This window comes from Mauremys reevesii, linkage group 1 (assembly GCF_016161935.1).
Source record: "Mauremys reevesii isolate NIE-2019 linkage group 1, ASM1616193v1, whole genome shotgun sequence".
Lineage (NCBI taxonomy): Eukaryota > Metazoa > Chordata > Testudines > Geoemydidae > Mauremys > Mauremys reevesii.
In genome coordinates, this window is record NC_052623.1 from 266616238 (window position 1) to 266667814 (window position 51577).

At 48.0% G+C, this 51577-nt stretch overlaps 1 protein-coding gene across 2 annotated transcripts; it reads left to right on the top strand.

The window, feature by feature from the left end:
* Positions 1–8089: 8089 nt before the first annotated feature.
* NCF4 (neutrophil cytosolic factor 4) lies at positions 8090–47000 on the top strand. Of its 2 annotated transcripts, none has more exons than XM_039520996.1 (11): positions 8090–8144; positions 29983–30163; positions 32560–32644; positions 34001–34154; positions 34475–34545; positions 35133–35260; positions 36271–36328; positions 39938–40036; positions 43068–43198; positions 43310–43375; positions 46330–47000. In XM_039520996.1, the coding sequence occupies exons 2-11, from the start codon at positions 30132–30134 to the stop codon at positions 46562–46564; spliced, it is 1059 nt and encodes a 352-aa protein (XP_039376930.1). In that variant the 5' UTR covers positions 8090–8144; positions 29983–30131; the 3' UTR covers positions 46565–47000. The 2 variants fall into 2 exon arrangements, with proteins under 2 accessions (XP_039376930.1, XP_039376929.1); XM_039520995.1 differs by having other exon boundaries at positions 8130–8144; positions 29928–30163.
* Positions 47001–51577: the final 4577 nt, after the last annotated feature.

The following is a 51577-nucleotide window of genomic DNA, read 5'->3' on the forward strand; positions in this document are numbered from 1 at the left end:
ACCTTCCCAGTCCTGTGTCTGGTAGCTGTGGGGATACGGGATGGCAGAATTTCAAATTCCTTCCCTTTTCCTTTCCTAGGAAAAAGTTAATACCATGCTGGGAAAAAAGACTGATAGCCTCAAAGAGAGGAATCTTCCATTATCTGCAGAGCAGGAACTGTGTGGCCCCTGGCAGCCCAAGCTTCCCCATACTACTTCACCAATGTACCTCACCCTGGCCTTGCAGGGCCCACTTCTAGGTCATGGGATGGGAGTTCAGTCTCCATTGCCCTGTCAGGGGCTAATCCATCTCCCACTAAAATCAACGGGAGTCTATCCATAGCCTTTAATAGGAGTTGGATCAGGCCCTCAGTTATTGAGACTACCAACAAAGGGACTGATTAGCACCAACAGGTGTTTATTTTGTGATCAGAAGACCTGTCTGCTAGAAAGTTGGCCATTTTACATGGCCACTGAGCAACTGTGAGATAGCAATGACTTTTGACCTGGCTTGAATTTGAACGGGTGACCTAGAGGTGAAAGGCCTGTATCCCCTTCCACATCCTCTTAAACATCCATATTTTTTTCTATGTATTTTTTACTGGCTAAGTCCTCTGTTGTACCCTGCCTGTTTTTGTGGCATATACGGGTCAGTAGTTGTGCCTCTTCGGACATTGGGATAGCACAGAACTGTGCAGTTTTGGAAGGTGGGGAAACATGACAGAGTGTCACAAAACCCAACCAATTCTTTATGTGGATTGTGTATGTAATGTTTGTGTGAGACTCTTATGTCTCACTGTCTGGGCTGAGAGCAGCCATGGGGGTTGCAGAGGTGACAACTGTGACAGATGCTGAGAGAGTGAGAGAAAGAGAATACCTGAAGGTAAGTAATGGAGAGCACACACACACAGATGTATACCACATGTGTATGTATTGGCACAGACACCTCAAACTTGCACACAGCCATAGCACGCATCCCCTCCATACATGCACACAACTACACACGCCTGCACGCATACTCACCCCTGCTGTGTAGTATGGGTTCAAGTGGCAGATTGCGTCCTTGGATCTGTTTTCAGTGGCAAATGCTGCGTCGGTTTGGAATAGGTGAAAGTGCCCTGAGAAACCTCTCATTAGAAGGACGGGTCTCCTGGCATTTGGTAACTGGGACATTCAGTGGCTTGCAGCTCCACCGAACTTAAGTGCATCTGATACACTGTACATGGGATTCCAAAGTTTAATTTAGCTTAACTCTTGGCTGCAATCAACAGCTGATAAATTTAGTTGGGGGATTAAGGAACCTTTAAGACTAATAGCTCCTTACAAGGAGCCTAAAGATGGGAGAGCAAAACACTGACATCCTCTCAAAACCTGCCTTGAAAAGTGATGCACAATCAGGGTTGGCTCTATGTTTTTTGCCGCCTCAAGCACGACAGTCAGGGAGCCTTCGGCGGCAGTTCTGCGGGAGGTCTGCCAGTCATGCGGATTTGGCGGCGGTTCTGCGGGTGATCTGCCAGTCCCGCACCTTCGGCGTACCTGCTGCCAAATTGCCGCCGAAGCTGCGGGACCGGCGGACCTTCCACAGAAATGCCACCCTCACGACAACTGGCATGCCACCCCCCCGAGCTTGCTGCCCCAGGCACGTGCTTGCTGTGCTGGTGCCTGGAGCCACCCCTGTGCACAATGCATCTTCTCAAAGTAAAGGGATCATTTTGGGGGACTTTGCGGGACACCAGCATGCTAACAGAAGGGCAGGGAAAGGAAGGTTTAGCAGTATGGACCTTTAAGCCAATTGTTTCCTTTGCAAATCCAGGCCAAGGTCATTCTGAGTGGAATGGGCTGGATATAATAACCATCCTCCTCCCAAAGTTGCTCCAGATAGAAGTTTGCTAGTCAGCTCTTTCCTTCAGCGTCAGACTAACCATGACCGTGTTATGTCAGGGCTGATCTTAGTTTTCTTGCCCATTGTAACACCTAAGCAGTCTGTCTTGTCTGGGGAATGTCTTTCTCCCCACTCCTTCGGGGGCAGCGTGCAGCTAGGTGTACTTGTGTGAGTTCTCAGCAGAGCAGCTGTGTCCTCTGAACACTGCCTGTGTGTAGCAGTGCAGAGAGGGTGGGGGTGAGGTGGTGACTAGTGCTGTGTGTATGCAATCAAACGTAAAGATACTCACTACATCAGCGCTAGGGAGGTTCAGCCAGACATTTCATTGGTAGAGGGACTTTCACTGATCAGAAGGTTGTCTCTTGGAGGCCTCTTGTGTTGCTGTTGTTTGCTATTTTTCTTGTTTTACAATAGTGGCTGGCGGTCGCAAGCAAGAACGGGGCCCTGTTATGCTAATCATTGGAGGCCCCAATCCTGCACAGACTTACACCCCTGCTTAACTTTACACACTGTGACTGGTCCCACTGAAATAGGAGACGAGGCCTAAGCTATAAATGAGTGATTATTCCATGGTTTGATTTTGTTTGTTTGTTTGCTTGTGTTAACTCTCAGTTCAACTTTATCTTTCTGTATCACCCAAAAGAGCAAGGAAAGGAGCTGGGTGAGAGGAGAGATGTTAAAAATTTGTGAAATACTTAATGGGAGGGAGAAGACCAGCCAAACTCTTCCTATTTATCCTTAGCCAAAATAAAGGAGGGACACTTGATAAGAAACATTTCAATGCGCATAAAAGGAAATGCTTTTTCATTCAATGCTTAATTAGCTTGGGGAACTCACTGCTGCATTCTACTGTTGCAGCATATAACATAGTGGGATCTGAAAAAGGACTATACATTTCTATAGTATAGATAATATTAAATAGTATACTATTCTGCCATGACACAAGCTGAAGGTATCAAGCCTGTAGGGCGTAAGCTGATCACCAGCAAGGGTGAGAAATTGCTGTATTGCAGAAATGTCCGGATGCATTTTGTTCTTAACCTTGCTCTGAAACATCTGGCATAAACCACTGTGGCAAATGGGGTACCAGAGAAAGACAATAGGTGTGCTTTGATGTGTCAAGAAGAGGGATCCTGAACTGCTTGCACCAAAAGCATGTTCTGATGTAATTAAACTGTGGAATTAAACTAGCTGGCTGATTACATGGGTAACAAAGCTGCATTGGTCAGTCCTAGCTATGCTTTTCAACTGTGTGCAACAGTGACTTTTCTATAAGTGACCACAAAATGTCAAGAAACTCTCAGACAGTATTTCTGAAGTAGAAGTCCTACTCAACTGGACAGCTGGCTGTATTGATGTCCTTATGCTTCTTCTTGTCTGATCAAAGTTTGTTTGTGACCCTCTGCTGCTCTTCTGTGCTTCACTGGGCAAGAGATTTCAAATCTCAAATCACATGGAATTTTCTCCACCTCTTTTTTGCTTTACTGTCAGAATGGGCACACAATTTGACACAGCCAGTCTCCATAGGAACAACTGGGGAGCAGTGTCGTCAAATGTGCCAGTCTCTTTCAGCGAGACCCTTTGAGGTCTGGGTGCAATGGGGGTAAGGTGGGTCTTTGAGTGGCTGAGGTGGTGGCTAAGATCCTGAGACAAAAGAGAACACAAAGAGAGCCACATTCACTGCTGGTAAAAATGGAGCACTTCTATTGACTTCTCTGCTTGCGCTAGCAGTAAGTTTGGTCATGTTGGAGGTGTCTGTTCCCACTACTCTCTCCTCCATTTACCAGCACTGAACATGTGCAATGTTGGACAGTATTTCAGGGGTGGGGGGCAAGATGCTTCAGAGGCTAAACTCTGCTGCTTATTTTACAAGAATCATTAATGCAGACCTGGCTTTCCCAAGGATTACCAGGTCAGCCTGTGGATTTCCTGGCTCTCATTCCAAAAGCTTCCTCCCATGCTCGGCATGCCAGTTGACAAGAGAGAGCCATCAAGGCAGGACCTTGTCAAAAGCCAAGTCATTAGCTGCTATTCAGGAAGGCGCCTTGAGGAATTCCATTCTCTCTTTCAAGGTCAGAGATGTGGTCCAGGGTGGAGAGATGGGTGGGATGGGGAGCAGAGGAGAGGATAGAAAGGAAGAAAGAGAGTGGGGACGAAAGTAGGTTGGGAAGAGGATGATGTGGGAGGGGAGGAGGGTGAGGGGAAAGGGAAGATAGGAGGGAGAAGATTAGGCTGGAGGAAAGAGGAGAGACTTTCCGGAGGAAGAGAGGGGAGTGAGAGAAGAAGGATGGAGAGACAGTTTATTCCTTTTGACTGGCATCCGACTCCTAGAATCTCCATCATTATTTCCTGCTGGGGGGGTTAGTAAAGGTAACTTTCCTGGAAGCTTCATTTCTTTAGGAGAATTCCCCCGATGTCTCCTCTCCTTCCCTTGAAGCCCTTCCCAGATACAGGAGACTAGATTCTCTACCTCCTTACTTGGCTGTGACCTCTACATTTCCCAAAGGAATGTGGGACTTTTTAATTATAGGTCAGTGGGCCATCCTGGACATTTCAGGATGGATGGGGTCTACTAGCCATATGCTCCAAGGGGACTTCAGCCAGTTAGGAAAGTCCTCCAGCCAGAGTCTGAACATACTGTCAGAGGCCTTGTCTGGACTAGAAAGATCAATCGACTAGCAGGTCCATGCACAAAGCCTTGTTCGTCAGGTAACAAGCCATTGAAGTTGCCCTGCTAACTTGTCAGGGTAAAGCTCAATCAACTAAGTGCCAGCGTGGCCACGTCCCACTGATACAACCGGCATAGTCATCTCTGACAGCTCCCTCGGCTGCTGAGCCTCCTTCGTCACTGACTGAGAAGTCCCTCTCTACTCTCCCTTGTGGCCAGTACTTAATTTGTAATGAAAGAGGTGCCGGGGCTCAAGCAATTAGGTGCTGGGGCTCAAGCAATTTTTTTAATATTCCTAACTGATGCAGCAAGCCCAGAGGTGCTGGGGCTGTGGACTGCCAGGCCCAGAGGTGCCGGGGCTGTGGACTGCCAAGCCCAGAGGTGCCGGGGCTGTGGACTGCCAAGCCCAGAGGTGCCGGGACTATGAACTGCCAAGCCCAGGGGTGCCGGGACTATGAACTGCCAGGCCCAGGGGTGCTGGGGCTATGAACTGCCAAGACCAGGGGTGCCGGGGCTATGAACTGCCAGGCCCAGAGGTGCCGGGGCTGTGGACTGCCAAGCCCAGGGGTGCCGGGGCTATGAACTGCCAGGCCCAGAGGTGCCGGGGCTGTGGACTGCCAAGCCCAGGGGTGCCGGGGCTATGAACTGCCAGGCCCAGGGGTGCCGGGGCTATGAACTGCCAGGCCCAGAGGTGCCGGGGCTATGAACTGCCAGGCCCAGAGGTGCCGGGACTATGAACTGCCAGGCCCAGAGGTGCCGGGGCTATGAACTGCCAAGCCCAGAGGTGCCGGGGCTATGAACTGCCAGGCCCAGAGGTGCCGGGGCTATGAACTGCCAGGCCCAGGGGTGCCGGGGCTATGAACTGCCAAGCCCAGAGGTGCCGGGGCTGTGGACTGCCAGGCCCAGAGGTGCCGGGACTATGAACTGCCAAGCCCAGGGGTGCCGGGGCTATGAACTGCCAGGCCCAGAGGTGCCGGGGCTATGAACTGCCAAGCCCAGGGGTGCCGGGACTATGAACTGCCAGGCCCAGGGGTGCGGGGACTATGAACTGCCAGGCCCAGAGGTGCCGGGGCTGTGGACTGCCAAGCCCAGGGGTGCCGGGACTATGAACTGCCAGGCCCAGGGGTGCCGGGGCTATGAACTGCCAGGCCCAGAGGTGCCGGGGCTATGAACTGCCAAGCCCAGGGGTGCCGGGGCTATGAACTGCCAAGCCCAGAGGTGCCGGGACTATGAACTGCCAAGCCCAGAGGTGCCGGGGCTATGAACTGCCAAGCCCAGGGGTGCCGGGGCTATGAACTGCCAGGCCCAGAGGTGCCGGGACTATGAACTGCCAGGCCCAGAGGTGCCGGGACTATGAACTGCCAAGCCCAGGGGTGCCGGGGCTGTGGACTGCCAAGCCCAGGGGTGCCGGGACTACGAACTGCCAAGCCCAGAGGTGCTGGGACTGTGGACTGCCAGGCCCAGAGGTGCCGGGGCTGTGAACTGCCAAGCCCAGAGGTGCTGGGGCTATGAACTGCCAGGCCCAGGGATGCTGGGGCTATAGACTGCCAGGCCCAGGGGTGCCGGGGCTATGAACTGCCAGGCCCAGGGATGCTGGGGCTATAGACTGCCAGGCCCAGGGGTGCCGGGGCTATGAACTGCCAGGCCCAGAGGTGCCGGGGCTATGAACTGCCAGGCCCAGAGGTGCCGGGGCTATGAACTGCCAGGCCCAGAGGTGCCGGGGCTATGAACTGCCAGGCCCAGAGGTGCCGGGGCTATGAACTGCCAAGCCCAGGGGTGCCGGGGCTATGAACTGCCAGGCCCAGAGGTGCCGGGGCTATGAACTGCCAGGCCCAGAGGTGCCGGGGCTATGAACTGCCAGGCCCAGAGGTGCCGGGGCTATGAACTGCCAGGCCCAGAGGTGCCGGGGCTATGAACTGCCAAGCCCAGGGGTGCCGGGGCTATGAACTGCCAAACCCAGGGGTGCCGGGGCTATGAACTGCCAGGCCCAGAGGTGCCGGGGCTATGAACTGCCAGGCCCAGGGGTGCCGGGGCTATAGACTGCCAGGCCCAGGGGTGCCGGGGCTATGAACTGCCAAGCCCTGGCACAAATTTAGCGCTGCTTTAGCATCCCAAATATCCCTCCTTCCCCCAGAAATGCTCCCCCTCCCTCTTCCAAATGCCCTCTCCCCAGCTAGGAAGGCACAGAAAGACAGGAAGGAAAGAGAGATCAAAGAAAAGAAAGAAGGATGGTGACAAAGATGAAGAAAGGGAAGGAGAGGGAGAAGGTCATTTAGGATTGTTGTTTAGACTGTGAGCTCTTTGGGGCAGGGCCTGTGTTGCACGATACATTTGTACAGTGAATGGGATGGTGAGGCCCTGATCCCTGACTGGGTCCTCTGGGCCCTACTGTCAGATATATGAAAAATAGTAGAGAAGTGGAAAGAGAGAAATGAAACAAGAGAGGAAAAAGGAGAGCGAGGGAGAGGACGAAGAAAGGAGTGAAAGAAATGAAAAAATAGGTATTGGAGAGAGCGTCTGGAACAGCAGGATTGTTAGTATCATGGAGATAAAAGTGTGCTGAGGAGGGTGGGAGGATGCAGAAGGGGGTCAGGCACTGGAAAGATGCAAGGCTCCATTACTCCTGTATCAGAGATAACTAGGGAATGACGAGTGTCATCTCAGGATACCTGTAGATCTTGGAAGCCTAGAGGACATATCCCAAGCAATGACTCAAAGAAGGGGAGGGGGTCTGGGTTCTGACTCACTCAGCCCTCTCCCTCCCTCCCCCCGCCACCCCCCCGCACATGTAGTTAATCATGGCTTAGCCAAGAGGAGTGATTTACAGCCCAGCTGCTACTTGGTCCAATTTTGTGCCTCTCATAAATTAAAAAACAGGACATATGTAGTCAGGTTTGGAAATGCAACACATGCCTTTGGAGAAGTGGTTGGATTCTCCCCTTCCTTCTCTTCCTTTATCTTCCCCCACATCCCTGTCTTTCTTCTCCATTCATGTTCTTCTTTCCTGCTCCTCTCTTTCTTCCTTGTCCTTTCTCCCTCTCTCTCTTCCCCTGTGCCCCTCTTTTTCTCCAGTCAACAGGGTAGTAGGTCTCCCAGAAAGCATGGGCATTTATCTGTCTACCCTATCTCAGACGTTTATTGATACCACACTCCAGATGAGGAATGAGTGACCATGTTCTTCACCCTAACCTTTTCCTCCCTTGCCGCCCAGGTTCAAAGTTCACAATGAAGGGAGAAGGGAATTACAGTGACTGTGCTTTGAACATTAAAAATCTTTACAGTCCGTTCCTGTGATCCCCAAAGATGCTTGAGCTCTTACTTAGAGAGTCGTCAGGGGAGAGTATGTTTGGTCTCAGTCAGGTCCCTGTACTCTAATTCTTCTTGCTGTGTGTCAAGGCCTGGGACCTGTTTTATAAGGCCTGGTGCCACAGGGTTGCTATGAGAGGAAAGAGGCCAGTACACCTGTGACTTGTCAGCTGCCTCCTGATTGGGTTTTAATAGAGGGTACCTGGGCTGTATAAATGGGGGAATGCCTGAGGACAGATAGTGAGAGTAAGTCAGGAAAAGGGACGAGTGAGAGCTGCCTGACAACAGCCTAGGAGAGTCAGAAGATTGGTAGGTGGAAGCCGCTAGAAACCAGGAGACTGTGGGAAGTCCCTGAAGGAAGCTGTGGTGGGGTTCCTGTGGGGAAGCTGAAGGCAGGGGAATAGCAATAGGGGTTTGCTGGTTGACCTCCTTAAGCCAGAGAGGCAGGGCTGGAGAGGGTTGAAGGCTGGAGAGCAGCACAGTGAGTTCCTGATTACTTCTAAGCTGGAGAGAGCTGAAGGCAGGGGAGCAGCAATGGGGCTTACCTGCTGACATCTCTAGGCTGGAGAGCTGGAGACAGACGACATAGGGATGCTCTCCCGGTGAGGATGAACTACAGCAGTGAGGTTGTGGGGGTTCCTGCTGGGATGAGCAGAGATGCATTCCAGCTGGAAGGGCTGGGTGGTTGTCCTGGCAAAAGGATAAAAGAGGAGGGTGTGGTGGAAAATTCTGGAGCATGGTATGTGCTATATTGATGGACAAGGGTGTGGGATTTTCATGTACTGGGGGTGATAAATGGACTGTATTTTGGGGAGTTTGTTATATATTATGTGGACTATGTTTTGGCAATTAACTGGCCTCAAAGAGGGGTATTACTGAGACAGAGAAAAAGCCTGGTGTGGAGTTACTGGGAACTCTGCAAGGGGAAACTGAGGCAGACAGGCCTGTTCAGAGGGTGCTCCAGGCGGGGGCCACCCTATCATAACTGGCCAATACTCAGTTATGGCTCTGCTGGCATAGCTCTGCTGGCATAGCAATGTCAATCAGGAGTGTGAAAAAGTCACCCTCCAAATCAACATAGCTATGTCAACAAAAGCCTCAGCGTAGCTGCAGTTATACTGGCAAAAAAAGTCCTTGTACTGGTATAAGCTGCATCTCCTCTACGAGGGTTTGCCAGTATAGCTATGCCAGCAAACCCTTTCTAGTGCAGACAAGGCCTAAGTGAGCACCACTTTCTCTATGTTCCACCATGATGGTTGAGAACAGCTGGAGGAATTATCCTGCCTGGTTCTTGGATATTATTTATTCATGGCCAGTGGCAGGGCATTGTCAATTGATGGTTCCTGCCTTTAGAGTTCACTTCCCCAATGATCTGCTTAGGATGATCTTCACATAAAACTGCAAAACACATTTGCTCAGCCGTTGTTGGGGTTTATTTCTTTCTGGTTGGATGTTTGTGGCAGACGAATTCTTAGTAACTTGTGGGACACTGATGGCTTATTGGGTCAATGCCTGATGATTTGTGCATTTTATGGAAAGCGCTTATCTACTGTTGTGTTAATCACTATCTAAGTCAACGAATAAATAACCCAAATATCTGATAGGATTTTCTCATAGAGACTCACTAGTTTCATCCAGGGGATATCTCACCATCTCTCCTCTTCCTTGAGCAAAATCAGGAGTTTACCCTAAGTATTATTATTTATTTCTATTACTGTAGCACCTAGCAGCCCAGTCATGGACCAGGACCTCATTATGATAGATGCTGGACAAACACAGAACAAACAACAATCCCGGCCCCAAAGTCCTTCTAATCTAAGCATAAGACAAGAGACAACAGATGGATATAGACATTTGGGGCAGTACAAGGAAAGAATGAGGAAGGATTGTTCAGCATGATAGGAAATGATCTCGGTGCAATAGTGGCCTAACTGTTGTCAAGTTTTTTATAGGCCTCACAGCACAGGAGAGTTTTGTGGAGGGATTTGAAGGTGGATAATGAAATGGCTTTGCAAATGTTTATGGGGAGCGCCTCCCAAATGTGAAGCAGTATGGGAGAAAACTCAAAGGTGCTTGTTTGAAAACTTAACAAGTGGGTGATGGAGGCTGGTGTTAGAGGTGGGAGTTGACATTTCCATAATGAATTAGAGTTGGTAGGTAGGATGGGGAAAGGCCATGAAGGACCTTGAAAGTGAAGACAAGCAGCTTGTGTCTGATGCAATAGAGAGGTGTGATCCAGTAGAGGAATGCAACGAGAGGGGAGACATCGTCAAGGTAACGGGCTAGGAAAATGATCTTCGCAGCAGGATTCTGAATGAATTTGAGCAATACAAGATTGCATTTGTGAAGGCCAGGGAGAAGGATGTTGCAGTAATCAAGATGTAAGATGATGAGAGCCTAGAGGAGAGTTTAGCTGTGTGGATGGATAGGAAAAGCCATACTTTAGAGATGTTAGGGAACAAATGTGCAAGATTTAGCCATAGCCTAGGTGTGAGAACCTAGAGATAGGTCCAAGTTAAAGATGATGCCCAGGTTATAGGCCTGAGGACAGGCATGATGGAGGTGCTGTCCACAGCGATGGAGAAAGGAGGTTGGGGGGAGGGCTTGTGGGGAGGAATTGTCATCATGAAAACAGCACCTTATTATTGCAAAGGATTCACTGCACTGAAAAAGGCAGGAACAGGTTGGTGTTTTGCCTCAAATGTACATAAATTTGATTTGATTTTTCTCCTGTGAAGGTGGGGGAAGGGAGAGACAGAGTGGGTGTGCCAGGGCATTACAGCATGCAGAAGGGGCTGGCTTAGAAAGAATAAGAGAAGAAGAGAGATGATCTCCTTCCACCATTGCTGGTGGCTTCACTGCAAGACTCTTGTGTCTGTGCTGCTCAGATCAGTTCTTGGGCTGATAGGGCCTAAAAAGGCCACTGGCTAGCCTGGAGGTAGCAGGTCAGAGACCTTGCAAAGTCCTGTAATCTGTTTAATACTTGGTTGACCAGCTTCTGAAAAGTGGTTCCTGCATTTATTAACCCAAATGGCATCTCTTTCAATGCATGTAGTCCCATATCAGTAATAAAAGCAGATTTTTTCAGTGCATCATCATTTCAAAGAATTTCCCAGTACTCCTTAACTAAATCAAAAGAGCTGAGATATTTAGCTTTGCTTAATATATCCAGCATTTAATCAATTCTAGGCATAGGATAAGCATCTGGCACTATGACAGCATTGAGTTTCCTACAATCAACACAAAACCTCATGGTGTTGTCCTTCTTAGGGATCAAGGCTGCAGGTGATGCCCAAGAGCTGGCAGACTCTTTAATTACTCCATGGGCCAGCATGCTTTGTATTTCTGTGTGAATTTGCTCTTGCACATTGCTCTGCTGGGAGATGGCTAGGGTCCTCCAGTAATGATTTTATGAATCAACAAGGGGGTCTTCCTTAGCTTGCTGGAAAACACTTCTCTGGGTTCTTGCAGCACAGGTAACACCTCTGCCTTTTCAACTGGTCTTAACTCGCTGCAGATATTGATGCTTTCCAGAGATGAGTCAGTTTGGCATTCAGTCATCAAATCATAGAATCATAGATGATTAGGGTTGGAAGAAACCTCAGGAGGTCATCTAGCCCAACCCCCTGCTCAAAGCAGGACCAACCCCAACTAAATCATCCCAGCCAGGGCTTTGTCAAGCTGGACAAATAATGAGGTGGTGTGCCTCAGTTTCCCATTCTACACAACAGATCATGTTTACCATGGCTTCTCTGCTGTGGTAAGCTTTAAGTTTGTTTACATATACAAGGTGTGGGTCAGCATTACCATGAGGCCTTTTAACATGATATGTATTTTCATTCACCTCTTCTATAACCTGTAAAGATCCTTCCCAAGAATTTTGCAATTTGTATTTTTTCCATAGGGCTTAATACTAACACCAAGTCCCCTATTTCAAAAGACTGTTTAGAAGTATGTAGGTCATGCCACTCCTTTTGTTTGGACTGACTATCCCTGAGGTTAGTCTCAACTATACCCATAATATCTTTTAACTCTTTCCTGAACCTTTGTACATATTCAGCAAAAAGAACAGGAGTACTTGTGGCACCTTAGAGACTAACAAATTTATTTGAGCATAAGCTTTCGTGGGCTACAGCCCACTTCATCGGATGCTGTAGCCCACAAAAGCATATGCTCAAATAAATTTGTTAGTCTCTAAGGTGCCACAAGTACTCCTGTTCTTTTTGCTGATACAGACTAACACAGCTGCTACTCTGAAACCTGTACATATTCAGTTACTGGTTCTCCCTTAGCCTCAGTGTCCCCTTCCCAAGAGTCTCTGAGGAGATCTAGGGGTCCCCTCACTTTCCCTTCTGTATAGGAGATCAAATGGGGTGAACCTGGTTGATTCTTGGGTCACCTCCTGCAAGCGAATAGGGTAGCATTTCACCCGAGGCTTGAACTCTCTTATTTGCATACATTCCCAGCATAGATTTCAGAGTGCCACTACATCTCTCCACTAGTGCATTTGTCTCTGGGTGACGTGGTGCAGCTTTTAGTTGATTCACCCCACACAACTTCCAAAACTCACTGAACAGCTGAAACATGAAATTTGACCCACAGTCAGATAAAATCTCTTTAGGGAAACCCATTGTGCTAAAAATAGGGAAAAGGGCTTTTGCCACAGAATCAGACCCTGTGTTAGTTAGAGCAACTGCTTCAGGAGAGCTAGTGGCAAAGTTAACTACCATGAGGATGCATTTCTTCCCCCTTTGGGTAGGATGTAGTTCCCAGTTGCCCGTGACCCTTCACATAGCCTTTCTGCAATACAGTCTGTTTCTTTGTATGCAGGGCGCAATTTGTCCCAGCTGGGGGTTTCTTGGGTAGGATTGATCATTGCTTGAGGATTGTCCACCCTTAATTCCCACATCTTGATTTCACACTGACATTTCTTTTTGTCCTCTTCTAGTTTCTTTTCATTCTCTTCCCATTCGTGTTGGATTCAAAGGGTTTCCAACTGCAGTTTCTCTCACTACAGCTGCATCCATTCGGGGCTAACTTGTAAGCTGGAGGATCTATTTCTTCCTGAAGCTGTAGACTCTGGGACCTCAGATGAGTCCAGGCAAGCTGCCTGCCCTCCCTTGGCTTTGTCATAATCCACGAGGAGGCTTCTTAACTCCTCTGGCTTTTTTCCAGCATGGAATAGGCAGTGATCTGAACACAATTCTTCTATTTTTTGGTGCATTTGCCATATGTTTCTTTGCTCTTCTTGCCCTTGTTTCTGTTCTCTGTCTCTCATCTGAAATAAACAAACAGAAAACAACAAACTGTAGCCTTTCTTTGACTGCTCCCAGCCACCACTCTTGAGACTCACTTAAACTGTTACACTCGTGCTTAAAGTGTAACTCTCAGTTCAAAGAGCAAGCTGTATATAAATCCTGTTTAGACTACGCCACTATCACATTCTGGAGTGCAGTCCAGACAAGTGAGGGATTGCCACCAAGTGCCCTGCAACCTGGGGTGCCTCACAATTCTTTGGTGCAAGTCCCACCTGGGTTCCTCATAAACAGCCAGCCAGCATGCAGGTCACACCGAGTACCTGTGGATAGCTACAGCCTGCCAGCAACACTGAGCCCAGCAACCTCGGTTACTACTTGCAGGGTGACCACAACACACTCCCAGTTCTGAATTTTCCCCAAAGACACGTGTTATGCACTGCCCAGCCCTCTCCTGGACAGTTCAGCTATCATAAGTTCATTGCCCCAGCAAGGGGTCAATATACAATGATTTGCCACTTTAATTGGAGTTCCCAACATTTCAGTTTAAACACAGCACTGGATTAGTTTGATTAAGACTAAAACAAGGGTCTTTTTCTACAAAGAGAGAGATTTTAAGCGAGTACAAATTCAAGGCAGTAAATTCAGACATGGTTACAAAAGAAACAAAGATAAAATGCTTTCTAGTGGTAAAACTTAACAAGCTAGACTTGGCTCAAGATAAAATCCTTACCATGTGCTCCCAGCAACAGGGATGACCAAATTTCAGGTCAGGATCTCTCCCAAAGTGAAAGAGATATACCCCATGGTATTTCCCCCTATCTGTTTTTGCCCCTCACTTTATAGTCCAGTCACCCTTTGAAATGCATTTGCCTGAGGGTTCCCCCTAGATAAAGTTAATTCCCACTATGAGAATGCAGACAAAGAGTCTCATGGTGGAAGAGGTTCCATGCTGTTGTTTGCTAAAATGCAGGTCGGTCTGTTCCTGCCCCCTGGCTGTCTCAACCACTTTGTTTACTACTTATATGTAAATTGGGGTAAACATACATTCCATGGTTTAAGATGGAGCTGCTTAACGGACCCTTCCTATTCAGAGCTATGTGAGTCTGGACATGTGCTACCAACATCATTTAGAGGGAATTCATAACTTTACATATAATGTTGCTACACAAGTCACCATAATATTATTGACCAGTGAGTTATTAGTTTTCAAATACCTCACAAGGCATATTTTGGACAAAGATTATTACACTGGTGTGTAGGGTGTGAATACAGGCGTGCAATCGGTCACGAGGGCCTAGAATGGAGCATGTGGAGGGACGATTTGCTTCCTGCTACCTGAACAGTTCAAACCCATCATCTTTTTGGAAAGAAAAAGAGGCTGATATGTACCATCCGACTGGGAGGGGGCTGGGTGTCCCCTCCATTTCTTCTGCTGTCATGGTCTGTTTTCTTCTCTTTAACATGTAGTTCCCCTCTTCCATCTGCTGGCTGGTGCATTAAAGAGGAAGGGAACTGGGAGTGGGAAGTGGAGATCAGTGCTGAGTGGTCTCCGTTTTGCAGTGTCAGCTGCAGGGGAGGCGTAAGTAGTGTGGAATCTGGGTTTAATTCAGTGCTTCCTCTACTTTCCTAGAAAGTATGGATCATGCGTGAGGGAATCAGCAGAGAATGGCAGGGCTGCTTGTCATAAGAACATAAGAACATAAGAACGGTCGTACCGGGACAGACCAAAGGTCCATCTAGCCCAGTATCTGTCTACCGACAGTGGCCAATGCCAGGTGCCCCAGAGGGAGTGAACCTAACAGGCAATGATCAAGTGATCTCTCTCCTGCCATCCATCTCCATCCTCTGACGAACAGAGGCTAGGGACACCATTCTTACCCATCCTAGCTAATAGCCATCTATGGACTTAACCACCATGAATTTATCTAGTTCTCTTTTAAATGCTGTTATAGTCCTAGCCTTCACAACCTCCTCAGGTAAGGAGTTCCACAAGTTGACTGTGCGCTGCGTGAAGAAGAACTTCCTTTTATTTGTTTTAAACCTGCTGCCTATTAATTTCATTTGGTGACCCCTAGTTCTTGTATTATGGGAATAAGTAAATAACTTTTCCTTATCCACTTTCTCAACATCACTCATGATTTTATATACCTCTATCATATCCCCCCTTAGTCTTCTCTTTTCCAAGCTGAAGAGTCCTAGCCTCTTTAATCTTTCCTCGTATGGGACCCTCTCCAAACCCCTAATCATTTTAGTTGCCCTTTTCTGAACCTTTTCTAGTGCTAGAATATCTTTTTTGAGGTGAGGTGACCACATCTGTACACAGTATTCGAGATGTGGGCGTACCATGGATTTATATAAGGACAATAATATATTCTCAGTCTTATTCTCTATCCCCTTTTTAATGATTCCTAACATTCTGTTTGCTTTTTTGACCGCCTCTGCACACTGCGTGGACATCTTCAGAGAACTATCCACGATGACTCCTAGATCTTTTTCCTGACTCGTTGTAGCTAAATTAGCCCCCATCATATTGTATGTATAATTGGGGTTATTTTTTCCAATGTGCATTACTTTACATTTATCCACATTAAATTTCATTTGCCATTTTGTTGCCCAATCACTTAGTTTTGTGAGATCTTTTTGAAGTTCTTCACAATCTGCTTTGGTCTTAACTATCTTGGGTAGTTTAGTATCATCTGCAAACTTTGCCACCTCACTGTTTACCCCTTTCTCCAGATCATTTATGAATAAATTGAATAGGATTGGTCCGAGGACTGACCCTTGGGGAACACCACTAGTTACCCCTCTCCATTCTGAGAATTTACCATTAATTCCTACCCTTTTTTCCCTGTCCTTTAACCAGTTCTCAGTCCATGAAAGGACCTTCCCTTTTATCCCATGACAGCTTAATTTACGTAAGAGTCTTTGGTGAGGGACCTTGTCAAAGGCTTTCTGGAAATCTAAGTACACTATGTCCACCGGATCCCCCTTGTCCACATGTTTGTTGATCCCTTCAAAGAACTCTAATAGATTAGTAAGACACGATTTCCCTTTACAGAAACCATGTTGACTATTGCTCAACAGTTTATGTTTTTCTATATGTCTGACAATTTTATTCTTAACTATTGTTTCGACTAATTTGCCCGGTACCGACGTTAGACTTACTTGTCTGTAATTGCCGGGATCACCCCTAGAGCCCTTTTTAAATGTTGGCATTACATTAGCTAACTTCCAGTCATTGGGTACCGAAGCCGATTTAAAGGACAGGTTACAAACCTTAGTTAATAGTTCCGCAACTTCACATTTGAGTTTTTTCAGAACTCTTGGGTGAATGCCATCTGGTCCCAGTGACTTGTTAATATTAAGTTTATCAATTAATTCCAAAACCTCCTCTAGTGACACTTCAATCTGTGACAGTTCCTCAGATTTGTCACCTATAAAAGCCAGCTCAGGTTTGGGAATCTCCCTAACATCCTCAGCCGTGAAGACTGAAGCAAAGAATCCATTTAGTTTCTCCGCAATGACTTTATCGTCTTTAAGCGCTCCTTTTGTATTTTGATCGTCAAGGGTCCCCACTGGTTGTTTAGCAGGCTTCCTGCTTCTGATGTACTTAAAAAACATTTTATTACCTTTGGAGTTTTTGGCTAGCCGTTCTTCAAACTCCTCTTTGGCTTTTCTTATTACACTCTTGCACTTAAGTTGGCAGTGTTTGTGCTCCTTTCTATTTTCTATGGAAAGAGGGGGACAAAGGCTCTTGTCAGTGACCAAATGGGTTCACAGTCACCCCCCACCCCATCCTTCTCCCTGTGCCCAGGATGGAATCTGGAGCCCAGGTGGCTTCAGCCCAGCTGAAAAAGAAATCCCACTCATCTCCTAAATGCTTCAAAATGCAGCTGATGAAGGTGGCTGAGTTGGGTGAAAGACTGTATGTGAGGGTGTTAACTGCAAGTGAATTGATAGTCTAAGTGAGAAAGGGCTGTGGTCACCCCTTGAAGGAGACCTGCTCAACCCAGCTTGGTTACAGTCTGCTGGACACAGCATAGTGCGGGGTGGGGTGGGGCAAACTATGGCCTACGGGACGCATCTGGCCCGTCAGACATTTTAATTCAAACCTTGAGCTCCCGCTGGGGAGTGGGGTCTGGGGCTTGCTCTGCTCTGCAGGTGCCATGGCTCCACGCGGCTCCTGGAAGCAGCGGCATGTCCCGCCTCCTACACGTAGGGGCAGCCGGGGTGCCCCCACCCCATGTGCTGCCCCCGCAGCTCCCATTAGCTGGGAACCACGGCCAATGGGAGCTGTGGGGTTGGCGCCTGTGGATGGGGAATCGCACATAGCTGCCTAGCTGAGCCTCCAGGTAGGAGCCAGAGGGTGGACATGCCGCTGCTTCCAGAAGCTGCTTGAGATAAGTGCCGCATGGAGCCTGCACCCCTGAGCCTCCCCCCACACCCCAACCCCCTTCCCCAGCCTGGATCCCCCTCCCACCCTCCGAACCCCTCGATTCCAGCCCAGAGCACCCTCCTGCACCCCAAGCCCCTCATCCCCAGGCCCACCCCAGAGCCCGCACCCACTCCTGCACCCCAATCTCAATTTCATGAGCATTCATGGCCTGCCATACAATTTCCATACCTGGATGTGGCCCTAAGGCCAAAAAGTTTGCCCAGCCCTGGCATACTGGCTCTTCAAGACTCTCTCTGGGGTGCTGAGAGTCCTGTTGGGGAAAGTGAAAGAGACCTACCCCTACGTGCAAAGCCATAGCTGCAATTTTATAGACATTGCTGCTTGCCAGTTGCTTCCGTATGTCCTTCTCCTTGTACTGTGAAAAGGGCCTTGTGGCCATCATCCCAAGTCAGCATTACAGCAGCCTGACGGAATCTACCCTGCAAACAAAAGGTGCGGTGTATGGGGGATGCTTAGCGAGGCTGCTGCAGGATGACCTGGGCCAGATCCATTTGGCTAGCTGGACACAATCAGAGGAGGGGGAGGCAGAGTGAGGGCAAAGGAGGATCCCCAGGCAGAGGAGGGGGAGCAGGGGGACTCCCGAGGCAGACTATAGTCAGCCATACAACCCACACAAGTTTAGAGGCTTATCTCTTGTCTGGCTCCTTCCCCTTTCCCTTCCCCTCCCCCACTCCTCAGCCACAGAAGTCGCTTTGGAAGTGGTGTGCACCCTGGCTGGCAGGCTGCTGGAGGAGTCTGTGGCCTCAAATTACACAGCAACAGAACCCTGGGCATAAAATTAGCAGCAGAGTTTTGTGTATGAGGCACTGGGCAAAAATGTCACATTCAGCAGAACTCTGGGCAGAGAGAGAGAGAGCTGAAGTTGGGGGGCATTACCCCTGTCCCCCAACTCTCACCTCCCTGCACTAGACGTGTCCACTTCCCAGGACTCTGGAACCCACTGGCTTGAAATAAAGCACTTCTGGGGAGAAGAGTCATTTCACTGTGTGCCTTAGAAACAGGATTATTTTGCCTTTTCCTTCCATCTCATTCCCCCTTCCCCATTCATTTATCTCTTCTCATTCTGAAAACCCCTCTCTCTATTCTCAGCCCCTTGCAGGGGAATTCCCCTTGGCCCTGCAAATGATGCTCAGCACTCAGCATGGAAGAATGTGCTTCCCCCTACCCCTCAGCCCTGGCATGATTCCCAGGGAGTATCTTGTTGCAATGGGCACTTGGACTCCACAAGCTGTTTGCCATGAAGTCTGGAAAACTAAATAAATCACTGGCAAGAGGGGTGAGGGCACCCAGGCAGAGACTGGCAGCCACTCAGGGGCTGGGTTCTTCAGATACTATGCCAGCCGCAGATGTCTCATTCAGAAAATGTCATGGGTTGAGGAATTATTCTGGCTTCATCCTCACATCTTAAAAAGAGTAAAAGCCTTGGGATGCCAGTGTTGAAAATTGCCCTGAAACCTTTGTGTGTGAAAGAGAATTCTTCAGGGGCATCTGTATGCAGCTGTGGATTGTCCAGAGGCACAGATATACATGTGCTCCAGTTGCCCAGGGACCCGTGTGTGTGTATAGATTCACACAATATTCAGAGTCTTGCCACATTTCTGTCGGGTTCAAAGCACTGGCACTACCCAGGTCCAGGCGATGAGTTGCTAGACTAGATATCTTTCAGGCAAAGAGACCTGTTTTTATTTCTTCTCCCCACTTGCATTCTGCATTCCAGCAGATCTCATAGAATCATTGACTTTAAGGTCAGAAGGGACCATTATGATCGTCTAATCCAGGGGTAGGCAACCTATGGCACGCGTGCCAAAGGCGGCACACAAGCTGATTTTCAGTGGCACTCACACTATCCGGGTCCTGGCCACCGGTCCAGGGGGCTCTGCATTTTAGTTTAATTTTAAAAGAAGCTTTTAAAACATTTTTAAAACCTTATTTACTTTATATACAACAGTAGTTTAGTTATATATTATAGACTTATAGAAAGAGACCTTCTAAAAATGTTAAAATGTATGACTGGCACACGAAACCTTAAATTAGAGTGAATAAATGAAGACTCGGCACAGCACTTCTGAAAGGTTGCCGACCCCTGGTCTAATCCGACCTCCTGCACAACGCAGGCCACAGAATCTCACCCACTCACTCCTGTAACAAACCCCTAACCTATGTCTGAGCCATTGAAGTCCTCAAATCATAGTTTAAAGACTTCAAGGTGCAGCGAATCCTCCAGCAAATGACCCATACCCCACGCTACAGAGGAAGGCGAAAAACTCCCAGGGCCTCTGCCAATCTGCCCTGGAGGAAAATTCCTTCCCGACCCCAAATATGGCGATCAGCTAAACCCTAAGCATGTGGGCAAGACTCACCAGCCAGACACCCAAGAAAGAATTCTCTGTAGTAACTCAGATCCCATCCCATCTAACATCGCATCACAAGCCATTGGGCATATTTACCGCTAGTAGTCAAAGACCAATTAATTGCCAAAATTAGGCTATCCCATCATACCATCCCCTCCATAAACTCATCAAACTTAGTCTTGAAGCAGATATGTCTTTTGCCTCCACTGCTCCCCCTGAAAGGCTGTTCCAGAACTTCACTCCTCTGATGGTTAGAAACCTTCGTCTAATTTCAAGTCTAAACTTCCTGATGGCCAGTTTATATCCATTTGTTCTTGTGTCCACATTTTGTTACTTAGTTTAAATAATTCCTTTCCCTCCCTGGTATTTATCCCTCTGATATATTTATAGAGGGCCATCATATCTCCCCTCAGCCTTCTTTTGGTTAGGCTAAACAAGCCGAGATCTTTGAGTCTCCTTTCATAAGACAGGTTTTCCATTTCTCAGATCATCCTAGTAGCCCTTCTCTGTACCTGTTCCAGTTTGAATTGATCCTTCTTAAACATGGGAGACCAGAACTGCACACAGTATTCCAGATGAAGTCTCACCAGTGCCTTGTATAACGGTACTAATACCTCCTTCTCTCTACTGGAAATACTTTGCCTGATGCATCCCAAGACTGAATTAGCTTTTTTCACAGCCATATCACATTGGCGACTCATAGTCATCCTGTGATCAACCAATACTCTGAGGTCCTTCTCCTCCTCTGTTACTTCCAACTGATGCGTCCCCAGCTTATAACAAAAATTCTTGTTATTAATCCCTAAATGCATGACCTTGCACTTTTCACTATTGAATTTCATCCTATTACTTTTACTCCAGTTTACAAGGTCATCCAGATCTTCCTGTATGATATCCCAGTCCTTCTCTGTATTGGCAATACCTCCCAGCTCCGTGTCATCCGCAAACTTTATTATGTTTCAGAGTGGTAGCCATGTTAGTCTGTATCAGCAAAAAGAATGAGGAGTACTTGTGGCAGCTTAGAGACTAACAAATTTATTTAAGCATAAGCTTTCGTGGGCATCCGATGAAGTGGGGTTTAGCCCACGAAAGCTTATGCTTAAATAAATTTGTTAGTCTCTAAACTTTATTAGCACATTCCCACTTTTTGTGCCAAGGTCAGTAATAAAAAGATTAAATAAGATTGGTCCCAAAACCGATCCCTGAGGAACTCCACTAGTAACCTCCCTCCAGCCTGACAGTTCACCTTTCGGTATGACCTGTCGTAGTCTCCCCTTTAACCAGTTCCTTATCAACCTTTCAATTTTCATATTGATCCCCATCTTTTCCAATTTAGCTAATAATTCCCCATGTGGAACTATATCAAATGCCTTACTGAAATTGAGATAAATGAGATCGACTGCGTTTCCTTTGTCTAAAAAGTCAGTTACCTTCTCAAAGAAGGAGATCAGGTTGGTTTGGCATGATCTACCTTTTGTAAAATTATATTGTATTTTGTCCCAATTACCATTGACCTCAATGTCCTTAACTACTTTCTCCTTCACAATTTTTTCCAAGACCTTGCATACTACAGATGTCACACTAACAGGCCTGTAGTTACCCAGATCACTTTTTTTCCTTTTTAAAAAATAGAAACTATGTTAGCAATTCTCCAGTCATACGGTACAACCCCTGAGTTTACAGATTCTTTAAAAATTCTTGCTAATGTGCTTGCAATTTCATGTGCCAGTTCCTTTAATATTCTTGGATGAAGATTATTTGGGCACCCCGATTTAGCCCCATTAAGCTGTTCGAGTTTGGCTTCTACCTCGGATGTTGCAATATCTACCTCCGTATCCTCATTCCCATTTGTCGTCCTACCATTATCCTTAAGGTCCTCCTTAGCCTCATTAAAGACTGAGGCAAAGTATTTGTTTAGATATTGGGCCATGCCTAGATTATCCTTAACCTCCATTCCATCCTCAGTGTTTAGTTGTCCCACTTCTTCTTTCTTTGTTTTCTTCTTATTTATACGGCTATGGAACCTTTTACTATTGGTTTTAATTCTCTTTGCAAGATCCAAGTCTAAATGGCTTTTGGCTTTTCTCACTTTATCCCTACATGTTCTGACCTCAATAAGGTAATTTTCCTTGATGATCCCTCCCATCTTGCAGTCCTTGTAGGCTTTCTGCTTTTTTCTTAATCACCTCTCTGAGATGCTTGCTCATCCAGCTTGGTCTACAACTCCTACCTATGAATTTTTTTCCCTTTCTTGGGATGCAGACTTCTGATAGTTTTTGCAACTTTGACTTGAAGTAATTCCACGCCTTCTCTGTCTTTAGATCTACAAGTTCTTCAGTCCAATCCACTTTCCTAACTAATTTCCTTAATTTTTTAAAGTTAGCCCTTTTGAAATAAAAAACCCTAGTCACAGATCTATTTTTGTTTATCCTTCCATTTAGTTTGAACTGAATTAGGTCATGTTCATTCGAACCAAGGTTGTCCCCTACAGTCATTTCTTCTATGAGGTCCTCACTACTCACCCACAACCAAATCTAAAATGGCATCCCTTCTTGTTGGTTCAAGATCTATAAGCTCCCTTCATCTACCATGGTCTATAACTCAAGAACAGCATTCTCCTTTGGGGGGAAGAGGAAACAGTTCTTCAGCTTTGTTGTCATTCACTTGCAAACACTGATATTTTAGAGGACACAGTAAGGGTATGTTTTTAAAGCATCAAAGCTTTTCCATTTTTTTGAGCCTGAACATGTTGCCGTGGATGACTTCCACTGGCAGTTGAAGCCAAGCTGATGATACTCGCACTCCCCTATTACCTTTTACCTGACTCTCACAAAGAGCTTTCTCCAGATTCAGTAACTAACCCTCACTACATCCCAGGGAGGGAGGGATTATTATGTCCATTTTGCAGATGAGGAAGCTGAGGCAGAGAGATCACACAGCAAATCAGTAGCAAACTTGGAACAAAATCCACTCTGACTCCCAGTCCCCTGCTCTAACCAAAGCCTAGCCTAGGTTTTGGATAGTAAGTCGACCTCTGCATAGTAAGCTATGGGAGCCTCAGGCAAACTTCCACCCCACACTTGGAACAGAAGGTTTGGCAGCTGGGAGTGGGGTCACTGGGGTGAGTTCACTCACCAACTTTATTTTCTCTAGCAGAGAGGATGAAGCCATGAAGCGGCAGCAGGTGAGGCAGGTCACAGGTGTATACTGGGCACAATGCTGATAGAGTAGGCCACACGAGAAAATTAGCCATAAGGCTTTGTAAAATTAGTGAACTGGGGACTTTTCTGCACCAAAAAGTTGTACTGCTTTGTCTATATTGTGAGAGTGATTCAACATCCCCTCTCCTCAGTGCAGACAGAGTTATACTGGTATAAAAGTGTTTATACCAGGGGTCGGCAACCTTTCAGAAGTGCTGTGCCGAATCTTCATTTATTCACTCTCATTTAAGGTTTCGTGTGCCAGTAATACATTTTAATGTTTTTAGAAGGTCTCTTTCTATAAGTCTATAATATATAACTAAACTATTGTTGTATGTAAAGTAAATAAGGTTTTTAAAATGTTTAAGAAGCTTCATTTAAAATTAAATTAAAATGCAAAGCCCCCCGGACTGGTGGCCAGGACCCGGGCAGTGTGAGTGCCACTGAAAATCAGCTCGCGTGCCACCTTCGGCACACGTGCCATAGGTTGCCTACCCCTGGTTTATACGGAAAGGAGAATAAGGTATACCTATATAAGGCACCTTTGTACTTTGTATAACTGGCATTTACAAGATAGCTAAAGATAATCTAAATTAAGTGGTTAGGGACAGGGTGTTTTGATTTGAATAAAGTACCACCCAAACCTTGACCCCAAACCTTCTTGAAGTGTGGAAAAATTCAGTTTGCTCTTTTGTTGGTCTGTTGGGTTTCTTTCAGCTGTGAGCCAGAAGTGTAGCTGTTTCTGCACTGAACAGCAGCTGTTTATACTAGGGAGGGCGGGGGGTGTTCCCTCGGTCCTCAGGTGTTTACAGATAAACAAATGAATCAGAAGAAAGAAAAGTCTCCGGCTGATGGGGTCGCTGTTGCTAGTGTACACCAGTTTGTGCTGTTCCTTAGTGAGGAGCAGTTGCTGGTGCACAGCTCTCTCTGGGTTTCTGAAGAAGATCCCTGGAGAAAAATAAGAAGCTGTGTAGCTACTGCTCTGTCTACAGTGGCCAGATTCTGAAGCTCCTATGTGCATGGACTTGGCTCTCCTGCTCACAACCCAGCCATCTCCAGAGCCTAATACAGTAGGCAGGTCCCCTGCTAAATTTTGACAGGCCTAACTAAGGTGAACCTTTCGTGTTAGCAGCTCCTTGCTCTGCTGTCACCAAGGGTACCTCCACAGCACACACAGATATTCTCACTAGTACTGCTGGGCCCACTCAGCAACCTGCCCTGTCTCATGGCCTTCCCCTTTGCATCCTTTGCTCTGGACAGGGCCGGCTCCAGGCACCAGCTTATCAAGCAGGTGCTTGGGGCGGCAACTCCGGAGCGGGGCGGCACTTTCAGGTATTCAGTGGCAATTCGGCGGAGGGTCCCTCACTCCCGCTCAGAGTGAAGGACCTCCCGCTGAATTGCCGCGGATCGCGATCGCGGCTTTTTTTTTTTTTTGTGGCTGCTTGGGGCAGCAAAACCCCTGGAGCTGGCCCTGGCTCTGGAACTGGTAAGCTACCTCAACAAAGAAGCTAAATGTTCTGCAGCTGCTGCATGAGCCCCTGCCTTTCCCGCTCAGCTTTACCTTGGGACTTCGTCCCCCTCTGAGTGCCATAAAAGCTACAAACTCATTCATCAAGCAAAACATCCTGCTGTCATGGTAAGAAGTCTTGCAGGCCTTCGTCACCAAAGAGACCTTAACAAGGTCAAAGAGGAATCCATATCTCCCTTGAGGTTTCACAGGAACGAAAGGAGCTGTTTTCCTCAGATAGGAGACCATATGATCCAGATGTCAGCACAGGGAAAGTAGTCAAACACTTTTATACCAGACGGCTATAAATGAAAGCCATTCACTCAGTGCTATTAGATTTCAGGCTACAGATTCTACAGAATCCAGTCCAAGTCAGTTCAGACAGAGCTGTGATGGTGGCTAACCTCAATAATTCAGGAGGGACAGAATAGCCTTGCTAAGGGAAAGATTACTCCTCTTGAAATGGGGGAAAATGGTTCTCTTATTTCTCAAAGCAACCCAGGTATTTGGGGAACTCAGCCTCACAACAGATTATCTCCACTATTCTAGCATAGGTCTTGGAAAGTGCAGCCTCAATCTATAAATATTTCACTGGGGCCTGATTCTCTGACTCTTATTCATTCTCAGTAGAGTCTTATTCCATGAATAGTGCCATTGATTTCTTTGTGACTATTGGTGAAGTAAGGTGAGCCATGGAGAAACTAGGGTGTGACAAATCTACAGCAAGAATCTATAATAGACAGGTTATACAGGTAAAATTGTGTCTGTTGCTACAAATCACAGCCTTCTCTAGGCCTTTCCTCCTTTTATCTGCATTCCCCAGGTGCTCAGAAGACTAATGGGAGAGAAAATAAACTGATTATCATAGCCTCAGATTGCAAAGAAGCTGTTTTGCCTGTCTGGCTCTGTTGACCCTAGCTATGCTCTGGTTTCTTCCTCACATGGACAAACTGTTGTCTCATGGGCTGGTCTACTCCATTTCAGCAACCTGTCCCTGTAGGCACTGATTGTGAGAGGCTGAGCCTGAAGCCCCAAGTGTAATCTGCCTCAGTCAATATTCATCCAAGTCATTCATTCATTCAAAAATAACCGACCAGTGATGAGCATTACAGTGTGTGAAGAACCTTTTCATGGTATGCTGATAGGTGTATTTCCTCCTTCATGTGCCAGATAGCTGAATTTTTAAAAGTTCCCTAATGTTACCTAAGAAAATTCTAATTCTTAGGACCTTAAAGGGCCAAACTTCTGCATTTAGCATTATTAAAGGCTCTTCTGTTGGGGGTTTCTCTGTAGGACCTTTTGCCTCAGTCAGTAGTTTTCCATGAGCAGTCATGCATCTAAAGCCCAGATTCCATGGTAGTGGCTCAGTCTGGTGTTCAAAAGACATTGCCACTCCTCCTTTTGAACTGAAGGTCACTACAATATTTCTTTAGGACATGATTCTGCCATCCTTACTCATGTCAACTAGCGTGTCACTCTGGAAATAGCACCATTGAACTCAGTGTGAGAAATGGTGGCAGAACCAGGCCCTGAGATTTTCTTTTGTTCAAGGTAGTGTTTTTGGGTTGTGATTACCTTAGCCAGAAGCCTGAGAGAAACTGCAGGTCTTTTCTGCAAATTCCCACTAGCTGCACTGCACCCTGGCAAAGCAATCTTGAAAATGGTGCCCTGTATCAATCCAAAGCAGAATTCCATCTTTAGTATTATTCAGTAGTCCCTCATGTTTCCTCTTCTCCCAGCATGAAATGTAACATGGAAAGGATCATGCACTCACTGTCCGATGCGAACGGAGCCATTAAACGTTACTTGAGGAGGACAGAAACATTCAGCTCTCTTGATTAACTCTTTGTCTCTTGTGGAGCAGCATAAAAAGACAAAGCAGCTTCAAAAGCATGGAGTCACTGGAAAAATCTTTAAATCAAGATTGGACGTTTTTCTAAAAGATATGCTGTAGTTCAAATGGGAGTTAACTCAGGGAAGGTGTTATACAGAAGGTCAGACTAGATGATCACAGTGGTCCCTTCTGGCTTTATGATTCATGAATCTATGATTTCTTGATGGACTCTTTCAGGTAACCTTGAAACATATCTCCAAGAAGGATAGCCTGATTCTGTACCAGTGAAAGCCCATCAGACCAGCAGTCGTGGGCAGAATGTGGTGCAGCTTCTACTGAAGTAACTTTCAAAGCAGCCACCTGTTAATACATCAACTCATCTACTTAGTATTGTAACTAATGGGCTGATGCAGCTTTTGACCAGCACATGCACTGAGGTATAATTCAGTCATCAAATAAAAAACAATAATTGTAAAGATCTTCTATACCTAGCTGGATGTGAGAGATCTTAATACGGTATTACGTAGCACAGTGGCTTGGAGCTGGGGATATCAGTAGCTAGATAGTACAAGCATGGCAGATGAATGGCTAATGGGAACGTAGTTCCAAATCTCAGGAGAGAGGGAAAAAACCAAAGTAATTCAGGTAAATCAGACGAGGCTGATACGAAATGATTCATCTATCCATGTATCTTGCCAGCACAATGTACTATGTCTAATAGTGTGGTAGGTACAATGTTATTTTGGCCGAGCATGGTGGTGAGTGCTGGAATGCTGGCTTCTCTCTGCACATGGTGTTGGAAAAGCAGGTTATTGTTATATTCAGTCATCAGATAAAGAGTCAATACGTTCAGCAACAGAGTAAAATGAACAGGGATCATATTCAGAAAAGAAATTCGACCCATTCAGAGACCAATTTGTAAAGAAAACAGTGCTCCCACATTCAGTTCAATATACCTGAACATCAAGTGGCATGTATCCCAATGAATACTGGTTCCTTGTCATCTGTATGGTCAGTATGATGTCAGTATGACAAGGGAACCTTGGATTATATTACCCACCAATACATCCTGTAAATACCCAGAGTCTACCAAGAACTCCAGGCTAGCACTGATATTGGCTGCAGTGCCTCGGACAGCATAGTAAAGGTGCAGATTACAGTAGCCTTGAGCAGTCTTGACTTGCTTTTCTTTTTTTACACTGTGGCTGGAGGGGATTATATTGGGTAATCCCTCTTCTTGGAAGGCAACACCCTATTGCACAGGTGAAAACTGAACAGCTATGTGTACCACATCATGCCCTCTTTAGGCTCCTTTGTTCCCCTGGGGTAGCATCTCTGGTCTATCTTACATGCCATTTGAGAGAATGAGATGTAACTTGTATGTGTTTTGTCGAACATGGTTCATGCAGATGAGGCCCAATGATCTCAGAAATACCCCACCAACCCACTCATCCCTATCCAATGGAGAATGCCCTCTACTAGTGCCACTCCCAATCCTTTGCACTCAGCCCTGGGGTCTCCTTTCCCAATGTACTGCCAACTTAGGTTCCCCTTTAATTTTTCCTGAGCCAGCACAGGTTGGATCTTGTGACTAAGGCTTCTGTTCAAGGTGATCTGGCCTCATTTCCCTCTGGGTATCAGGAGGAAGCAAGAGGATGGCAGTTAGGAAGCTCCATTAACAGGCACCCCGGGGGAAGGGAAGGGAATACTGTGTCTGCCTCCTCAGGTTACATGAGCACTGCACATGCAGCAGGGCTTGCAGAGAAAACAGAGCAAACAGCAGAGCACGAAGGTCCAGAGGGATACTTATGTGCAACATCTCTTCCCTGTAGCCATTGTACTCTCTGCTCATGCAAGCTGCACAGGGGAGGGGACTGCAGGGACAACCAGCAAAGAACCCGGGGGGTCTCTCTTTGCAATCCCCAGAGATCAGCAGCCATCAGCCTCTTCTTGCTAAAATACAAGTCCAGCTCAGACTCCTTGTAATGATGCTTCCCATTCATCTCTGGGAACTGCATCCAGGGGAGGGGCAGAGTTCTCTTTGCAAGGCAGATTCTAGCTTGACTGTAACAGTTTTAAGCAGGTTTCCACTCTGGAGCGTGCTGGCTGGGTCCATGCAAGCCCCAAACTTTCTGTCAGTTGGCCCAACGAGGATTAAAAGGAGCCAAATTTGTACTGAATTTGGAGGCAGAGGAGAGACCAGGATTGAAACAGAAAACAAGGCGCACAGGGAGGCAGAGAGGTTGTGTGAGGAAGCTATTCGATCGGAGAAGGGCCAGGTTATGCTGCAGTGCTGCTGGAGCATTAGCAGATGACACTGTCGTCCTTCTCTTTTCCTCATTAAGGCTTTGCCAACCCCCCGCTACAGGTGGCGTGTCATTACCTTGTGTGCACAGTGGTAGGGGAGGCAGGGTCCTCTTTGGGTGACAGGAATCCTTGTGACTAGGAGTCTCAGCAGCAATTGCTGCTTTAGGCCTATGCAGCTGCATTAATCCTTGTCCTTTCAAGGGTCCCACTTCTCACTCCCATCGACCCATCATCCCGGGCCCCATCCCAGCTGGTTCCCTTCCGTGATCCCGTTTGAGTCTGGTGCCCAAGGGCTGTGGCAGGGGGTGAATTTCATAACAGCTCTTCTGACCCCTGCTTGGAAAGCTGCACTTTGGCTCCATCTCCTGGCCATATAAGAGAGTCCCCAGGAGCCACAGAGCCTCTCTCAGAAGTGAAAAGAACAGGAGTACTTGTGGCACCTTAAAGACTAACAAATTTATTGTAGCATGAGCTTTCGTGAGCTACAGCTCACTTCTTCTGTAGCTCACGAAAGCTCATGCTACAATAAATTTGTTAGTCTTTAAGGTGCCACAAGTACTCCTGTTCTTTTTGCGGATACAGACTAACACGGCTGCTACTCTGAAATCTCTCAGAAGTGAGAAATTTGCTACAGCCTGAGTGGGAGGGAGGCATGGAGGAGGGGTGCTGTGGATACAGGGATGTGTGGGAGTTTGGACATCAGTGGGCAGGGAGCTGGACAGACCCCTCATGGGTTATTTCACACAGAGCCGCACAAAACCTAGGCCCAACTGTGTTCTCTGGGTGACATGTGTCATTACCCAGAGAGGCAAATGGGGGGTGGGGAGATGAACTGATTTTTGCCAGCCCCTGAGATCCAGATTTCTGCACGATGCCAGTCAGCCTTGCCCTGGTGTTTCTACTGGGCCTGATTCTCCACTGCTCTGCACTCTGCAGGCAGGGACACCAGTGCAAAGACAGTGTGAAACGCTACCAGCCTGGTAGCTTGTGACAGTCCCTTTGCACGGGGGCAGCAGTTTCTGTGTGGTACCTGGCAGTAACGAGTCAGGCTCATCGTTCCCATTTGACAGTCTGCCTTTCACTTCCCTAACATGGCGGGGGCGGGGGGGGGGGGGGGGCAATTTCGCCAAACATGCTGCAATCACAAAGCTTCCCTGCTTACGGGCTCTCTTTCAGTAGCACTTCCTCAATCTGGTGGGGGCGGGAAATGACAGGCTAACACTGATGTATTCAGAGTGAGATCCCTGAGGCCTTGCAGAGGGTTCCCAGTACATCCAGACTAACAGAGCCAGAAAGGTGGGACCCTGTTTGCTCCCAGTTCAGTAGAGGAGGGAAAGGGCTGGTCCCTTCTGTGGCTCACCTGGACCCCAAGGAGCTGAAAGGATGTCTCTTCCCCGTCAGCTGCGAGACAAGAGGTGAGTTCCCCAGACACACTGCGTTACCACTCTGCTCCTTCCCTTTTGCTTGGACACAGGCCTCTTTGAAGAGACACTGCCTGGGTGTGGCTGCAGCCACCAAAACATTGGGCTTCCTTTGTGCGTGTGGGAGCCCTCAGTTTTTAAATAGGAATAGCCCCCCTGGTGCTATCAGGGGCCCCATGGAAGGCTCCCCATCCAGGGAGGGCAGCAGGTATTTGCCTCTTTGTCCTCCCTGCAGTTCCACCAGGGGAGAGTAACTTTAAACTGCAGCTGGGGCTCCACCCCAAAGGCAGGCTGGGACAGCATCCGCACATCCCGTGGCTGCTCTAACAGCAAGTGGTGGCGCCTCCCAAGTTTGGAGTGGTGCTGAGTAACTCCAGCAGAGCAAGGGATTGTGGGCAACTTCCACCACTATAACGCCCTTCTGGGTGGACTCTCCACCGCCAGAGGCCCCTTGTTCTGGGGTCTGATGGCGGAAAGGTGAACTGATCCCCCTTCCATAGTCTTTGCTGAGTGGGAAAATATTCCATTTGCTAGAACTGGAAACCACCTTTTCCCCATTCCCACTACTCCTCCACTTCCTTCTCCAGCACTTTTACTTCAGGATTAACACACAGAGAGCTCTCACATTGTGGCATGTGACTGAGGCAAATGAATTTGCGCTTCTCTGTTTTTATCAAGGGGTTGGGCAGAGAAGGGCTTGAAAAGAAGGTGAAAATGGTCTGGTCAGACCTGTGAGCCCATTACTATTTATTGTGTATACAGACATAAGTGAGATAGGTGCCCGTGCTCACCGTAGGCCAAGGCAGACTGGTCTATAATTATTATCCTAATGTAAGCGGGGGAATGGTCCCGCTATTGTGAGGAACTTTCCTGGCTTATACATTATCCCGGTGGACTTAGCTAGCAGAAGGATCTGAGTCCTCGCTCCCACTCCCTTTACCCAGAGGCCTGCCTGACCTCAAGGGCTCCCCTTCCACTCTCCCATGTGGCAGAGTCCTCGTAACCCCAACAAGGCTGGGCCCAGGATTCATGGGGGGCTAGGGTGTCCCCACTCTGGGGTGCTCTTTCCGCTCTGGACGCTTCCCTGACCCACTGACCATTGCATATCGTTCAAAGCAAATACAATTTATTAAACAGCAATCAATTAAAAAAAATTAGTAAGAATTGGGAACGGTTAAAGAAAAACCTGTCACCCTGCTCTGTGGCACGGGGACATCACAACCAGTGTCTCTGGAATGTCAGGGAAGTTCAGTCTGTTCCTCACACGTCCCAGGCCCCTCCTCAGGCTCAGGCTGTGCTGCAGGGATGCTGCGGGTTGGATACTTGCTCTGGTGGTGGCCACATGCACTCAGGCTCTAGGCAGCAGGACCCTTCTTCTCAGCATCAGCACCCCTTGTCAGGGTTATGATCCCTCTTCAAGTCTGGCCTGCAGAGCCTCTTGGCTGAGGGTTTCTCCCTGCACTGGGCCTGCTGCCTGGGTCCCCCTCACTCTCCCCAGCTGCTCACTGCACCCGGCTCTGGACTGCTCCAGCCTCAGCTCCAGCGCCACCACTCTGCCTCAGCTCCAGCCCCAGCCCTGCAACTGCTCTGCCTCCAGCTCAGCTCCCCGGATTGCTCCTCTAACCCCTCTCAGGCTCTGGCTGCTGCTCTCTCCTTAGCTCTGCCCTTCTGGACAGGCAGCTCCAGCTCACACTGAGAAGGACGGGACCCCATGCTCCTGACTCTCTCATTGGCTTGCCTACCTCATCAATCAGGCTGACCTGGAGCACTGGCCTCTCCCCATTGGTCCTGAGGACTGTGAATCTCAGGGTCTTGATTCCTCATCAGCCTTTCCCTTTTCTTTTGATCCTGGGAGAGGGCCAACCAAAAACCCCACTAAGTTTCAGAAAGAGGCCAACAGTCCCCTTACACCAAGTTTTCTAGACACTGTAGGATGGTCAAGAACGTGCCCCGGGACAATGTTATCTGCCAGCAAAAGTGCGCTAAGCCAGACCCTTTGGTGTGTAGCCCTGCTGGTGTGGCTGGACCTTAGAGCATGGGGGCTGATTTTCAGACTCACGGCGTACCCACAGCTCTCACTGATTTCTGTTGGAGTTGTACGTATTCAGTGCCCCTGAAAATCAGACCTCAGAGGTCTATACATTCGTCCTTGCAGTTTGTGGGGCCCCAGGCTTCCAGAAAGAGAGAAATCGGGGCATGAGTTGCTGCCTTCTTGCTTCTGTTGTTGTCTGGTGCCTGGCAGCAAGATGTCGCCTCCCCACCCTGGCTCTACTGCCTGCGAGGGAGATAGGACCAGCCCAGGAGTTGAAGAGCTTACATGGAGCCATTAGTTCGCTTGTGCCAAAGGCCAACACCAGCTGTAGTAACCCAGCTCTTTATTTCTCTTTCAGTGACTTTGACCAGCTTCCAAATGAGGTGCCTGTCTCCGCTAACATTGCAGATGCCCAAGAGAAGCGCGGCTTCACCAGTTACTATGTAAGAGAGAGACTCTCTCCTTGTGCTCACAGGTGTGACTGGCTCAGCATTGGGTCAGGGAAATAGGATGCAACCTGCCTGGCCTGATGCCGCTAGGCGTCGCCTGCTGCCTATACAGCCTTCTGGTCTCCATGTTGTTGGGTGGGGCCTGCCTTCCTCTGGAATGGGGAGGTGTCTGTCACGGGTGCACTCTGACAATCCAAGTACCTGTGGGTGTGGCCTGGCAGTGATGGGCTCTTTGACACTGCCTGTTTCCTAAGTCTTTCCATAGCCTTGTTTAGGAGATTCAATGGGGATAGAGGGATAGAGAGTCTGACAGGGAATAGCCCATCTTGGCACGTGCAAATTAGGAAGCTCCCTCCTCCACAGAAGAGGATGTCAGATCTGGACAGTGAATCACTGGAGCACCAGGGAGGAGAATGGGAGGGAAGGAGGAAGGAGGGGCATGAGATGTGCGAAGAGTGAGCTCTGGATGAGGCCTGCTCAGTGTGCCCTCTGCTGGGTAGGCTCCTCTTGCCAGAGGCATTGACCACCGATCTCTCACTGAGGGACTGCAGGGTTTAGACTCAGCTGCAATAAGTCTTGGCTGCTATCTGCTTAAGTCTCCTGGGAGTGTCTGGGTGCCACTTGGCACAGGGTTCAATGCTTGGTAATCAGGCCGTCCATTAATCACAGCAAACCAATCTGTTTGGGAAATCGGCGGGAGTACTGTCTGGTGGTTGGAGCAGGGGAAGCTGGAGTCAGGAAATCTGGGCACTGTTTCTAACTCTGCCACTGACTTGCTGCATGACCATGGACAAGGCTCCTAGGCCAGAATGTTCAAACTTGTGCGCGTGAAGTCAGCGAGAGTTATGGGTGCTTGCGACCTCTGAAAACCAGGACCTTAAATTAGGGGCCTAAACGTGGATTTAAGATATCCGAGGCACCCAAGCTTGAAAATATTATCTTTAATCTCTTGGGGCATTAATTTCCTCATCTGTCAAGTGGCAGTCATAAAGTGGTGTCCTGCTCTCTGATGGAAGGTAATATAGGAGAGTAAAATATTATTGTTAGCATTATCTAATGCCTCAAATCCTCCCAGGTTTGCTGTTCGCTTGATGGTGTGGTAGGAAACAGTCACAGTGACGTGATCCATGGGAAACCTGGGGACACAGGCAAAATCAGCCTGGCGTGGTTATTATTTTATAGCACCCAAAATGCCAGGTTCTTAACAGAAGGCTTACCTTCAACTTCAGCCTCCTGAGAAAACAGCCCAGACAGTGGACGGCTGGCTATATGCATCTGCTCTGTGCCTCACTTGCACTCTGTAGATCTTATTAGGTATGCATGTGACCCTCACTCCCTCTTCTCCTTCAGGTGTTTGTCATTGAGGTGAAGACAAAAGGAGGTGGCAGATACTTGATCTTCCGCCGCTACCGCCAGTTCTACACCCTGCATAGCAAGCTAGAGGAGAGATATGGGGCAGAGAACAAAAGCAATACCTTTGCCTTCACCCTCCCTGTGTTGCCAGGTAAGCTGTTGTCGAACATAGCCCCGTGTCTGCTCCCAGACATTCTTAGTAGGTATTCCAATCCAAGCTTCTCCTAGTGGAGCTCATTGTAGGGAAGGATGCCAGAGTGCTGGCTGTGAGAACCAGTTCCCAGCAATGGGTGTTGTAGAGATCAGTGCAGGTGCAATGGCTGAGGGATCTCCTCCAGCAGGGGACACTGACATGTGGAAAGCTGGAAATCCTTTCTCCTGTATTTCTTGTCCTGGATGCTACTGGCATGTTGCTTCCTTCCTATTTTCTTTTTGGTAACTCTTCTGGTTTGTTGGTTTTGTGCTTTCCAGGAAAGGTTTATGTTGGTGCGAAAAAGGAGATTGCAGAGAGCCGGATCCCTATCCTCAATATTTACATGAAGGTAAAGCTTCAACTTAGAGTTGAGGTTGCTGTGGGCATACAGAGTCAATGCTTTGGATAGGTCCCATTTGAAATCATCTTGGATGGCTATGTCCACCCCAGCAGGGGGTACCTAGCTCTCTTTATGATGCTCACCCTGGGACACCCTACTTTCCCAAGGCGCCATAACACTGGGGAGAGAACTCCTTCATGTGCAGGTTGATTATGGGCCCTGTGTTAAATGAGTGGTTGACTGGGTGCTGCAGCAGCTGATGGGCTGATAGGCAGTAATGGGGAGCCTTCCACTGCCCAGCTCTGCCCTCTCCCCACAGGGATCGCTGTGATTCCTGGGTGGGGGGATGACAGGAAGAGGGTGAATGTCCCTGGAGTAAATCAGGCACACTGGCAACACATTGGCCAAGGCCAGCAGTGAATAGAGGCAAAACCAGAAGCTGCTCAACCCTGTCCCGCTTAGCAGGGGGATTTTTGACAGTGATGCACCTCCTCTGTGTGTCGGTAGATTGGCGAGGTGTTTCCATTACCCAGGTAACATACAGGGCGGATCTCTCCCACTGCTGTTACTCTGCTCCCTTGTCTCCCCTGACACAGAAGCTGCTCTGCCTGCCCAGCTGGGTGCTGATGGATGAAGACCTACGACTGTTTTTCTACCAGTCGGAGTTTGACTGTGAGCAGGTGCCGAAGGGGCTGCGGCGGCTTCGCCCACGCACTCGCCGAGTGTAAGCCTCTGATGTGTTTCCTCCTGGGTGCCTGCTCGAAGGGAGGGTGCCCAGCCCCTTGTCTCCAGCACCCTTTGGGGAGAGGGAATTGGGGAGTCCCAGTGTGTCCCCCAAATAAGTCCGTCAAGTCCTGCCCTACTGCTTGTCTGTGCCATATAAACTGGACTGTTCCCACCCCCAGTAGCTAAAAACCCTGCAGTATTCAGGCTGCATTCTGTCCAAGGCAAGGGAAATGCTGAAAGGCCATCAGCACTGTTTTAAAATGGTGCCGCACTCATTGCGCTAGTGACTCTGTACCAGTGATCTCTGTAGGGAGCTGTGTGTGGTGTGGGCAGGCCAGGGTTGGGGGCTTGATCCTGCACTGCTGAAGTCAATGGGAGTTTTGCCATTGACCTCAACAGCAGTTGGATCAGATCTTAAATGAATGTGGAGACTCAATTGGTCCCCATGCCTCACCTGAGCAGGGGCCTATCCTCCAGAGCAGCACTGGGATCCTACAGGAGAGCTGTGCTGCATAGAACAAAGGAGAATTAATTCCCCTCTCAACCCAGCAGCATGTGTGTGTGAAGGCCTGGATTGAATTAATACAATCCTTAAGGCTGAGATTTTTCCATGGGAACTAACTAGCCTCCCAGACTCCCCAGGGCAAGTCTGACTTCCTCGCTCAGCGCAGCGGGAGGGAGGGATTCCTCCAGAGCAGGGTTGGTAAGGGAGGTCTAAGATTCTGAGTACACGGTTTGAATTCCCCTCTGTGCTCAGCAGAGGGCTTTGCCAGGGAGGGTTTGCTGCTGCGACACACCATAGCTGAGAACCCTGGGCTTAATGTAGTTGTGTCCGCATCTATTTGCTTGACTCGCACGTCGTGCAGATACTCTGGTGCTTTGTAAAGTGACTTGTGACTTGGATCACCTGCCTCCTAGAGGGTGAGGAAGCAAAGACTGTGCTATTCAGCTGCTTTTCTTACCACTAGGATGGGGTGTTTACCTTCCCGTTGTCTCCTTCCTCTGCAGCAAAAGCATTGCACACCAGGCGCCGGGTTTTGACCGCATGGCAGCCCCACGGGCTGAGGTGGGTACCCTGTGCAGCATGTAGCAGGTTGTAAACAAAGCTGCTTTTCCACTCAGGGATCTCTCTTATTACATCTGTGCCGTTCTTGGGAGAGGTTCATGTGTTAGGGGAGGAGGGAAAATGGAATAAGCATAGATAGGAAATTCCTCTCACTCCAGTGCAGGAGAGGGAAAGGGTAGGAGAGACCAGTATGGGGTGAAGCAGAGGACTGAAGATATATAGAGACTGAATCCCCCTCTCAGCTGAATAACAGGAGGGTCTTATTGGAGGATCAATATGAGCTGAATCTCAGAAATGGCAGAACATAGAGAACTCACTGCCAACGTTTCTGCATTTAGAGGGGGTCACCCACAGACTCTGATTCAGCAAAGCACTTAAGCACACGCTTAGCCTGAAGTATGTACTTAAGTCCCATTGCTTGCTGTAAGATAAGCATGTGCTTAAATGCTCTGAATCAGGGCCTGCGGCATTCTCATCACCAGGACTGGAAGAGCGAGGAAAATCCAGTCCTCAAGACCTAAGCTGAGAAGGGGAAGCTCTTACAAATGGAAAGGGGTGGGGAGAGAATGTGAAAGAGTGGGGGAAAGGAGGAAGAGAGATAAAACGCGGAAGATAAAAGTAGATGGGACAAGGCTGAATAAGACAAGACATTTCATGGGGAGAGAGGGGGTTGGGGGAAAAGAGCGTTTCAATAAACTGAAACCTCATGAAAGGGGGAACACTTACACAGCTAATAGTCCTAGGGAAAAGTTGGGCATTGGGAAAGGTACACTCAAAATCTAGGAAGATACATGGAAAATAGGAAGAGCAAAGGGAAAAGAAGGAGAAGAACAAAGGGGATGGCAAGTTCCTGCCCCCACTTCCCCTTTAATTGTGTAGAAAACTTGTTTGATACAAGATTTTGACTCTGCCATTTGATGGCGATTTGGATGTTTCCGGCTGATTTAAAAATAATCTTTCCTGGCTTTGGGAAAGAAGAGTTGACACTCCTTCCTCAGCCCCAGCTCCCGTTGGGTATTTGTAAGGCTGACTGCATTCCTTTCTGTCACTAACGGGAAGTGGGGTCTCTCCAGGGCATGCGGCTAGAAGCCTGCACTTTCCTGTTTGATCAAGCGGAGGTGGCTCAGAGTTTTCCTGAGTTGAAGTGGTTTTTTCCCTCTGTCAAGACACAAGACACTTGCACTCTGAAGCTGGTTTGGGAGGCCCTTCTTAGAAGAGACACTAAGCTTCTTTTTTGGGGCCCCAGGGTGGAATATGTTGGTATCCTCTTGCTTCTCTAAGACAAATGTAAGGGGACTGATGTCCCCTTACTAAAACTCAGTGGGGGTGTTCTGGTCAGCTAGCTCCCAGTACCAAAAGAAAGGGGAAGGGTTGATGGGAAATCAGGACCCTGAGACTGACAGTCCCCAGGAACAACAGAGAGAGGCCAATGCTCCAGGTCAGCCTGATTGACAGAGCGGGCAGATTAATCAGGGAGTGAGGAGGCCTGGGGAGCGAGTCTGGTCCTCCATGTGAGCTGGAATTGCCTGGGTCAGACAGAGTGGGGCCGCGCTAAGGAGAGAGCAGGGGCCCGAGCTAAGCTGCTGGGAGCAGAGCTGTGCCAGCCAGAGGGGCCAGAAAAGCAGCCCAGGGAGCAGGTCAGTGCTGGGAGCAGAGTCACAGAAACAGCCCATAGAGAAGACCTGTACTGGGAGCAGAGCTGCAGCAACCAGAGCCAGAGGGGCCAGAGAAGCAGCCCAGGGAGCTGGAGCTGGAGCAGTCCGGAGCCGAGTGCAGTGAGCAGCTGGGGAGAGCGAGGAGGTGACCCTGGGCAGCAGGCCCAGCACAGGGAGATGCCCCCAGTCAAGAGGCCCTGCATATTATGGAAGTGGGGGAATGGTCCCGCTATTGTGGGGAACTTTCCTGGCTTACACACTACCCTGGTGAAGTGGGCTAGCGAAAGGATCTGAGTCCTCGCTCCCTGCCTGACCTTGAGGGCTCCCCTTCCACTCTCCTGTGTGCCAGAGTTCTCATAACCCCAACAAGGCTGGGCCCAGGATTCCTGGGGGGCTTGACCCCCAACCTTGCTGTGGTCAATTAGAGCAGGGGCTAGGGTGTCCCCACTCCGGGGTGCTCTCTCTGCACTGGATGCTTCCCTGACCCACTGATCATTACATACAGTTCAAATCAAATACAATTTATTAACCAGCAATCAATTCAAAAAAATAAGGAAAAATGGGAAAGGTTAAAGGAAAACCCATCACCCCGCTCTGTGGCAGGGAACATCACAACCAGCGTCTCTGGAATGTTAGGGAAGTTCAGTCTCTTCCTCACAAGTCCCAGGCCCCCTTCTCAGGCCCTGGCTGTGCTGCAGGGATGCTGCAGGTCGGACAGTTGCTCTGGCGGTGCCCACATGCTCTCAGGCTCTGGGTGGCAGGACCCTTCTTCCCAGCGTTGCCCCCGCCCCATCGGGGTTACGATCCCTCTCCAAGTCTGGCCTGCAGGGCCTCTTGGCTTCCTGACTCCCTGATTAGCCTGCCCGCTCTGTCAATCAGGCTGACCTGGAACACCGGCCTCTCTCCATTGTTCCTGAGCACTGTCAGTCTCAGGGTCCTGATTTCCCATCGACCCTTCCCCTTTCTTTTGGTACTGGGAGCTAGCCAACTAAAACACCCCCACTGAGTTTTAGTAAGGGGACAACAGTTCCCTTACACAAAGGAAAGGAGGCTGCAGCCAAGGGGAAATGCCATGGAAAGGTTTACCCAGAATGTATTCTGGAACAGAGGGATTCTAGCGAAACTTTGCCTTTGAACTACCCTGCTCTGGGGATGCACACTTCCATCCCTAGGCATTAGCAGCTTGGAATTGTCTCAAAACCAGAAATTGTTTGGGCCATGGTTTTGCCCTCTGGAAGATCTGAATGTTCAGTGCAAGGCTATTAGAAACTATGGGCTCAGTTGCTTTGAGATCCTTTTCAGCTGCTGAAGACAGCAGCTCTTGGATCAATCATTCTCCATTGCATCTGTACCCTTTTTTTCATTAATAGTTACTATAGTTTATGTAGTTTATAAAAGCCTGTTTAAAGAACTATTTATATCAGTCACTAGCGAGAGGGGATTCCGGTGTCTGTCCTTCTTTATGAGAACCACCATCTTCTGAGCTCTCAGTCTTTATTTGTTATTCTGAATAGCAGAAAGGATCTGAGGGGCTTGGGGCTCCAGTTCTCTATATGACCTTGCACAAACATTTGGATCTGTGATGGGAAGTGCATGCTGCTCCAACTCTCCCTGCTTTCCTGATTGCTCCAGCTCTCAGTGTGCATCTCAATAGCAGGGATCTATTAGGCAATATACTCCCAAGAACATGAGTTACAGGGAAATAACCTTTTCCTGTGAATATGCTGGACAGGGAAAGCAGGAAAGCAGAGTTGAGGTCTTCAAACCACAATTTGAGGACTTCAATAACTCAGACATAGGTTAGGGGTTTGTTATAGAAGTGGATGGGTGAGATTCTGTGGCCTGCATTGTGCAGAAGGTCAGACTAGATGATCATAATGGTCCCTTCTGACCTTAAAGTCTATGAGTTCTGTAACTCTGAATTTGTCACTGAAATGGTTATTATTTCCCCCAGGCACTGTTTGACTTTCTTGGAACCAGTACACTGGAGTTGAACTTCAAGAAGGGAGACTTGATCTATCTACTCAGCAGGATCAACAAAGATTGGCTAGAGGTGAGACAGAGGTTACTGGGGCTTGCTAGAGTTTCTGAGCTGTCAGGGTACATCTGACGTTAGTCCATGAGAGACCAAGGCCCAGATCCTCAAAGGTATTTAGACTCCTGACTTCCAGTGATTTAAATGGAAATTAGTAGTCTAAATAATTTTGAGGATCTGGGATTAAACTTCTATCTCCATATTCCAGGGTCCTTCCTTTCTAGGCTTTGTTTGGATTTTAGGTTTCCTCTCCTCTGGCGCTTGTGTTTCACTTGTACTCTCTTTGCTTATAGTGCACTCTAGCGTACGTAGAGGTGAGTAGAACACACACAGGCCACAGAAAAGAGAAGGAAACTCTTGTTCAGATGTGGTTGCCTGTGTTTGCATTACTTGTGACACGCTGCCCTTCAGCCCCACCTGCACCGCCCTGTTTTGGGGGGACTTGGACACTATGGGGAGGTAATGAGAATGGGCTGCGGGAGCATGCAGGATATCTGCTGATATGGTATCTCTGCTTTCCATAAGAGGACAGCCTTCATGGGGAAGTATCTGATGTTTGTATATCATACACTGCCCTAGTCCTTCTGTAGCCAACCACCCAATCCAATATTCCTGTTACAGGTACGACATCAGGTCACTTCCACTGCACTCATCTCATTATGTTGATATAGGGTACTTGGACTTTCAGAAAGCCTTGGACATGGTCCCATATCATAGAATTCAAGATCAGAAGGGACCATTATGATCATCTAGTCTGACCTCCTGCAAGATGCAGGCCACATAAGCCGATCCACCCACTCCTGAAATAATTCTCTCCCTTGACTCTGCTGTTGAATGCTCGAAATCATGATTTAAAGACTTCTAGTAGCAGATAATCCACCAGCAAGTGACCCCTGCCCCATGCTTTGGAGGAAGACGAAAAACCTCCAGGGCCACAGCCAATCTACCCTGGAAGAAAATTCCTTCCCAACCCCAAATATGGTGATCAGCTGAACCCCGAGCATGCGGGCAAGACTCTCAAGCCAGACCCTCTGGAAAAAGGCTAACAATATCCTATCATTGACCCTTTGTACTAATTACCATTGTGGCATGTTATTGACCTATTGACTAAACCCGTTATCCTATCATACCATCCCCTCCATAAACTTATCTAGCTTAATCTTAAAGTCATGGAGGTCCTTCGCCCCCACTGTTTCCCTCGGTAGGCTGTTCCAGAATTGCACTCCTCTGATGGTTAGAAACCTTTGTCTAATTTCAAGCCTAAATTTCCTGACTGACAATTTATATCCGTTTGTCCTCGTGTCCACATTAGCACTGAGCTGAAATAATTCCTCTCCTTCCCTGGTATTTATCTCTCTGATATATTTAAAGAGTGCAATCATATCTCCTCTTATCCTTCTTTTGGTTTAGGAAAACAAACCGAGCTCCTCAAGTCTCCTTTCATATGACAGGCTTTCCATTCCTCGGATCATTCTAGTGGCCCTTCTTTGTACCCGTTCCAGTTTGAATTCATCCTTCTTAAACATGGGAGACCAAAACTGCACACAATACTCCAAATGAGGTCTCAATATAACGGGACTAGCACCTCCTTATCTCTACTAGAAATACCTCGCCTAATGCATCCCAAGACTGCATTAGCTTTTCCACATCACATTGCCTACTCATAGTCATCCTACGATCAACCAGGACTCCTAGGTCCTTCTCCTCGTTAGTCATCCCTAAATGCATAACCTTACACTTTTCACTATTGTATTTCATCCTTTTACTAATACTCCAGTTTACAAGGTCATCCAAATCTCCCTGGAGGATATCGCAATACCTCCCAACTTGGTGTCATCCGCAAACTTTATCAGCTCACTCCTACTTTTGGTTCCGAGGTCAGCGATAAATAGATTGATGTAGATATTCATAAATGATTTGGAAAAGTGGGTAAAACAGTGAGATGGCAAAGTTTGCAGATGATACAAAACTACTCAAGATAGTTAAGTCCAAAGCTGACTGTGAAGTTACAAAGGGATTTCACAGAACTGGGTGACTGGGTGACAAGTTAGCAGATGAAATTCAGTGTTGATAAATGCAAAGCAACGCACATTGGAAAATATAATCCTAACTATACATACAAAAATGGTAAGGTCTAAATTAGCTGTTACCACTCAAGAAAGAGATCTTGGGAGTCATTATTTATAGTTCTTCAAAAATATCTGCTCAGTGTGCAGCAGCAGTCAAAAAAGCTACCGAATGTTAGGAACCACTAGTAAAGAGACAGATGATAGGACAGAAAATATCATAATGATATTATATAAATCCATTATATGCCCACAGCTGGAATACTGTAGGCAGTTCTGGTCAACCCATCTAAAAAAAGATGTATTAGAAATGGAAAGGGTACAGGGAAAGGCAACAAAAATGAAGAGAGATTAGACTAAAGCGATGTTTAAGGGATGGTATGGCTGAGGCCTATAAAATCTTAAAAGGTGTGGAGAAAATGCATAGGGAAGTGTTAGTTACCCCTTCGCAGAACATAAGAACTGGGGGAGGGGGTCAGCCAATGAAATTAATAGGCAGCAGGTTTAAAACAAACCGAAGGAAGTACTTCTTCACACAGCGCGCAGTCAACCCATGGAACTCACTGCGAGGGCATGTGGGGAAGGCCAAAAGTACAACTAGGTTCAGAAAAGAACTAGATAAGTTCATGGAGGATAGGTCCATCAAGGGCTGCTAGCCAAGATGGTCAGGGATGCAACCCCATGCTCTGAGTGTCCCTAAACCTCTGACTGCCATAAGTTGACAGTCGATGACAGAGGATGAATCTCTCAATAATTACCCTGTTCTCTTCATGCCCTCTGAAAGATCTGTCACTGGGCACGGTCACAGACAGGATACTGGGCTAGTTGGGCCATTAGTATGACTCAGTATGGCTGTTCTTACATGACCGTATCTGGGGAATTCTGGTGGTCATCTCCATGGAAATGACTTACATTTCCACAGCAGATCACATGTAGCAAAAATAGTGCCCTCTTTGTTATTCCCTTCCTTCCACTTGTCCCAGGGAACCGTCCACAATTCCACCGGAATCTTCCCATGTGCTTTTGTGAAGATCATTCAAGACTTACCTCCGGAGGAGGGCACTATCAATTGGCTGCGCTGCTATTACCAGGATGACACTCTCAGCATCATCAGGTAATGAGACGATGCTTTCAGGTGACTGCTGGAGAGATACCCAGACTCCTGCAGCCCAGTCAGGGATCTGCTCTGATCATGTGAGATGACAATGTCTTTTCCCTCTTCTAGGGACATATCAGTGGAAGAGGATCTGAGCAGCACCCCATTGTTCAAGGACCTCATGGCATTAATGAGGTACAGCACAGGCAGATGGAGGTGCAGGCACTATTGCATGCAGAGATTCACTCTCAGGCATATTTCCTGAGTTCCTCCCGCTCCTGGCTGTGTTAAGGTCCAGCCATCCCAGTGTTCTGGGCCTGACATACTCTTCCCTATTACTCTGGAGATTTGGCAGTTGTCACAACCTGGTCCAGTGCCACTCTGTATGGTCCCTAGTCTCTTGTGAATGGACCCAATGACTGGGTCCCATGTGCTTCCAAGCCAAGTGGGCCTGGGCAGAGTGTCGTCATTGCTTCTAGCTGTGGGACTCTAGGACACACTCTCAGCCTCAGTCCTTTTGTCTGACACCCTTGGGATGTGGGGCACCTCTGTCCAGCCACCCTAGACATTCATCTACACAGGAGAGAAAAGGCATTGCCACCACCCGTGGAGACATCTACAATGCACATAAAATGTTGGGTCCAAGTGTTGCCAGCATCATTGAGTGTGCACCTTCTCTGAGCAAGTCTTGATAATGTCTCTGCCCACCCTGTTATTTATGATTTGTATTGTCGTAGTGCCTAGAACCCTAGTTATAGACCAGGACCCCATTGGGCTTGGTACTGAACAAACAGAATCTACCCCAACATCCCTGCCCACTGTTGCTAGTCCAGTGTGTCTGGAACTCACAGGCATTGCAGTCACATAGACATGGCTGGTTCTCCCATCTCAGCCCACCAATGCTTTTCCCCACACAACCCTAACCTTGCCAGCCCTAAGCTTATAGAAATAATGAGTCCAGGCCCTCAAGATCATGAGATTGGCTTGAGAATCCTGAGACTTCAATCATAAATGTTGGAGAGTTCTTTTTATTTACCTTCTGGCATTTGAGAAGGGTCACATTTTCAGATTATTTTCTCAAGCATGAGGTCTGAGATCCTCTTGTAATCAAATGACTGCAGGAGCTGGGGCTTTAAGAAAAACTGGCGATAAAATTGAGAGAGTTGACAACACTATTGAACAGTGACCTCTCTGCACTCTAACACCTCCCTTTGGCTCACCTTGTTCTCTCCAACCTGGTTTTAGGAGGCCTGCGAGCCACTGAGCTATCTATCAGCTGGCTTGTTGTGATGGACAGTACCAGAAATAACAAGCTGGACACACGGCAATAGGAGGAAATAGAACTTCACTATAGTTTTAAAACTTGGAATATTAAAAATCAAACATGGGGGCCAGTTTTCTTCCACTCTTGTAAATAGGGTGACCAGATGAGAAGAAGAAAATATCGGGACCAAAAAAAAAAAAAACGGGGAGTGCCGCCAGCGGAGCAAAAAAACACCAAAGTGCGAAATTTCGGGACAAATTGCGTCCCGACCGATGGGGGCAAATGCCTAAATATCGGGACAGTCATGATTTTGTCGGGACATCTGGTCACCCTACTTGGAAAGGAAACAAACAAGGGGGAAAGGAGTTGTTTATGAATTTACCAATTTTAAATCGTTTTAATACACTATTAAACCAGTAGACCAACAGACCCGAGAGAGAACGCTGTGTGGCTTGACAGCTCATCTCTCTCACCAACAGAAGTTGGTCCAAAAAAAGATATTACCTCTCCCACCTTGTCTCTCTCATATCTTGGGACCAACGAGGCTACAACAACACTGCAAACAAATATTAAACCAATAAACTATTTTACTTATTGTAGAGCAGTTCTTTGTTGGGCCACTCATCTGGGAGCTGCTGGAGTAGCATCCCCCACATGTTTGCCCAACCTTTGAAAGGGGTAGTAGAAGAAGCATTATAACTTCATTTTGAATGATAGTGGAATTACAGATATATTCAGTAGGCAATACTACTCCTGCCTCCTAACTGCTCCAATTGCAAATTCACCTGTCCCTAGCAGTCTAGCTGGCTTTCTGTAATGGTGTTTGAAACACTGTTGTCTACTAGCAGCCAAACTCTATAGCATGTCCCTAGTGCAGGGGTGGGCAAATTACGGCCCAGGGGCGGCTTCCGGCCCTTCAGACATTTTAATTCGGCTCTCAAGCTCCAGCCAGGGAGTGGGGTCTGGGGTTTGCCCTGCTCCAGCCAGGGAGTGGGGTTGGGGGCTTGCCCCGCTCCACACATGCTGGGGCTCCGCACGGCTCCCGGAAGCAGTGGCATTTCCCCCCTCCGCCTCCTACGGGTAGGGGCAGCCAGGGAGCTCCACACACTGCCCCCGCAGTTCCCATTGGTTGGCAACTGTGGCCAATGGGAGCTGCAGGGGCAGGGGCAGCACCTGTGGACGGGGCAGTGCGCAGAGCCACCTGGTTGTGCCTTTGCATAGGAGCCGGAGAAAGGACATGCCGCTGCTTCCAGGTGCTTGGGGTAAGCGCCGCCCAGAGCCTGACCCCCAGACCCTCTCCTGTGCCCCAACCCCCTGCCTGGATCCCTCGCCCACCCTCCAAATCCCTCTGTTGCAGCCCAGAGCACCCTCTTGCACCCCAACCCCTCATTCCCAGCCCCACCCCAGAACCCGCACCCCCCGGTTGAAGTTCTCACCCCCTTACTCCCTCCCGCACCCCAACTCCCAATTTGTGAGCGTTCCTGGCCCACCATACAATTTCCATACCCAGATGTGGGCCTTGGGCCAAAAAGTTTGCCCACCCCTGTGTTAGTGAGATGCATTGCTGGCAACCATTTTCAATAAGTAATGGCCTACTGCAGATGTACCCACAGAGGCCAGCATTCGAGTGAAGGGCAAAGAGACCCCGGCCCTCAGCTTCATATCTGTATAGTGTTAATACACAACGTGGTATGAGGACAGCTGATAGTGCAACTTCTTGTTGTTAAGAATCTGACACCTCTCATTGGCTTGGGAAGGGTTAACTATCTTCAAAAAACTGGGTGTGCTGCCATTCTTTAGAGTTCTCCTTAGAGGGCTGCTGCCTCTAGTACACCAACATGCAATATCTTCCTGGCATTGTTTGAATCCATTTTTCCTTTCCTAGGAGAGAGTTTGACCGTGATGACATTGTTCTGAATTACCGGGACTCTGAGGGTGACCTGATCCGTCTGGTCTCTGACCAGGATGTCGAACTCATGGTGTCTCAGGGCAGGAGACGGCCCTCCGAGAAGCATTTTTTCCCCTGGAAGTTGCACATCACCCACCAAGATGACCTCAGTGTCTACAACACCAGCCCAGGAGGAGGCACTAGTCAGGCACTAGCAGTAAAAGGACAGTGACTGCCACAGGGAGCTGTTTCAACTGGTGGCTGCACCCCTCCATCCACTGTACTGACTGTTTCTTTTAACTAGGCTTGAGACAGGCAACAATCACAGCAGGTTAGATACTGGTGCCCTGGGACATGGAACAACCAGAACAAGTGGACCTACTGCCACCTGAGAGCAGAAGTGCTGAGGTGTCAGGGGAGCCCTGCAAGCCCAGGCATCTCAAAGACTAATTGGACATTGTTAGTAAATGTAGCTAGTAAGCTGTACATAAATAATTGCAACTGTGTGTCAGTGTTGGGTTTGAAGTGTTGTTTTGGCTGGGAAGAGAAGATGTGCTATTGTGGACTATGCCTTTACGGGCTGAATGCCCCAGCATGAAATCTGGGTGGAGCGCAGCAGAAGCTCCAACTGTTGTCATGGGGCCAACTGGAACTGGTCACGGAATAAAGCAGAGCTCTGTCTAATGCCTTTAGCACTGAGTGATCACTGAGCACCACCAAAGGGAATGGGAAGGCTGCAGGGGGACCCCAAATGGCCCTTGGGATTCACCATGCTGCTGGGTCACCCTACAGTGAGGGGGATAATTTTGGGGGCTTTTATGACAACCTGTTCCTGCTCGTCTAAGCCCCGTCTCCCATAGCAACATCTCTGTGTGGGCATGAAGATGCCAACATCTCAGGGGTTGTGTTCTCTGATGTCCAGATCCACTCCACAGATAGTAAATCCAAGTGGGAATGAATCCCTCAGAAGGGAGGAGATGAACCGTGGCTGGCGAGAGGGCATCACACAGTAACACTGTCCACTGGCTAGAGGGTGCAATGGTTGTTTAGGATCTGCACATGGCTGTCCTGTCTGATACGGCTCCTCAGGGAACCCAGGGGCTTCTAGAGTTTGTTTCTTCCTGCTGGCCCTACACAGATCACCTACTTGCCACAAAGTTTGCAAGGGGAGAGGGACTCTCTCTTTCCCCAGTTGCCCCAGCCCCACCCCCAGTCTTGGCACTATTGATTATTTTGCCCACAGATGTGAACTGATTCTGGGCATGAATTAGGGCTGTTTCCCCACTATCTGTCAGTGGGATTAGGTCAGAATGAGCTGACTGCAGAGGAATGCTGGAGGTTTGCAAGTAGAAGACATTAAAATGTAATCAGTGGTAACTATGGGAGGATTATCTCCCACCCTCAATAATTAACTGTGACAGGTTCTGCTGTTCCAAGGTACATGGTGTGGAGGAGAAAAAATTGGTCAGTGACTAAAAAGGGAGGCCAAAGTGCAGTTTACAGAGATCTCCTATTGGGCTTCCTCCTGCTTCAGCACGGAGTGCACAGGTGCCAGCATGCAGCGCGCCATCCCCAGCCAAGTAGCAAGGCATCGTATGCGTATATACAGCACCATGGCCAATGGGGCTCTCTTTAGGCGCTACCGCAAGACAAATAACAATGACAATATGAACAGCTCTGAGGAGCAAGGCTGCAGGTGAGGGGATGGGGTGCGGAACCACCCAAAGTTAGTGCTAGGGATCTGGGGGGGTTTCAAAGAATGGAAGATTCGGGCCCACTGGCCTGGCACTGGTTTGTTGCTGTGCCAAGATGACATGGTTCCGGGCTCCTGAAGAGATCTGTTTGCATCACTAACTGGGCCTCATGCAAAACACAAGGAACTCAGTAGAAAGACTCCCATTGACCTCATTGGGCACTGGGCTCAGGCTCACAGAGATGATCTGGGATACAGAAAACAGGGCAGCTTGGGGGCACAACGAGTTGATACACATCCAGGCATCTGGGTGCAGGGGCAGAGTTAATAGATGGGGGTTTTATGGTCTTGTTCTAATGCCTACATAGACACGTAACAAAACCACAGCACAGACTGGAATATGTGGCCTTCTCTATTCACGCAAGGCCTGGGACTGGATTAGCAAGTCAGGAATGAGTTGGGCTAGGAATGCTTGGATGGCACCTATCTCCGCTCTGGTCAGCCTGAGGCAGTGCTGTCGGCCCCTTCCTTTCAAGAGCAATCAATTCACTATTCACATGTTTAAAACTAATGAGTTTATCAGAACTTAAAATATCCAAAAGAAGAATTGCACTGCACAATGCAGGCCTGGCAACGTCCGATTAACATAGCAGAAAAAACAGAAACATACTCCCAGAACTGCCCTTTCCTCCCCTCATCAGCCATGTCACATGATGCCCCAAACAAATGAGATGCAAGAATCCCACCTGGTAGGTGACACATCTAAATCAATCAGTAATGGAGCTGACCGATGGACTAAGAGCTGATTTTTGTCAAGTGTGATCACTGGTTACAGCTCTGAGCCAATATTTTTTCCTTGCACTAGAGGAACCGGAAAGAACTGGGTTCTCTTTGTTTGGCACAGTTCATACCTTACAAGAAACTGCTCAGATCTTCACCAAAGCACCAGCTTGATGTTAACATCTTCCACAAACAGCCAATGCACTGGAAAGCAGCAAATCATAGTATTTTAGCAGTTATAGATTCATAGATTCCAAGGCCAGAAGGGACCATTGTGATAATCTAATCTGACCTCCTGTATAGCACAGGCCAGAGAACGTCCCCAAAATAGTTCCTAGAATAGATTTTTGGAAAAAACATCCAATCCTGGTTGAAAAATTGTCAGTGATGGAGAATCTACCATGACGCTCAGTAAATTGTTTCAGTGCTTAATTACCCTCATTGTCATAAATGTATGCCTTATTTCCAGTATGAATTTGTCTAGTTTCAACCTGCCATTGGATTGTATTATCCCTTTCTCTGCTAGACTGAAGAGCCCATTATTAAATATCTGTTGCCTTTGTAGGTACTTATAGACAAATCACCCCTTAACCGTCTCTTCGTTAAGCAAAAAAGCTTGAGCTCCTTAAGTCTGTCACGATCATGCATGTTTTCTAGTCCTTTAATCATTCTCATGGCTCTTCTCTGAACCCTCTCCAATTTATCAACATCCTTGAATTGTGGTCACCGGAACTGGATACAGTATTCTAGCAGTGGTCATAGCAGTGACAAATACAGAGGTAAAATAACCTCTATACTTCTACCCAAGATTCCCCTGTCCCTGTTTATGCATCCAAGATTTGAATTAGCCCTTCTGGGCCCTGCATCACACTGGGAGCGCATGTTCAACTGATTAAGCAGCATGACCCTCCATGACAAATCTTTTTCAGAGTCACTGCTTCCCAGGAGAGAGTTGCCCATCCTGTAAGTATGGCTGCAGTCTTTGTTCCCAGATGTATACATTTACATTTAACTCTATTAAAGCACATAGTGTTTGTTTGCTCCCAGTTTAACAAGCAATCCAGATTGCTCTGAATTAGAGATAGAACAGACCAATTAAATCATAGCGTATCCATCTTAAGAGCCTCTTCCCCCCCACCAGCTTTCCCTGCAATAATATATATTCTCCATTGTTTTTTCCGATCTAGTTTTATGTCTCGTATGATTGGTCTTCCACTGCTTCCCTAAGGACATTATTCCACAGGATAGTAGATGTCACAATTAGGAAAGATTTCCTGATCCCCAGCCAAATTTCCCTGTTTCTGTTTCATCCTTTACTCCGACCCACTTTGTCCCATACGCAACAATTCCAATCCCTCCTTGGTATCTACACCCTTCCAACACCAATTCTTCTGGATGAGTATTATCCCTCTAAATAACCTAGATCTGTTTAAAGAATGTGAGGCATTTCATTCCAGGTACTTGTGACAGAGTCTTATCGGTGACATGCAGTTTGATCATTCATGCCATGAAGTTTGCATTGAACTCAACATTATGTTCTGCACCCAAACCATAGCAAGACTAACATGGTAATGGCAAGGGGATTAGAGTGTGTGTAATGAACAGCCCTCTCCAATGGGGATATATTTCCTGGTTTCTGTCTCCAAATATACTAATACTGCTGAGAAGGACATGGTGCTGACTGATGTCTTCCACCCCCTTTGGGAGTGGAGAGGGCTGGAAAGAAGAATTGCTATTTTTGTTTCCCAGTGTAAGAGGGTGAAGAACAGTGGGGAAAACAATAGAGGTGACATGCTTTGAATGGTGGTGTTGCCGGCCCAGAGGGCCTGAGGGGGCAACAGTGTGGTTCGTTGCCCGGTGTGCGTCGCACTAATTAACACACCAGGGTGGAGAAGCAAACACAAGTTTATTTGAGCTCAAATTAGGTGCAAGGGAGAAATAGCAATCTCAAATCCTGCGCACCCGCACGAAGGCAGGGTCCCAGTATTTATACCCCCTTTGTTTTTCTCTTTCTGTACTTTCCCACTGTGTGGGCTACTTTCTCATGCATATAACCTTGATTACAGCATTTGCTTTCCGCCTATCTTATCTAGTATTGGCTGCATCTAGTGCTAACCAGCCTTGCAGCTGCTAGCAGTCAGCACATAGCACAGGAGGTTACAAAAGTTTAATAAGGCTAACAGAAGCACTTAATATGGAGGTACTTTAGTTCACATAGGCCTAGAGCAAGAAGACTTCATCGACACTTGTGGTCTTCCATCCTCCCGAGTTACCTAGATTTATGCCTAGTGAGACCAACAGTGGAATTTTCATCCAATCACCTGCTCTCTTGTCTTCACCAGTCCTCTCCAGAGTTAGCAGAGTTCCCTGGCCCTGACAGCTGGTTCCTGTCCTTTCCATAGTGGCAATGCAAGGTAAGCGTCACACTTCAGAGTTCTGATGAGCTGAATGGCCTGCGTGTGGGTTTGAGGCTAGGAAAGAAGCAGTATTCCTCCATCTCATGTAGAAAAACTGGCCCAGTGTCATTGGGGTTGAACATGACCATGTTACTCTCATTCACAGGCTCTGCTTTAGAAGTATCAACCCCCTCTGACAGGAAGGGTCAGGAACAGGAAGGGAAACACTGATGGGTTGTGAGGTACCATGTGGGGCCTGGAGAAACGTTACGTGACTCCCAAATACAGGGCCGGCTCCAGACCCCAGCACGCCAAGCAGGCGCGTGGGGCGGCATTGTCCTGGGATGGCGGCATTTGGCTCCTGCGGGAGGTCCAC

Excerpts from the sequence above, each read along its gene's own strand:
- NCF4 (XM_039520996.1), top strand. The coding sequence starts at position 30,132 with ATGTCTCTTCCCCGTCAGCTGCGAGACAAGAG. Across the intron at positions 43,199-43,309 it reads GACACTCTCAGCATCATCAG|GGACATATCAGTGGAAGAGG; the intron begins GTAATGAGACGA and ends TCCCTCTTCTAG. Across the intron at positions 43,376-46,329 it reads GACCTCATGGCATTAATGAG|GAGAGAGTTTGACCGTGATG; the intron begins GTACAGCACAGG and ends TTCCTTTCCTAG.